At 37.0% G+C, this 72,089-nt stretch overlaps 1 protein-coding gene across 1 annotated transcript; it reads right to left on the reverse strand.

Annotated features, from left to right (window-relative positions):
• Positions 1-398: 398 nt before the first annotated feature.
• prodh (proline dehydrogenase (oxidase) 1) lies at positions 399-51,169 on the reverse strand. The gene is made up of 14 exons (XM_002932075.5): positions 50,501-51,169; positions 47,643-47,851; positions 39,408-39,442; positions 37,945-38,094; positions 33,686-33,750; positions 25,803-25,919; positions 21,880-21,959; positions 17,715-17,796; positions 13,808-13,900; positions 10,395-10,541; positions 9,181-9,356; positions 7,150-7,248; positions 3,550-3,638; positions 399-2,348 (listed from the first exon to the last, which is right to left on the reverse strand). The coding sequence occupies exons 1-14, from the start codon at positions 50,834-50,836 to the stop codon at positions 2,158-2,160; spliced, it is 1,869 nt and encodes a 622-aa protein (XP_002932121.2). The 5' UTR covers positions 50,837-51,169; the 3' UTR covers positions 399-2,157.
• Between the last annotated feature and the right edge of the window lie 20,920 nt (positions 51,170-72,089).

The following is a 72,089-nucleotide window of genomic DNA, read 5'->3' on the forward strand; positions in this document are numbered from 1 at the left end:
TGATAAATCTGCCTCAAACGTTTCTGAAAAAGGGTCAATTCTATTAGCAGACACATTCAAACTTATGTTTCTTTACCAAGTGCTCTAGTGCTGCTTTATAGATCAGCTACTCTTGTCAACTACCTTTAGTACAATCTAAATATGTGACTTTATCATCCATGCTGTTTTTTGGTTAAAACTCAATTAGAGCCTTCAACAAACTTCACTAAACTCCCCAGAGATTCCATCACAAATCCAGTTCATCTTCTGACCTTTCAGTACTTTTCACCATTCTTCACACATGGATAATCCATAGCACTACCAATTCTCTGGAGTGCTGTTAAATGTTAAACCACTAAGATGGTGTTCTTAGCTAAGCTGAATCATTATGTTATAAAGACTGGCACCAAAAAATATCATTATTTTAGAAATTATTTTATTACATCTTAGCAACTTTAAAATAGGAATTTATGTTCAAATATTTCAGAGTAATGTTATAATTAGGGACATTAATAGGCAATACCATATGCTCCCAAATAATAAATATAAACATCCTTATTTTTGAAGGAAAAGAAAATCAGATTCAGAAATAATAGGTAAAAAAACAAATTCCATTTTTCTAATTTGCAGTACCTTGTTACATAGTGAAATGAATTGATTAACTCTGTGCTGAAATTAAAAAAGGGCTTGTACACAAGACTGTATAGCTTAAGTCCTGCCTTACAAATACTGTGCAATCCTTGACTATAATGACAATGTCAACAGTAACAGATGCCATTACTTCATTAGTGCACTGCTGTTTAAGCTCATCTTTATGGGACAATAAAGATGCCTACATTAATGTCAGCAGTTAGGAATGAATTGTCACAAAGTTAATAATTCCAGAAAAGGAGGTGGCTTCGTAAAAAAGGACCATGAAAATATATATATATATATATATATATATATTATATATATATATATATATATATATTTTACACACACACACACGTCAGTCCCAGGTGGATTGAAATGCATCAACTTCAATGGCATAATGATGGAACAATAAATAGTAGTCTCATACACTGCATTATGATGTGGCACAGAGGGAAAGTTACCTGCAGTAATTACCACCTTAAAACAAACCATACAAATTTGAAAATACACCTTACTATAAGGTTATGCAATCAGGTTTACTCAAGAGCACAAGTGATTTGATTTAAAAAAAAGTTGTAAAGGAGGGATGTGATCTAGTAACCAATTGCAAAAGATTGCCACTATCATAAAGGGAGACAGTAAAACCTACCTGCCCACTGGTTGCTATGGGAAACAAGACTTGGTGCAAATATTACCTCAGAGAGAATATATATATATACAGTATAAGGTAAGTAAAGGTTGGTAGGGTGTAGCAATAATTATGATGTACCTAATTTTTTTGTGCATCAAGGTACAGAGAGCATCATCTTACTGAGCCAGAAACTAAATGAAAGATAAGCGGGGGGGGGGGGGGGGGGGGTGACAAGATATATAGTATATAATAGTAATAATAATAAAAGCCGCTGCCTTCCTATGTTCCCACCTACACATGTCCCCCACCCCCTGCCTGCCCATGTCCCCCTGCTCCCTGCCCACCCTAAGGTATGAGAGTGGCTAGAGAGGGGGGATTTCTTTACTATTTTCTTTAAATTAACAAAGCTTCCTCTATAGTTACGCCAGTGATCAGATATCATTTTGCATTTCTGATTAAAAAGGCGAAGAATAAATAGCAAAGAAAACCAAGTGCAAATTGCGGTGGCATATTAATGTAAATATCACAATAAAAAGTAATTATAGGATTTACTTAATTCTTGAATGACCTACTATGCTACATTTAAAATGAAATGAGCACGTGCTGAAACCGAGTAACACATACACATGCAAACAATAACATCTTGAACATCAAACTTTCAGGAGAGACTGTACATTGTATAAAAGGAAAAATTACATAAGACACATAGGTAAATACACATATATAACCCTGTATATTCAGCTTTACAAAAGATAAAATCTAGCAGCACAGAATATAATAATTAATTCATATTTAACTTTTTATGGAAAGATTTACCAGCAACCTGTATCATTAAAATCCAGCAGGCATTGAAGAGGTAGCCAAAGCAAAGAATGAGCTGGACACAACGCAGTCACCCGGGGGCATGCACTCTAGAATCTAGGAGCGTAGAAAAGATTGCCAGTGAGCAGACGCCTTTTGAACTCGCTCCATAAGAGATGTCTCTCCCGTATTGCTCCTTTCATGATCCCACGGTTTTCTTGGGCCCTCCTAGACAGGTATGGGAGTACTTCATTGACTGGTCCATAGGGAACATATTTATACACAGGATAACCAGCCTGACCTGTCATTGCATGCAAGAGGGAAAATATTACCAAGCCATTCGCAGAGGAATGCTATCATTTACAAAACATACATCAATTGTCTCTAACAGGACTAACAATACAAAGAAAAGAAAGGAAAGAGAAAGACTGACCACACATACATAGATAAAACTACATGTCATATTTACAGCACCAAATTATAACAACTCTACAGTACATAATGGAGAAACCAAGGCCCATTTTATAATTAGGCACATTGGGCACACTTTGTCCCAATGTGCCTAATACAACATACACTTCCGCACATGCTAGATAGGTCTCTGCTCTGCTTGACTGGCAAATGAAGCAGAAGGGATCCCTAGAGTTAACATGAAATACTTTCAAATGTAGATAGTGTTATTCCTTGGCTTCTACCAGCAAACTGAGGAGGCAAGCAAGACAAGCAAGACATTCCTATTAAATCAATGAAGCTGACATTGAGTCAAGACAATAACATTTGAAAAAGGTGCAGACTTATCTATAAAAGGTTTTTTTTTTTTTTTAAATAACTGTATATGGGTCATGATTTTCAGTATATAATAGTTATATGTCTAAAGAAACTAGACTTGAGCTGAAGAAGTCACTTGGCTGAGTGGTATTTTCAAAATTACTGAGCTAGTCTAGTTACTCTTGATTTAACACTATAAATGCAGAATGGTGAAATATAAGGAAGATTTAGTAAAGCTGGGCCCAATGTTTATATGAGTGCTTTATAAAATGTTTAACAAATGATCATATTAGGAAATATTACTTAAAATATTAGATCTCTATAATATAGGTTTCCAATATGTGGAGTAAGCCCAAACAAGGGAGTAGGCTAGATGCAAGGGAAAGCACTTTTTGCTGCAATGACTATCCACAGGGTAATTGCAAAATCACTGCTGTACATTATGAGGTGCAATGTAAAAGAGGACCTCACAATATTTTGTCAATAAAGGGGAACTTGAACCCAAAAATCTGAAATGAGGTACAAATAAAAAGGGGACCAGACCAAATTTAGGCCTTGAAGGGAACTTTGAACCCAAAAATCTGAAACCCACTGCTATCGTTTATCCTATGTACTGTATTTTGGAAAGAAAAGAACCCACATTTCGAAGAAAATGAACTACTTACAGCACTGTCAATTGGACAGAGAGAGACACACAAAAGCAAACTAGATAGGTATATTGAACTTAAACTCACCCAGTGGAAAGCTTATTTGGTCACACATGCCCAGCAGCTGGCCAAAATAAACCTTCTTCTCTTCAGGATAAATGACAAGTTCATTCATTCTGCAAACAAATGGATTATCAAAGTAAAAAAATCTGTGTATAGCCAAGGTTTGAGGCCTATGAATGTGTAAGCTCATTGTGAAAAAAACCTCCCACAGACTCCAATGCCTTAAAAAAAAAAAAAAAAAACTTGCAGAGGAGTGTAAAAAGTTGGTGCAAAATATGCCTATTGACTTCAATGCTTTTCACAATTTTTCAGTGTTCTGCAATTTTTTTGGTGAAACGGGACAGATTCACTCATCACTAGCAAGCTGTGGAGACTTTAAAGTGGACCTGTCACCCAGACATGAAAATCTGTATAATAAAAATCCCATTCAAATTAAACATGAAACCCAAATTCATTTTTATATTAACACATCCAAACCCATTATAAAGGCATTTAAAAATCACAGCTGTCAATCATATATTGCTTGCCCCGCCTCTATGCCTTAGGCATAGAGGCGGGGCAGACAATAACTTTAGCTTTCCATTCAGCACTTCCTAGATATCACTGCACATCTAACGTTTCCCCTCCCTCCTCCTCATCTGATTGTGTAGCCAGTGCATGGGTATGGGTATCAGGTTCCCCATTCTGGCACAGAAACAAGATTTTGGCATGATACAAAGCTTGCCTTAATAACAGTGTCCACAAAATGGTGCCTGCTTGCTTTGATTGAGCAATTCCAAGACGGAAGGAAACAAGATTTATATTATTTATATAGAGTAAGTAAAGTTTATTTTGCTCAACTAACAATATAGAAAATAATTTGGACTTATTTCTTAAGGTGACAGGTCCGCTTTAACAGCTTTCAACATTATTTCTAGGACTACAGCAATATATCGTTGTGTGTTGTCTTTCTCTGAAAAGTTGGTCAAGATGTCAGTGTTCCTTATCTTTCTTGTTTTAAGTGCTGCTCTTTTTAGAATTCTAACCAAAGTATGTTTGTATATATGTATGTATGCATCTATCTATCTATCTATCTATCTATCTAGTATCTTCTTGATGTGTAAAACAAATCAATACTTTGCGATAATGTTTTAATTTTAAAATTGCTTTTAATCTTTATATGCCCTAAAAAACAATATGCAATTCCAATAAAAGCACAATTCCCATTACGTTCATAACCAAATAAACCATTGACACATTGGGGCACATTTACTAATCCACGAACGTCCGAAAAGTGTCCGAATGCGTTTTTTTCGTAATGATCGGTATTTTACGATCTTTTCGTAGCCGTCGCACCGTGTACAAATGTTTCGGATTCATTCAAGCTCCAGTATCGTGACTTTCCTTGGGCCAGGTTGGAGCTGCAGAGTGCCATTGAGTCCTATGGGAGACTTCCAAAATCATGCAAAGTCTGAAAGTTTTGCCTGCCGTTTACGAGCGCTCAATACGAAAAAGTCGCAACAATATACAAGCAAATCGTAACAGCTACGAAAAAGTTGCAACAATTCGCGCAAGTCGTAACGGAAAAAATAGAAAAAAATACGGAAAAGTCGCAAAATCTTCGTTTCCAATCCAAATTTTTCCCATTTGGATTCGGATTCGTGGATTAGTAAATGTGCCCCATTGTATTAACACATGTTAGTTGGATTCACAGCTCAGAACTTAAAGGAGAAGGAAAGGTAAAATCACTGGTGGGTGCCTAACATTTTATCACCTCCCCCCCCCCCCAGTGATTGTACCTTTCCTTCTCCTTTAAGTTATCTAGTGCCCATTCACTGCAAATAAACCACGGTAACTATAACAACTAGTTCATGGCCCAAGTTAAATCATTTATATTATCCTCTAAACATGATTGATAGTAAACTGTGAAATGTACTGTATATCAGGGTCTAGGGTAAAGCAATACTGAGATCTCTAAAGTACTTTCGTTGTACCTGATAGATCACAAATGACATTAAAAAGTGCTGTGGTTACAACATTAATCCAACAGCGGATGAGTAATGAGATTGCCAGCTATTTCTGTCAGTGCATGACGATAACATTAGCATGATAATATTGATGTACTGCTTTTTTACATGGATTTTTCCGTTTACATAAATAGATTTATGGTTCAAGCAACACATTGTTTGCTGTGATAAAGAGCATCAAAATATAGGTAAATAAACTAATATTAGAGGTCAAAATGATAAACACAGGAGGGGAAAAAGGCATGCAGCAGCTGAGTATTAACCTGCAAGAGCAGACTATGATGAAACTTTAATTATATAGTTTCAATTACTGTTCTGTAATGGGAGTAAAAAATGATAATTTTCTGATATAATTACTAATTATCTTCATTTTACTTCAATGACTTCATTAAATGGGGCCTTCCTGAGGTTGGATGAAATGCCAGTTTCATGCAACTGCTACCAGCAAAATAAAGATGTGTCTTTTCAATGCTCACTACTACTCACATGGGTATTAACCATAAATGTGTAAGTCATCATTGTATCATCTTGAATACGTTTCCTGGGTCAAAGAAATAGAATAAAGGGTTCTAACAACACTGGAAGGTGCAGTTTCTATCTAAGGTGGAAAAATTATATGTCAGGGGTGTCCAATTTCCAACCCTCATTTATTGTTGGACTAGAATTCCTTAAATTCCCAATAGCTGGAGGTCACAGGCTGAACAATCGTAATGTATATACCACATATATCCGACACATTTTGCACAATATACCACCTCTGTATTTTATTAAATGTTTTTTTCCTCCAGGGCCCCAACTGATACTGCTGTCCCAGAACAGATGCTATTTATGCATACCCTAAAACTGGCCCTAGGTGTTTACATTGTGGAATGCAGCCATAACACACAGTACTGAAAGGCAATTAATTTTGGCTAGCAGCAATGGATGAACGAAATTTAAAAAGCGAAATTTAAAAAGCGATTATTTACATTGTAGTTCATACAGCATGATTTCTTACTATGAAGCATATACACTTTGAATATAACATCTTGGAGGACTTTGTTACTACCACTTGCGCATACGGTATAGACTCTAATACCAGCTATCTGTACCCTACAAGCCTGGAATGAGATTTAAATAAAAGGCTGGCATTTCAAGAGGCCCTAATAGCCTCCCTCCAGTCCATTAAATAATGACTCTCTATGGCATCTTACAGCAGCTCTTGGCATTTGCCCAAACCCACAGATTGCCAGTCCGGGCCTGGTACCCTACCCACATCTATTAGATATTTAGCCCTATATTCCTGGAATCTTGACACCAAGCTTTGAAAATTCTATGATGCAGTAGTACCATCCCCAGGAGCAGCCTGAAAACACAGCATTGAGCACCAGAAACCGGGATGTTCCCAAAAAGACTGATGCGTTATGGTACTTAGTGATGTGTCAGGTAGTATTTTTGTGCATCTCTAGCGCTCAAAATATACAGTAGCAATTCTAGCCAAATGCTATTGCTAGGACATTGGGCTCCGATTAATGGCTCTATTGCATGACAACAGGTGAAAGTCAGTATCAATTTAAAAATATCATTATTATATTATTCATACAGAAGATGCATTTAACAAATGCAAAGAGAATCCTACCTCCTGAGTGTGAATTTCACAGTGTCCTCATTGTGGGAGGCCACCATGACATTTGCCTTGCGATTGTGCCGGATCTCTTCTAAGATATAATCAAGACATCTATAGGATGAAAGGACATAATATGAAATATGCAAAAGCCACAAAAATGGCATTGGCTTGAAAAGTAAACAGAAGTCTTTATTTTTTAAAATTCATATCAATATCGGTGAGGCCTGGGAGTGTTTTGACAAACAATTCAAGAATTAAAAAAGTTTTAGACCCTGGATTCCTTTGAAAGTGCATTTTCTAGTTAACAAATGCCATGTTAACGCTGTACTGTATCAAAAAGGCATTGTCATCAGATATTAGTAGAAAATTTAATTTGCCTGCCGTTTCTTCTATGAATGCAGTGTTAACTAGTGGCAGGGTGTAAGAGTTTGCCGGGAGTAAAGCAGGTGGGCATAAGCAAATGTCTCTAACATAGGCCAGGTCCCTAAATCTTCAACAACACACAATATATTAAAATAATTGTCTGCTTAGTTGTAAGGAGCCCTGCCTAACAGTTTCCTGTCAACACTGTCAATACAAATGGTTATTAAATATGGATAAATTAATGCTGAAATTCATTTCTGGGCTTTTTAACAGTGTTACAGACACATCAGTAGTGCTTCATGTTCAAAACCCATTTCTTGCCCAGTGTAAACTTTTAAAATATGCAAATGCTAAAATGAAAAAATAAAGCCAATTTATATATTTCTAAGTCAAATATCTTCCAAAAATTACATATTTCAAGCTTTAGTACTGAAGCCAAGATGAGCCATTTTCTATTTCAGTACAATTCCTTTGGTTGTCTAAATGGTTACATTTTACAAATATTTATAATGATATCATATTTGTCATCATCACAATTCTTTGTTTATTCTTTTGCCTATAAGGGCGGCAGTTCTTGCTGGGTAAATATTGCAGAGCCAGATTTATAGGAAGACTTTCCCAGTTATCTGAAGCATACAGGTGTTCATGATACTGAAAGATTCAAACCATCTCACTGATCAATGGCAATGAGCCATCTCTGGCAGAAAAAGACTATGTCCCCCATCAGAAAATGAAGCCAATCATTTTTACTGATAGTAATTGCGCTAAACTACAACATAAACCAAGCTTTAAAGCCTGTCTATATTCATTAGCAAAAATATAAATCCAGGGCTGACCTTTTATAGCATTTATGGGTGGTTTGATGTTTAATAGTGTCAAAATAACTCATTGCAGTTAAGTAAATTATTCACAACATTGCCTTTGATGCCAACACGTAAAATAGCCACCACAATGTTACAGATATGCTTTGTACACAAAATTCAGCTCTATATCTACTCTTCTCACCTCTGTCTTTTAATATTTCACCTGCAGATTAACTACCATCACAGGAGCACATATGTAGAAACGTTGGGGCCATAATAGGCCCCTGTGTAACTTTAACCCTTATTAAAAAAACAAAAGCATCTTTTAGGGAGCAGATTTATGAAAATTCAACTTCGTAAGAAAAAAAAAAAAACACGGATGGAAAAAAATAACCCTGACAAAACTTGTGCAAATTTTCTTCTCGAATGCTAGCTTATTTAGGTTAAAAAAAACATAGTAGTATATGAATGTTTTAATAATTGGGATAATAAATAAAGTTGTAAAAAGCAATTCTCATTGACTTCTATTGAACCTCGGCAGCTTTTACTGGACAAGTTGTTTCTGCTGACTTTTCAAGGATTATTTCTTAAATAAATACAGATTATTTGTGGTTCTTAGGAATACTCAAGTATATTTGCATTCATGGTTTTTTCACTGCATTTTTTCTTGAATCGTGAAAAAAACTAAAATTCCAATTTTGATAAATCTGCCCCTAAATGTTACTTGTAAACAGGACAGACGAACATAAGCTATAATGCTTATAGTATACTAAATTAACCCTGAGGGTCATAAGGTAATAGCTGGAGCACTGCAGGAATCCATTCCTGCAGTGGATTTTTAAAAAAGGCAGTTGCTCAGAGTTTTAATGGCACATACCTGTGGTACATTTCATTTGTTTTATCATATGTGGGATTAATGGGATCATCATAGCCCACTTCCATGGCACGATTTCTTTCCTGTTGCATATAGGCTCCTCTTACTAATTTGGCACCAAAATGCCAGCCTTCTCTCCGAGACAGTTCAACATCAGCTGTTACATTGTCGTATGCTTCCTTTAAACAGAAAAGTAATGCACATTTAATTCCAGTACAAGCTACAGTACTTATGACCCTGTTGACAAGCCCATGTTCCTATTGTTTGGAAGGCCAAAATTAGACTGAAAGGTGCTGTGTCGTCACTGTATTCTGTGCACAACACTGATAGAAAACCACATGTCTGGAGACTGAAAGACTTGGAATAACCATGATAAATTTGCCTAGGGTCTTTGAGATGGCTTAGGGCCTTTAAAATGCATTACGTGGCATTTCAAATCCAGCCTTCAGTTTTTATTTAGACATGTCCAAGATTCATAATTAAAACACCTAGGTTGTATTACAGGTTTTAGGCTTACAGGATCCTTCCCCAGATGTAACATATCTTCTGCAGAACTGAGCTGAAAAAATGGAAATCATTAATACCCCAGCAATGTCCACCAAAGTTAAACCAATCAGTAAGCCCATGTGTAAACACCATCCACTCAGAAGCTCCAGAAGAACAAGCATAATATTTATACCAAGGGCTTAAAGTCAATTAATGGAAATAATAATGTGCAATATCTACAGAAGACAAAGAAAGAAATCAACAGCACTTGTTCTAACCCGTGTTGTAGACTAGCTAACTACTGTAGCTTCTATATTATCAACATTCATTCTGCATATATATATTATATATATAGATTATAGAGGCTGAAGTTATGCACTGGTAGTTATTCTTTTAATCTTTTTGCAAATAATGGCTGTGAAGGTAAGTTTAAATGCTAATAATGTAACTGCTTCTTAAGACTGCAGCATGGGTTAGGCCAAGTTGTGATGACTTCATTGTTTGTACCAAGTAATGTTAAAGGGGAACTCCTGCCTCTCACATCAAAGTCATGGGTGCCATTTCTACCTTACAGAGAACAATCTCACAGCTTTGGATGAATTAATTTCATATACAATATTACATATACAAATTGTGTCCCAAGTGACAGAAACAAGGTTGCTTTAGGGGAGAATGCTCTCACTGAAAGCACAACTGCTGAGAAGATTCTTCCTTGGTCTTCAACCACTCACCTTTAAGTAGCATTGATATGTATTGAAGATAATGGGACTCTCCATATTGAATTTGCGTTGCATTTCCAGAGTCAGTCGGCTGATTGCTGGCTGAAAGTAGGTCTGTTCTGCATCAACCATAAGTCGCACTCCTTTTTCTAAGGCTCTCTAAATATAGGGGAAAAAAAACAGGCAGTTAAAACTATTTTTCACACAAGAGTGATAAAATGCAAAAACAATGAACCCTTTCCTTCCTTCTGGCCCTGTTATGCCTGCTGAGTGCTTGACAGGAATGGAAGGAACTTATTCAGTGTGTGCCATTTTGGAATATACAGATAACATGTAAATGTGCAAATTTAATATTGTCCAGCCAAAACAGCTTCTAAAAGTACATTCATAATGCCATACTTTTATGTGTCTTTCCATGGAAACACCACCTACACTATTCAACCTCCCAAAGGCACAGCTAGACATCCATATACACTCATTAAGTCTCTATTCTTAGTGACTCAAGCAACGCCTTCTCCTAGAATAAGATTTTTTATTTGACCCCCCAACACTGCAGGTTTAACCCTTCACACTGGTGGGATATTTAACTATTTGTGCCCATTGGGCTCTCATAGGTACCCAGTCCTATGTGCTATTTCAACATCTCAAGCTGCACCCATGCAAACACCTTTGGTAAGATGTACTATTCACAGTATAGTATATCTCAGCACAACAAGCCTTATTCAAATGTTGGGCACTCACTACCCAATGTTATTATTCATAGTGAAATGGCTTGCTAGAAAGTCAGTCCCACTTGTACTGTTGTTGAACTTCTGTTCCATATCTTTTATTGCTTGTATCAATTTAATATTTTATATACTGGTACATGCATTGAAAGCTCCATTAACTAACCCATTAAGCCATGATAATACTGTAATTAAACAATCTTCTCCTTTATGAAATCCATAACTGGTATAAATATAGATATATATTTTTTCAGAGAATAAAACTGATGCATATTGGGGTTACCACTAATTTGCAATGTTAACATGTGCTTGACATTGTTTTTATCTTGCTTCAAAGGAATCTATTGGTTGAATCTTATTATCAAAGATTGCAATTTGCAACTAGACATTTATTTAAATTTGTGCTTATTAAGGAATTTCAAAGACTAAGTAATGGGGATGACATTTCTAAGGAAAAAGCGAGCTTTTTAGAAGTGTAAAGTATGGTGTCATTGATTTACTGCACATCCTAGCTCCAACGTTTGCAGACCATTGCAGTGATGCTAGCTATAAATATTAATAAGGCCTTAAAGAAGCTTTTTATGTCAGCACTTGACAAAATGTTTTACATTACTTTGAGTATTTAGAGTGCACACACATATGTAATACATAAACATACAGCATACACACAAATGCCACAAAAAGGGTAAAGACTAATAAGTATACTCCCACTTTGGTGCATTTCAAAGGCAAACAAATAAAATACTGACAGCTTTTCATAATGCATATAATGGAAATATAGCCACAGCATCTAACAGGGTAATAAATCCTAGGTTTGCCCACATCTTGAATATGCTAGCAAATAATCAGATGTTTGTTGTCAAACAGTAAATAGTAACATAGTAAGTTGGGTTGAAAAAAGACATACGTCCATCACGTTCAACCATAATGCCTATATATAACCTGCCTAACTACTAGTTGATCCAGAGGAAGGCAAAAAACCCCATCTGAAGCCTCTCTAATTTGCCACAGAGGGGAAAAAAATTCCTTCCTGACTCCTTGCCAATGTGAGGTGGCAACCGTAGTTATTACGCCTGCAAACTATTGTTCGTAGGATTAAAGGCATTATGAAGGTCCAAACAAAGAGCAAAACAATGGCATTGTATAAGATCATATGATGTTGCTGATTAAATATATTCTATTTAAAATTGCTTAGGGCTCAACAACCAGGGACTTCTCAAAAAAAAAAAAGTCTTCTAAAGACCAAGCTTTGCCATAAATAGCCCTAGCTACATAATATTAAGAGACTATTACCAGAGTGTATGAGCTAGAGAAGCACCTTTGTATTACCTTTCATTGTGTGGTAAATTCAGGTTTGCACAAGCCAAGTAAATATTCATCAGTAATGTGTGTTATGTTTGAAGCCAACGGTGTGGCCTGTGGCTTCATAGAGTTGATAGGATTGTGATGTAAAATATCTAGCCTGTACTTTTGTTGTTAAATGATCAGTAGTGATGAGCGAATCTGTCCGGTTTTGTTCGCCGAAAAATTTGCGAATCTTTCAAAATAAAAAAAAAATTTGTCTCAAGGCTATTCTTTTGTCGCGGGCGACAATTTTTGGACGCTCAGAGAATTTTTCCACAGCAAATATTTTCATCCATTTCGAGAAACAATCCGCCAATGGCGAAACGCGAAATTCGGCACGAATCCATGCCTGGCGAAACATTTCGCCCATCACTAATGATCAGCAGTATGACAGTAGTACCACAAGCTGGACATGTCTCTATAACACTGATATAACCCAGCATTCATCAATAAAACCCTTTCAAATGATATTGTAAATGATTAGGCAAAGTTTTTACACATTCTGTGCCACAAACCTTTAACCTGAAAATTCAGGGACACATCTAATCAATGCATATTGCAGGGCTGCACTGATTGCATTTACATTTAATTGCAATCAGTGCAAAGCTTCAAGCTGGATTTTCTAGACCTGTCCCTGGATTTTTAAGTAATCTGGTCACCCTAACCCAACAAGCAACTGTGTTAGGCAGGTGTATAATAGTGTGGTCCCATTTATTGGCAGAATAACTACACTAATCAGCAACAGTAAATGTTCATTAGGGAAAACCATTTTTTAATTTAAGTTAATTTGCCCCCCTGTAAACGATCAGCTGTTAAAATTAGTGCAAGATTTCAGGAGTAACTAGTTCTCTTTATTGTTCCTTCAATAACCAGTACAGTCTGTTTGATAGATTTGCTAAGCCATGGAGAATGATTGCAGCTTTACAGCTCTACAGCTTGGGTATTGGATTGGAACATGCAGTGTGTAAGAAAACAAGCTTTCAACTGTTGACTAATAGCATGCAATAAATCCAATGTCAGCGCCAATAGACCCGTTACATTTAAGCATATCAATCAACAAATATTACATTTGTCAGATAAATATTTTCAGCAAACTTTTTGTTCTTTTTAAAAAACCAGTTACAGTTTGAAGGCATAGAACACGTATCAAGTTGTGTTCAGAGATTTATCTGCAAGAATGTCAGAATGCGTTATCAGTCGAGAGCACAAATGAATTGTGACCCACTTGTTGCATCCAAGTTTTATTACTTCTGCGTGCCGCCTTCTATTATCGACTTTATACATTGACACCTAATGACAAGTATGGAAGGAAAAAACACTGTACTGCAGTAAATGAAAAGGCAATATGTTTCCGACCTTGGCAAGGACATCGATTCTCTGAAGCATTCTTTTCATCTGTAGATCTTCTTCCTCTGTGAACCGGGATAGAAGGGGCTCAAGCTGACCACTCTGAATGGAAAACAAAGCATTAGTTAAAGTGGGAACAGTAGGCATTAAAAGTGGAATTATGTGCTTCAATTAAGATTTCATTTTTTATTTCACTTACTACAGGTATATGATCCATTATCTGCAAACCTGTTATCCAGAAATCTGCAAATGATGGGAAGGCTATCTCCCATAGAGTACATTATAAAAAAAAAAAAATCATTAAAATTTTTTAAAATGTTTTTTTTCCTCTGTAGTAGTGATGGGCAAATGTTTTCAGTAGACATGGATTTGCAGTGAAATTGCACATTTCGGCATCAGCGAATCATTTTGAGAAACTGCAGAAAAAATGTGCAGTGACAAAAAAGTCACCAAGACAAAAATTGTGGTGCAATTGACTGCATTTTGAGTGAGAAAAAAATGGGCATTGACTTTAATGCATTTGAAGTAAGAAAAAAAGTTGCGCATAGAAAATGTTGCCCGTGTAAAAATTGTCGCATGTAAAAAATTTGCCCATTGACTTCAATGCGTTTTGCAAATTTTTTTTTAGTAGCAGTTTCGCAAATTGTTTAGACAGGGCATATTTGCTCATCACTACTTTGTAGTAATAAAGCAATACCTTGTACTTTCCCCTAATTAAGATAGAATTAATGATTATTGGAAGCAAAACAATCCTATTGGACTTATTTAATGTTTAAATGATTTTTTAGTTGAGTTAAATGTATGAAGATCCAAGTTACAGAAAGATCCCTTATCCAAAAACCCCAGATCCTCGGCATTCTAGATAACAGGTCCTATACCTGTACTTAAAAAAACAAACAAACATTCTATGGGTATTTTTTTTATTGTGTAATGTAGATTTGTTTTGGTATGGATACATATCTTTGTAATTTTAGCAAATATATCCCCTGTGGCCCTACTACATATCAGCAAAATTTTGAAAAATCACTGCAGACAAAGTAATGAAAGTTTTAGAAAAATATATTAAATTTATTGAATGGTTAATGTTTATAAATCAGTTCTCAGTATTCAACTCTTGTTTGGAGTAATATCCTTTATATGATACATATTAAATAAATTTTTAATCAAGATTTAGAAATTGAACAACTGTCAGTTCAGACTTTTGGTAAAGAAACAAGTTTGCATATCATTCTGTTGTACAATGCTGTTTGCCAGAAAGGTTGAAAAAACTAAAGAGCTGCCTGTGCTTCCCTGCAAATAAAATGCAGATAATGAGCCTGATTGAAGGTCACCCTGCACTGTTCATGACAGACTCATCATCATCAAGGTCAATAGGCAATAAAGACAAAGCTTTCATATGAGGGTCACACAGAACAGAGCTGTTTCCTAGTGGTCTAGTGGAATCTGCCAGACAGAAACTCGCGCAGATTTACAGTAAGCCAGATGGTGGCACAGTTTCATTAAACATCGCAGATTGCTTCTGGAAGCTCGCTTGATTCTTTAGCTTGCTGATAATAAGCCAGAGCCACAAATTTCACACATCGTGCAGGTGGCAAATCCCAGAAGATATATGTTGTTTTTTTTTTGTTTTTTTACCTCATATCTTGTTCTAATACATTTTGTTAGAAATATGCCAAAAAAAAGAAAGCTGCTATTGTATGAAGCTGTTAGGCAGCAGCAGAGGAATTGTCAGGACCAGAATATATTCTAGTCTAGGGGAATGACTTTTCAGTAATAATAGAGGTGAATATATATTATGCACGTTCATATTTTTATCTATTTTAAAAGGTATATATATAATAACATTCATTCAAATTATATATATATATATATATGGCTTTTGCAGTATCCTGTGTAGACTTAGGGGCAGATTTATCGGTTTTATGGGGTTATGTAATAATTGTCACTAAGTTTGCCCAGGAGCAGTAACCCATAGCAACCAATCAACAGGTAGCATTTACTGGTCACATGTTTAAAAGCATCTTATTGCTTGCTATCAGTTACTGTTCCTGGGCAAACTTATTGACTTTTATTTCATATGGGGGTTAGAGTTTTTTTTCTACCATGACTAAACTCACAAATTAAATTTTTTACATTCACCTTTTTCACAGTTTTGATGCATAATAAATGGTGAAAAAGAAATGTGATTTATTTAGCTTAAAAAAACATGAATTGCGGGAAAAATATGACCTTTGGTAAACCTGCCCCTTAATATATACATCATTTAAATCTTCAGCTTTTTGGGACATTTTTCCCCATTTATTTTATCAGGAAAATTACATAATGATTGTTTCAGGGGGGTAAACCCTAACATAACCCTGACAAATAGAGGGCTATCCCCCAAACCTGAATGATTCTATGGTTTTACTGAAATAATAAATTAGGTAAACTTCCCCAGCAAAATTGTTGTGCAGTCTCTAATTTGTTAAATTTAGTGGGACTAATGTCTGAGACTCAGGAATTCATGGCCACTGTGCCTTTGTCTATAAAGAGAAGCAATATATTTCAGTACAATAAAATCTTGGTAAGCAGGAAGTTAGGGCTGCCACCTTTTCAACTGGCAAAATCGAACAAGAGGGTGGGATCATGACATTTGTGGGCATGTTTGTGTTTTGTGGTGGCGGGTCTGTGACATCAAAGGTGGTTATTGGCTAGATTATTGGTCGGCTGAAACCTGAACACACAGTTCTGACCTAAACAACCATAAGAAAACCAAACTGTTGAGGTCAAAACTGAACAGACGGCAACCCTACAGGAAATGCAAACTATCTAAAAGGCACTTATTAGCAACTTTCAGGGTGCTGTGTTCTCCCGAATGTAGAGAAAACACATTAATATGCACAACTTCCAAATGGAGCAACAATTTTAATGTCAAGCAGCTACACATATACATGGAAAGTTAAGTTCTTATGGCATTTAATACTTAACATGTGGTGTTTTCCCTTTGTTGTAAATATTGGATGTGAACACTAAATAGCATTTACCATGTTATTTATTTTCATGCTAACTTGTACATTGCTTTATAAATATAAATTTAAATCTGTTAAATGTACATTGGGGTCTCTCCCCGGGCCAGGACTGGCACTGGCATTTCAAGTGCACAGAGGCCCAATAAGTCCCCCCAGCCCAATAAATAAGCACCATCTGGCACCTTACAGCAACCCCTCTGACATTTGCCAGAATCTACAGATTGCCAGTCCAGCCTGCCTTCCCCTACCTGTTTGTGTAAATAAAGAAATAAATACAGGATTACTACGCTTGTCAACAGCCTTCTGAGAGAGTACTGCTCTCATTCTAGATCTAAAATATGGGCCATAGGACAAGACTGCATTGGCTGTGTTCTTGACAGGAATGGATTAAAAATAGAAAGTAACTGAATAAAACAGCACAGAACCCTCATTCTGTAATCTGACTGATCCCTCAACATGTTTCAAAGGTAATATGATTGTGCTAATAGGAAAGAGTTGCTGCATGAAGCAGTTTTGTTTCTCCCTAGCCTCATCTAAATAATCCCCATTGCCAATATTCTTTATACATTTGTAAAAAAATAGAATGGAAATTGTGTTCCATGTGACCAGTTGGATATGATTCTCTATTCTAAATTGTTTCTCTTTAAATACCAATAGGTATGCACCAAAACCATACATTTTGGATTTGTTCAAATTTTTAATCCAACACAAAAAATTCAGCTGACCCTAACACAAATTCTAATCCAAAATAAACCTAAATAAAATTTGCAATGTATATGTCTAGTGGTCTAAATGGCAAATCTATGTTCTCTACCCAACTTTTGGCAATTTTTCATTTATTTGTTTTCTGATATTCTAGATTTAGATGTATTTCAATTTGCAGTGTTTATGTAATCTCACCAAATTACCTGCAAATTTGGAACAAGCAGAAGTCTTGAAATCTTGGTTCTGCTGTCAATCAGGCTGTTCCAGTCCAACAAATCCAACGTCCTACATAAGAGATGGATATATTTTTAGTTCAGATTTGCAGACTGTCCTGTTTGGAATGAACAGTTATATCACCATTACAGTGCTTTGATGCTGGAGTCTCACATAATGGATGTTGCCCTTCAAACATGTTTGGTTTTTGTTTTTTTTACAGATAACCTACCTAAGGACTGGTCTTTTTGTGTGATTATTATTACATATTTATTTCCTAATATTTTTAGAGGCTAACCACTAAACAATGTTCTAGGGGAAATTTGGGGTGAATTACGATGTATCCCATGAACAGTAGATTTTGCCTGATTTTTAGTTTGGATAAATGAAAACATTGTTGTCATTCTCAGGTGACAACATAAAAACATCACTAGAAATATTTTTTTGGGATTCAGTAAGCTATTTCATGGATTGTACTACCAGTACTAGAAAGCAATAAACTTAAGTTTTAATGTGGTACTAAAGTCCATTTGCCCAGGGAAGGTCAGATATGCATTAAAAGGACAACTGGTATAAAGTTTGTGCAAATACTCCTATTGTCCTGCTGACACTAATTATTTTTGTAATGTTTCCGGATACCTATGCACAGTAATAATTATTTTGAAGACTAGATTTTAGGGGATATTAATAGTTGGGGTTACTGTAAAATAATAAAAAAACATTGTGGTAATTGCTATTGAAAGCATTACCTGTCTATCACTTTCTTTACTGCCCATTTTAAATGCTGGCAATACACGTATTTTTATACCACTAATGTAAAGAGCAAAATCTAGTAGATGTGAGGGTAGAAATAAAAGGACTGTAGGATTGTTATAGTCAGACTCAAAACACATGTAGCAATATTAATGCTCCTTCTAACCTGCCCCGTCATAATTTCTATCCAACTGACAAACCAACCTATAGTCATGGTACAAGGTCATCTGCTGAGATTGCCCAACACACAAGTACGGACAATAATAGTTTCCTACTGGAAGCCTATATTTAAATGGGACTTTTGTGTGCTCCCAGAAAATCCTGCTTGACACACAAACATTCAACTCTATCTCAGGATGGACCCTCATGGACCTTGTGGAGGATGGGCAAATGATGAGTAAATGACAGAAGTTTGTCCATTAATTGCCTGATGTGACCTAACATGTTTGTTAGGCCATGGTTTGTTTGTGTGCACCATGCATAGTATGATCCCAGGTTCGGCCCTTAGTACTTCCTTTTTAGAATTACCCAATCGCACATACTATTGAATAGATCATATTTTAATGAAAATAGATTATTTAGATGAAGCAGGGTTTTACATAAGCAGTTTTATGGGATACATTTTTATATAGATCTACATTGTTCAGGGGTTTAGTTTTCCTTTAATCTCACTTCCAGAGAAATCTATTACATAACAACCCTCACACTATCTTCACCAGCTGGACCCACCTACATCCAGGCTTTCCTGGCCAGTAACTGAACACTGCCAGGGAAAAAAAAAAAAAAAATACCCCTTAACAATTTAGGTCTCTATCAAAATATATTGTACAAAACTGCTTAAATCAGAAACCTTGCTTCATCTAAATAAACCATTTTCATAGAAATATGTATTAGGATGTGCCATGGGATAGTACTAAATAGAAAATTGCCATTTTAGGTACGAAGAGCCCCTTAAGATCATATGATTTACAGTGCACTCAAACAAATGAAGGGCACACATACATGTTAGGTCACATAAGCCAATTAAGTTCTGTCTTCTACTTTTACACTTCTCCCTGTTACAGTTAGAGCTGCATTGCTTCCTGCCAGGTGATCTCTGAGGGAACACACATACCAACACAAAATGGTGGCCCAAGGGAAAAGATGCAAAAGAGCTACTATATACTGTGTATGTATATATGTATGTATATTTCAGTTTGGTGAGATACTTTAATAGGCCACTTAATGTGATATTAACTGTCTGTAGGTTAAGTAGTCTCTCTGGGGGTATAGTTTTCTTTTAACGTAGGAGAAGGAAACATTTCCTCCTCCCAATTGTAAATTAGGACCACATTTAGCTTACCAAAATCTTAGGAAATACAATGAAGGGTAACAAAACCTTGAGTCCCCTAAAGTAAAATGTTAATTTTATGCATATGACCAGCTAAATTCTAGATATTGCTCTTAATAGCAATTCTCTTTACAACAGACTTTAACCTTTTTTACAATTGATTTGAAACATTTGTAATAAGAGTATACCAGAAAGATACTTTCTTTTGACAAAATGTTAAACGCTATTTTTGGTTTTACAATCCCTGTAATAGCTTATAAGCTTTCAGCAGATTTTAGGCATGGTCACTAATAGGCCTATTACCCATCTGTTTACATTTTTAAAAAGATGGCAAATTCTGAATAGTTACTTAGCCAATTAGTCTATTTATTTAGACAGCTGTATTGTTATCCAGAATAGAGTTGTTTTGCCACCAATATGGATTTATGCAGCTTAGTTGGGATCAAGTACAAACTACTTTTTTATTTTTGCAGAGAAAGAGGAAACCATTTTTAAAAATTAGAATTATTTGCTTAAAATGGTCTCTATGGGAGATGGCCGTAATTCAGAGCTTCAGGTTCTGTATAAGGGGTCCAATGCATTTCATACATTTTAACATATATACCATTTTCTCATATGCAGGATTCCTCCCAAAGGCCTAAATTTATGTTGATGTTTAAGAAGAGTTGATAAGGTTTCAGAGCACTGGGATAAAGCATTCCTCATTCACCCTTTAGATAATACAGATGCAGTCAGTCCTGGCCATTATATATTGCTGCATACAAAGTAACACACACATTAATGATTGTTCTATTGGGGAGAATTCTGCTAACCTTCATCCTCACCGGCACAAGTGATATTTCTGTGTAATACAACATTAAACATGACAGCTTTACCACAGAAATACTGCAAGAAAATTATATCAGTGCAGTATTTTCTCCTTAATTGTACCTGTTAGTGCATAGCATGACAGACATTTATGTGATTATAATAGAAAAAAATATAGATAACATTACTTGGTGGCGATACATTAGAGTTGATATTTGGGTCACTGACATTCATTTAAGTAACCATGGCACTAAAATCAATAAAGGACCTTAAAATGTCTAAATACATGCATTAATAAATGGCCTTATTGAAATTTACAATAAAATTTCGAACAGGTCTTCTATATTTTAAATAACAGATAGATGACACTGTGCATGTCACATCATCATCAACCCTTAATATAAGCCACTGTCTCCAACTTGCTAAGGTGCTGGTAATAGAACATAACTTGACCTTGATACATGGAATACGGAATGTAACAAAAACGATCACACCTGGTTACATATTTCTGACTTTTTAACCCCTCACATATACTAATTTACAGTTACTCTTTATAATTCACATACTAGACTAAACTAGAATAGACACAAATATTTAATAATAATGTTGACTACATATTAAAATCTATCAGCTATCAGATTTAATATATATCTTTAGAATTCTCTAATAGCTAAGAGACCATTGTCATGCTTACTTGCACAGTAGAGCTTAGGCTTCAATTGCATGAAGGGGAATGACCAGTGGCATACCTACATGGCAATGGGCCCCCAGCAGATGAATACGTTCAGGGGCCCGGCGTGCAAATTCACCTCTTCCTAGCCCCGCCCCCCACTACTCACTCGCCTTGCTGCTTGCATCTCCCAGTCCTCACCCACTGTCAGGTATAAAATAATAAACCTGTCTAAACTTATCTGTTAACAACCACGTGTATATTTGCTTACCCTCCCCCCCCTCCCCTTTTCCTTCTGTACCCCCTCCCTTTTTTTGTTTGCAAAAAGAAAAATAAAGAATTTAAAAAAAAAAAAAAAAAAAAAAAATAATAAACCTGTCCATTCATCCCAGTACCAGATGTCTTTTATACTAAATTTTCCTTTACCCTTGACATTAAAAATGTCATCATCAACCTCCAACCTACCTCTCCGTATAAGCCCATACAGATTCTTAATCAGTTCATTGGTTCAGAGTGGCCAAATATTTATAGGAGAAGCTAATAAGCTATGCCATTTTACAGGACAGCACAGTGTTTAAACATCCATAGAACTTACCCTGACAGCCCAAGATTTTCTCCACTGAACCAGTTACGACTTTCATCTTTTGTTGCAATTCCTAATTTTGCTAGGCTCTCCTGTGAAAAAGAAAAATATAAATTGCTTTAGATCAATGTCCTCTCATCAGTAAAATCTAGCAATACAGTACATATAAAATTGTTTTATTTTCCAGATATATACGTTTTATACTAGACAACATATTTTATAAAATACAGAGAAGTGTAATGAATGACCTTTTATAATGTTCCATGTTTTTATATAAGGGCCAATAAACCTAAAAATACAATTTTACTTAATATACAAATGCATTTTATAATGTTAAAAAAGAAGTTCCAAATGCCTCTGACATTTTATTCATAGCTTGAGAAAAAACATTTTCTGTTTAATTTAGCTTTTTTATTTACTTCACGTGCAGCTGTGTTTATATTTTAGTAACTTAAACAGGTTCACTGTATTGCGATTCACCCAGCTAATGTCTATAGCAAACCATGTGATCTGACTGATAGGTGCTTGCAGAGGAAGAATGGGAAACAATCTGCCTATGGCTTTTCTTTTGCCATAGGAAGAGGGTTTTGATTTAGAAATACCAACTATTAAAGGACAACTACCTGGTTTGGTACAGAAATCTGAACTGAAATGGCCTATTCATATTTTATCTAATATTAAGTTTAGCTATGCTACTGAAGCCTATACATGCATATTTTGGAACATTACTAGTCCCTTTTATGTAATGGGTGGGGGGGGAGCGATTAATGATTTCCCTTCAAAGGAAGCTGAACTTAACACTTCTACTGCTTGGTGGAGCCAAATATTCTTCTTAATAAGCTGACCTAACTCCTGTGAGTGTGCTAAGAGAATCAAAGGAGATGTGGAGGCCAAAGAGAAAGAGTCCTATGAGCCCAACCATTATATAAGTCAGGGGTCACCAAACTATAGCCTGCAGGCTGGATATGGCCCCCCCGCGGCCATTTATCTGGCCCCCAACTCCCGCTGTCACGGGCTGTAGTTTGAAGCAAAAATGAGTTGCAGGCAGTCTCCTCCTCCATATACTACTGTTTTGGCGTTCTGTGCAGTCTCCTCCTTCATCTACTACTGTGTCAGCATTCTGTTCTGCCCAGAGCGTCACCGCGTCACCGCATAACGCGGTGATGTGCTGAGCAAAGCAGAACGCAGGCAAATGAGTAGACGGCCCCCCAACAGTCTGAGGGACCATGAACTGCCCGTAAAACCCCCATATAAACCCTGCACACCAGAAAAAACTTCCTTAGGGAGGTATTATAGTTAAAAAAGCATTTTATTCATCAAAAACATGATGTTAAAAAGTTTTTATACTTTATATACTTTACAATATATATCCATCAAGAAACAAGTACATACATACCACCCCGCAATTTGATCGAAAAAAAGAGGATATGAAGGCAGATACTCTGGATGAGAGAATACCCCAACGTTTTGGCTCAAACGCCTTTGTCAAGGGAGCTCTCACCATGAACTGCCCCCCACTCTAAAAAGTTTGAGGACCCCTGATATAAGCTATGGACATAATTGATCACATTAGTTATGGAAATGTCAGAATACAGAGAGCTTAGGTTACAAAAGCAGGCCTTTGTGAACTTTAATCTATATAATCTCCTACATTTATTTACAACAATATCAATTGAAGATGTAATGTTCTGTTAACTATTAAAAATGCAGAAACTGTAAAAACTGCCATTGCTTGTGGATTCAGTGGGGCACAGTTTTGCTCTTTTATGTGCATATCTGCTGTGCATGTAATGTTACAGCAAAAAAGACAAAGACAAAGGGAGAACAAAAAACATTCTAAAGGCTCTGGCACATGGGGATATTAGTCGCCCGCGAACAGGGAGATTTGTCGCGGGCGACTAATCTCCCTGTGCGCCAGAGCCCTAAATGGTTTCATTTGTTTCCTATTGCTCATGAACAACCACATTTCTGAAGTATCTTTCCCATGCTATGCTATTTCCTATATGTGAAACTTTAGTTTATGTTTACTGTTAAGTCTCTAAAATGTCATGTCTGATGCCACAGCCAATTGTTTGAAAGATACTTACAAACAGGTTATGTGTTTTATTTAACAAGTAGCTTGTGTTAATATCGCTTTTAATTCTCCAGGCTTACCTATTAGTCAGGGTTACACTGAAAACTGCAGTGCTATATAAACAGTGCATGTATTTTGAGGATGTCATTATTTCTGTACTGTATGTCCAAGTATTCTCTATTTTCACATCTTGGTTTCACTGGCACGTGTAATCTTGTTCCAGACCTTATTGCAGCAGTTTCAATTTGCAGATATTTCAGTGTACAGACAAGTCTTTAGCAAAGGCTGCAAATAATTTATTAGTGTAACTGACTTCCTTAGATGCATTCAGTCACAGCCACCTTTACCGGACCTAGCCTGCAAAAAATGGCTTTGTGCTGGATTTCAGCATAGCCTTCAACAGGGTTTACTCAGTACAAACAGCAGCAGCTGGTTTATTCTTATCATCATTACCTCGTGAACAAAACACCAAGCAATCCCAACTATCCACAGGACAACACAGATCCAGCTCATTGAATTTTCTCCAAGTTGCAAATGACAAACACAACATCTGGCTAATCTGAATGGGCAAGTTTAGACACAACAGTTAACAAACATTACAGCTCTAGCTGTGATGACCATAGGTATGCTATTCATTCACACCATAGCTTACTGGGCCTGTGATGAGGCCATTATCTTCTGCCTATAGGCAGGCTAATGGTACAATGGAAACACTGTTTGTGTTATACCGACATGCACGTCTCTTTATTGTACCTAAAAAGAGTTTAGTTTCATGTTGTTATTTAGAATTGCTGCATAATAAAATCACTGTTTTGCAATTCAGCTTTTTTTTTTATATTCCCTTACTTTATTGACCGATTCTTTTAAACACAGAGATTATATAGTAGAATCCCCTCATTGGATAGTAAACTCAATAAAGCAATGATATGCAGGTGGTCACTGGCACCTATGAAGGAAATTATGAACAGACAAGGCAAAAGAAAAAATAGTGTTCTTTTTATTGCCTTCCTACTGTCTTCCACATTTACTGCCCTAGGAGACAATATAGTATTTTTTCACAGCTCCCTCCTTTTTCCAACATTCTTTCATAGCATGGCATTATGGAATGAATAGGCTAGAATGTGATATAACTTTAGATACTTTAAAAAGAAAGGTGAATAGATTATGCCCTTAAACTTGGGAAACTTAATGGGAGTGGTAGTAAACAGCATAGTTCTACATCTCAACTCTGCCCAGTCTAATGATTATATTGCAAATAAAGGACTTTGTATTTAATTCATATAATTTTCAATTTGTTCATAAATGTAAGTTTTTTTTAAATAGTTTCCTAGAATGTATTCCTTTAAAATGGGCATGAAATGAAGAGCTATCTTACATGAATTGTAAATGAAATGGGTTTTGTGAAAAAAAAAATTAAGAAAAATAAACTTGCTGGTGCATTAGAGGAGGAGACCCAACTGGGGGGTCTGGAGGGGATGCAACCTGAGAGATCAGGTTCCCCAGCAGTTGAAGAACTTGTTCCCATAGAGAGGATGAGATAGAGGAGCCTGTTCCCCTGCAGAGGAATCCTCTGGGCAGAGCAAATTATACTGTATCTTAGTAAACAGGATGCAAACACATGCCAGTAATTGTCATGCATAACAAAAACCATATTATCATTTGGTGAAAAAATATACCAATTGTTTGTGCCTAATTGTAGCTTACTATTTTGTGTACAGAAGGGAGTGAATAAAATGGAGGAGTGAATAAAATGAGATAAAATTTGCATGTTCAGCCAAAATTTGAACCAAATCCTAGATTTCGTGCATCCCTACTGCAATTTTGATATCATTTACCTGAATGGTTTGCGTCATCCACTTACCTGCAGTTTCTCCACTTCTAATTCAATTTCAACTGCTGCCATTCCAGCCTTGCCCTGCTCTGCGGCTAGCTGGTGGAAAAACCGTCGCCATTTCATAAGCACTTCAGAAAACTGCAGCTGAAAAATAATGTTATAAAAGAAATGATGCAGAGAAGTCTGTATCACATAAAATAGTTACAGTCCCACCAACATTGTGCTTCTCTAGCTTCTGCATCAAACGAAGTGTTTGGAAAAACTTGTGCACCCTGTGTTTTAATGGCTTTCCTATTTTTAAGTGGCTATCGTAATAGCAAGAAGAACAACTGAAATATTACGGGCAGGCAGAAGATACGCGGCTGAAGTATAGAGCTCATTTAGGCCAAATTATTTTTTAATGGTAATGTTAAATTACTTTGATTGCTACAGGGTATGTCTGGATCATTAATTCATAACATGGCTGAACATTGCAGCCTGAAAATAGAAACAAAGTGTGGGCCTATTATTTTTCATGGGCACAGTTGTTTTCCCATTAACAAGGATATTCCAGACATAAAATAAGGCTGCCGAGCTAAATTATTCAGAATTCACACATCTTAGTGGTTTATGTGCAGATCCAATGAAATTTCATTTGGTGAAAAATCTGCTTTACCAGCGTCACCAATAAAAATTGTTTGTCCGTGCAAAAGGATTTAATTTTGCGTAAAATGGATTTACCGTATATTTAGTAGGTTAGAACGCAATATTTAGTTAGAGCTTTTAAAGAATCGTGGAAGGTAAGTCATCAACGTTATTTTGTTTTACATTATTGAGCCATCTGTATCGCTAGCTCATCATGAATTTTTTTAAAGGAGAAGGAAAGGTATAGAATGCATATTATCCTTAAATACAGTGCTCAAGGTGCTGACTCAAGGTAAAAGTAATGTACCAAAATAAATTTGTAATCTCAGAGTGTGGGTTAAAGGTTTATGAAAGGACTGCTTGGATGCAGGGGGTAATAAACAACAACATGTTAGCAAATAGTGGTGGTAAGGGAAAACAGAGCTCTCTGGATAAATACGCAATAGCATTTACTTGTTGATTTATGCAATTATACTCTCTTCCATGGCTTTCAGAATGTTTATTGCTGTTTTATATGATTTGTATTCTACGCTAGAATTTCATGATGCATAGTAAAGTTTAATTCTACAGCTAAATTCTCTTAAAAGGAACCCAACTGCATACAATAATTGCTCTATGAGGCTACAATGTTTTTTTTTTTTTTCAATTCTTTTTTTTTTATTTTTATTTTTTATTGTAAATTTTTCATAGGAAATGTGTACAGAAAAAAGAAAAAGGAAAGTAAAGGGAAGGGAATTCAACAGTCAACAAATTACACTTAGAATATAAACATTTATCAGCTTACCATTGACAACAAGGCACTTCTAAACACATAGTAGAATATCTATACTATCTTTATTGTAGTGGGAGAGGAGGTTAATCACTTGTATCTATGTTTCCCTTTATTTCTTTACTTTTTTATAGTGCAACTGGTTTTGAAAAGGTTTTTAAAACAGTCTATAAACTGATTACAATGTTTGTAAGTACTTAATCCATGGTGACCACACATGCCAATAATATTGGCTCTTATTTTGTAGCATAAGTGTGATTTCCTCCATTTTTCTAGTCTCTTCGACAGTTACTTGCCATTCAGAGTAAGAAGGAGGAGAGGTTGATTTCCATTTCTTAGGAATTACCGACCTCGCCGCATTGAGAAAATGCAAGGTCAACGCATCGGATAATATAGTATTTTTTTCAGGTATAGTGTTTAGTAAAATTAATGCTGTATTTTCTAATTTAAGAGACATCTGTGTAATGTCATTAATTGTATCTATTACTTCTCTCCAATAAGGTTGAAGCAGAGGACATGTAAGCCAAATATGAAGGTGAGTACCTTCATCTTCATTACACCTCCAGCACATTTCTGAGCTAGTAGAGTACATTTTATGAAGTTTAGCAGGAGTATGGTGCCATCTTGTTAACAGTTTATAATTAGCTTCCCAAGTTCTAGAAGCTCTAGAGGCTTTATATGCTAGTCTAAATAATCTATTCCAAGTATCTATAGATAGTGTAATATTTAACTCCTTTTCCCATGCCTTGCTAAAAGACCGGAAGGAGGTTGGCAAAATATTAAGCAGTAATTTATACATCTTGGATAAAGGTTTATCAAGTGTTTGATTTTTATCTAATACCTTTTCCCATTCTGTTAGAGGTCTATCCCAGTGTTTCTGCTTGGATAACTGAATAAAATAATATAATTGATTATATCTCCAAGTATCCCTGGGATGTAAACCCCAACGTTTCTGAATATCGGCTAAAGGAATCAGTTTGTTATCCTTAATTAAATCGCCTACTCTAGTAGGCCTGTTATCATACCATTCCCAGCTAGAAAAGGAGCCAGGTTCCATACTTGGAGTAAAATTTGGGTTATTAAGCAATGGTTGAAGTACATATGGGCATTTAGATAGATTATATTTTTCTTTATTGCTGTGCCATACTTTAAGGGTTGCTTGTATGAGAGGGTGTGAGCTTACCTTTACTAGTGTCGAATCATTATTTACCCATAATAGATTCTTAAGGGGGCAAGGCACGAAGGATTGTTCTAGTTCAATCCAATCCTTCCTATCCTTGCCCCAAGTCCAATTCAACAAACGTGTTAAATGGTTAGAGATATAATACAGTTTAATATCTGGAAGTGCCAAACCGCCCTTATCCTTAGGAAGTATGAGAAGATCATATTTCAGTCTTGGTTTTTTACCGGACCAAATGAATCTTGATATCATAGATTTTAATGATATAAAATATGCTTGGGGTAAGTGAATTGGAAGTACTTGTAATAGGTAAAGAATCTTGGGAATAAAAGCCATTTTAACGGCCTGGATTCTTCCAAACCAGGATAGATGTAACTTTCCCCATTTTTCTAATAATTTCTGGAGGGCGGTCATTAAAGGGATGTAGTTATCCTTATAACAATTTCCCAAATCTGAATGTAAATTTACACCCAAATATCTAATGTAAGATTTTGTCCATTTGAAGGGGAACTTTTCTTCAATAGCAGTTTTTGTTATGTCAGGGATATTGATGTTAAGTATCTCTGACTTAGAATAATTCACCTTAAAGTTAGAGAGTTCTCCAAAGATTTTCAGTAAATGGACTATATTTGGGAGGGAAATAATAGGGTTAGTAACAAACATAAGTAGATCATCTGCAAAAGCAGCACTCTTATATTCCTTCCCTTTTATTTTTATTCCTGAAATATCTGTATTATTCCGAATATGTGCTAATAACGTTTCCATAATCATTATAAATAATATGGGAGAAAGAGGGCATCCCTGTCTGGTTCCAATAAAGATTTCTACTTTAGGTGATAATAATCCATTTACTCTTATTCTAGCTGATGGTGAATGGTATAATGCTAACACTCTTTGTCTAGTCAGGAGGCCCAAGCCGAAGCCTTCCAAAGTTTTATCTAAAAAAGCCCATGAAATCCTATCAAACGCTTTTTCAGCATCTGTTGTAAGGATCACAGCCGGTATTTTTTTTTGTTGTACATATTTAATTAATGATACAATGATACAATGTTATTATTGCTTTTAATTACTTATCTTTCTTTTCTAACCCTCTCTAATTCATCTTACGGTCACTCATTGCCTTGTTACTATGATAAATTGGACCTTAGCAACCAAATAACTGCTCAAATAATAAACTGGAAAGCTGCCGAGCAAAAAGCTAATTAATTTAAAAACCCTGAAAAAAAACCCCAAAAGCACCGTAAAAACCTCAAAAACAGAAAACCACAGATAAAGGAACAGGATGTACATCACACAGGGGCTAGAATACAGGGGCCTTCAAAACAGAACCAATCTATCAGTCATTCACCAAGAATAAATACAGTGTTACCATACATTCACAAAAGCTTAAAACAGAAAGAGTGCAACTACATTTTTTACAGGCCATATTTACTAGTCAGCAAATTAAAAACTGTAGATGAAATAAGGGCCGTGGCAGATGGGGAGATTAGTCGCCCGGATGCCATCCCAATGGCTAGAATGTATGACGGTGGGATGGCATTTCAGGGAGAATAGTCGCCCGCCACAAGGGAGGTTTGTCGCGGGCGACTAATCTCCCCGTCTGTCACAGCCCTAACTGGTAACTGGCAAAATTCTGCTTTGCAAGTTTTGTTTTCCACCAGGCACTATGAACCAAGAAGCTCAAAACACCGTGATATATAAAGGCAAAATGATGTGGATGCTCCTTCCGGCTATTGGAACTGGTTATTTAAGGTACAGCCATCATTGCTGACACACGTCTTCATTATTCTGTCCTTCCTACTTTGCATCTACAGAAGGTCATTTCCTGTATGAGCAGGATAATAATAATTCCATGTATGAAGAATTCTTCTGGAGGAATTTGACCTTCACCTCAACCTAATGATACATCTGTGGTATAAATTGGAACACCAACACAAGCAATCCCAACATAACCCACGAACACCCAACATAAGTGCCCAAGCTATTATGTATTAATGGAAGCAAATCCCACCAACAGTGTTCTAACACAGTGAATGCTTTCCTAAAAGAGAAAAGGGTAAAGACTGGTTTCCAAAATATGTTGGACAGACAGGTGTCCAAATATTGTACTTTTGCCCATCTGGCATATACAATGATGGCAGATGGCTGTTGTACATCTGAACTACATACAGTATTGAGCCCTTTTACTATGACATCATAACTTGTAAACCACTGCTTTTTTTGGGAACTGCTGTGAAGTTCCTGATTGCAGATGCCTATCTGTTATGCCTGAATTTATTTTAATCATCTCTATTGCCTGGATATTTGTTATTTCTTATGAGAGCATTTCTTTGAATGAAATATAATACAGGCGGGTATCAGATAACAGCTTTCTCCTATAGAAGGAAGAAGACATACATTTCATATTTTTACATTCTATATGGGGAAAAAGTATGTGGATACATACATTTATACTATGGCAGGATGACGGCTGTGCAACTACACATTCACACGGATCATGGGAGAAGAAAACTATTTTGCACCCCAGCTTATTCTTTAGGGCTATACTTTTCTTTCACTAGGATAACAATTTTTATTCTCAGTTCTCTGGGATAACATTTTATAACAGTACATTTTGGTGTATTATATCTTTTAAAATCTTTGTGAACCACAATGTGACTAAAGCTCTACAGCTCTTCAGATGGATTCATGAATGGGACATTCACTTGTGTCTCTGGTTAGTAGGGTTAACTTTGCTCAGGAGAATAATCTATATGATATAAGGCTTTGGCACTAAGAAGACTGCAGTGTTGAACAGATACTATAATAATTCTATTTTTTTTGCAGATTGAGACTTTTACACTGTCTGTCAGATCTACCTGGGGTAATGTAGCTATGGTGTACTAATCAAAGACAGCAGTTTTGAATGGCAAATCAGATTTAAATATTTGCCCATATGCGGCATATTGAAAATTGTGTTTCTGCTGCAATAAAGAACATAATTACAGTTTTGGATTACATATATCCAAGAGAGTTTGAAATTAGTCTACAAACCTTCATCCTAAAGTAATTATACAAAAAGTATAATATTATGTATCTGGTAAAAAATAAAGAAGAAAAAAAGTATACGATTTAAAAAGCAGAATGGATTCAACTAAGCAAAGTATATTTTAAATATGTTTGTTAATTTAATGTTTTGTGCGAAGACTACAAGACCCATTCTTCAGTTCTAAGTACAGAATAAAAATTATGGATGGTATGAAATAAATGGAAATGTGACCCTCTCAGTGGTGATTTGAGGAATGTATGGTATAGTTGCACTACAACCTAAATGATGATTTAAGAAATAAGGGCGCTAGTGGTTCTTACCCATAAAAAAGATGTCTAACAGAAAAGATGTAGTCACTTACTGCAATTAATCCAGATGAGGAAGTTGGAGAAAATATTGACATTCATAAAAAAGGCAGACATGCAGGTAGAAATACCAGAAAGAAGATGGCACTTGGTAAGTTCACTAGTGAATCTAGTAGTAGTCTAGATTCCCTTTGTGAAAGCCTCTCGGGAATAAAACAAGTCTGAGTCCCTTTTCCAGTTGAGTGTCCCTTCACTTTAGGCTAGGTATCACCTCCAATCTCCAATATCCAATCTGTCACTCCTCGTTGGAGCCAAATGTTGCGCTTGCTAAGTTGTCCTGACTATCTTACGCCTTTGCATAGGGCATAGGTAACAAAGTAGGACTTCCCAAGTCAGTTGGGAAATTTAACCCTATGGCTATTGCATAACATTTTATGAGATATAACATAGTAACATAGTAACATAGTAAGTTGGGTTGAAAAAAGACATACGTCCATCAAGTTCAACCATAATGCCTATACCTAACCTGCCTAACTACAAGTTGATCCAGAGGAAGGCAAAAAACCCCATCTGAAGCCTCTCTAATTTGCCTCAGAGGGGAAAAAATTCCTTCCTGACTCCAAGATGGCAATCGGACCAGTCCCTGTATCAACTTGTACTAAGAGCTATCTCCCATAACCGTGTATTCCCTCACTTGCTAAGAATCCATCCAGCCCCTTCTTAAAGCTATATAATGTATCAGCCAGTACGACTGATTCGGGGAGGGAATTCCACAACTTCACAGCTCTCACTGTAAAAAATCCTTTCCGAATATTTAAATGGAACCTCCCTTCTTCTAAACGGAGTGGGTGCCCTCGTGTCCGTTGGAAGGACCTACTGGTAAATAAAACATTAGAGAGGTTATTATATGATCCCCTTATATATTTATACATAGTTATCATGTCACCTCTTAAGCGCCTCTTCTCCAGTGTAAACAGACCCAACTTGGCCAGTCTTTCTTCATAACCGAGACTTTCCATACCCTTTACCAGCTTAGTTGCCCTTCTCTGGACCCTCTCTAGCTCAATAATGTCCCGTTTGAGCACTGGAGACCAAAACTGAACAGCATATTCTAGATGGGGCCTTACCAGTGCTCTGTAAAGGGGAAGAATAACCCCCTCCTCCCGTGAATCTATACCCCTTTTAATACAGCTCAGAACCTTGTTTGCCCTTGCAGCTGCTGCCTGGCATTGCTTGCTACAGCCAAGTTTATTATCTACAAGGACTCCAAGATCCTTCTCCATTATGGATTTGCCTAGTGCAGTCCCATTAAGGTTATACGGGGCTTGCATATTTTTACATCCCAGGTGCATGACCTTACATTTATCCACATTAAATCTCATCTGCCACTTAGCTGCCCAGATTGCCAGTTGGTCAAGATCCTGCTGCAGGGATGTCACATCCTGGATAGAATTGACTGGTCTGCAGAGTTTTGTGTCATCTGCAAACACTGATACATTACTCATAATACCCTCCCCTAAGTCATTTATGAACAAATTAAACAAAAGTGGACCCAGTACAGAACCCTGAGGGACCCCACTGAGAACCTTACTCCAAGTAGAGAATGTGCCATTAACAACCACCCTCTGTACCCGATCCTGTAGCCAGTTTTCTATCCATGTGCAAACGACTTCACTAAGACCAATAGACCTTAGCTTAGAAAGCAGTCGTTTGTGGGGAACGGTATCAAATGCTTTGGCAAAATCCAAATAGATTATATCTACTGCATCCCCACTGTCCAGCTTCTTACTTACCTCATCATAAAAAGCAATTAAATTGGTCTGACATGACCTGTCCTTCATAAAGCCATGCTGATTACTGCTCATAATGCCATTCTCCACTACATAATTTTGAATGTGATCCCTTAACAAGCCTTCAAATAACTTGCCCACCACGGATGTCAAACTTACAGGCCTATAAGCTGCATGGCTTATTAAATCAGAGTCACAATTTCATCATTCTTACCAGAAACTGAGGTCGTCCTAATGCTGTTAACTTAATAGCAGAAAAACCATCCTCTGAACTACCACCTGTAAGCAAAAATACAAATAATTACTGTGTGTTAAGTGATTTGGAATGGTAAATACAGTTAATTTGTGGGAGTGGTTATTTATCACAATAGTGTCAACCTAGATGTCAACATCCTTTTAGAGTGGTAATCTCATTAGAAAGTTGTGTTTTGCCTTCATTTTCTCCATCTTCAGTAAAAACCGTGAAGACTTATTGTCCCACTACATTACTTTGCAATGTTAAAGAGTCCTCTTAAAACGTAGTTCACATTTAAGTTAACTTTTAGTATGTTATGGAATGGCCAGTTCTTTTCAACTATCAAATGGGGGTCGCTGACTCCGGCAGCCAAAGAACTGTTGCTCTATGAGCCTACAATTTATTGTTATTTTTACTTTTTATGAGGGATCTGTCTTTTCAGGCCTCTCCTATTCAAATTCCAGTCTCTCATTCATACCACTATCTGGTTGCTAAGGTAATTTGGGCCATAGAAACCAGAAAGGTGCTAAAATTTCAAACTGGAGAGCTGCTGAAAGAGAAATCATTAAAAAAATACAATAAAAAACTGCAAATTGTCTGAGAACATAGGTGAACAAATTCTAAAGTTTTGCCAATAATGTTATAATTTTGATGTAAACCGATGAAGAGCCATAACTAAAGAAAATTGGAGTTTACCCCCACATATCTCCCTAATTATCCCCCAGTCTGTGTTTCAGATGTATATAGGAAAGCAAACATCCATTTTTTACAGATATCACCCTAACGGACTTTCAAAGATACCCTAGCATAGATGCTGCTCTGGGTCCCCAAGGGAAAGAAAACCCCACACTTTGGAGTATATGCCTTTGAACTTCAGTAAACAAGTTCAGTTTCTGTGTGCCCATTCTTTGTTACAATGTGGAAGTATCTCCCACCCCCATATTAATATAATAATATTTCCAATATGACTAGAAAAAGGGGGTTAAATATTAGGGCTGGCCTTATCAGTGTTGAGGCCCAGGCAAATCGCCCACTGTAAAGCCTTATTACATATAATTTAACCTATAGCTGTTCAGTTGTTGTTGAAGTACAATTCCCACCACCCTGTGCTAACAGTCAGTGTACATCATAACTGCTGGATGCTGCACATCAGATACCTGGATTTTTAACAGCACCGCTTTTTAGAGATGTAGCGAACTGTTCGCCGGCGAACTAATTCGCGCGAACATCGGGTGTTCGCGTTCGCGAAAATTCGCGGACTTTTGCCGATGTTCGCCACTTTTGGTTCGCCGCGGTTTTTTTTGGCGCCGCGTTTTTTCGCCGCGTTTTATCGCCTATGCATATACATAGGAATAGCTTGCGTTTTTTTTTTTGGCACTTTGTTTTGGCGTTTTTTTTACAAGTATTTTTCTGAGAAGTTTTTGCCCTTGATCCCCCTCCTGCATGCCACTGTCCAGGTCGTGGCACCCTTTAAACAACTTTAAAATCATTTTTCTGGCCAGAAATGGCTTTTCTAGGTTTTAAAATTCGCCTTCCCATTGAAGTCTATGGGGTTCGCAAAGTTCGCGAATATTCGCGAGTTTTGGCGAAAGTCCGCGAACGGGTTCGCGAACATTTTTGCGCGGGTTCGCTACATCCCTACCGCTTTTTATCTTTTTAAAAATGCCTCTCAGGGCACTACAGCAATGTATCAGGCCTTATATGGCCCCTTTATCAAGCTTAACAAAGGGGCCATATAAGACCGGAAATGTTGCTCTAATGCCATGTGCAATAATGGCATTCTATAAAAGAGACACTTTCATGTACCAATGAGAAGTGGCCATTGGAGAACCTGCACTGTCCTAAAGTTTATATGATTTGCTGTGCTGACTACTACTTGCAAAGCTGCACATCAGATAGACATCCCCCTTACCCTTCCAGAAGAAATGTTGAGTAATAGGGCATTTTTGATTTGGCGCCAGAACCTAATATGGCATCATTACCTAGGAATTATAGAAATTATAACTCTATCCATTGTAAAAGTGACAACAAATGTTAGCCTTGTTCAGCAAACCTAGCCTTTATACAGTTTGCACTCTTTCTGCATAGAATTTTGTACAAGCAGAAGCACTGTATAAAAAGGTATTATCAGTAAAGCTATTATATTCTGTCAGTGGGGATTTATGAGCCCAGTGATACCGAACATTAAAAGTGCAGTGGCAAATGATAACTCCAGCATACAATTTCATTTTTACTGATAAATCAAAGGAAATTATAAACTATGCCACAGGTTACAGAAAGAACACAATCAAAATTCAAATGCCAAACATACTCTTATAAATGTTTCATACAATATAGATTTTTCTGTAGAGAAAGTCTTATCTGACTGCATATTTATAATAGCTGTATTGGGACTGATGTTATGAAATAAAAAAAAACACCAATATACAGAGCAATTCTTAGTGGGGAACAAATAGGGACAGGTCCCCCCGGGCTCTGCAAAGCTGCAGAAGATAGTAACAGTGTTAAATGTCAGGCAAAGTAAAACTGGCCATACAGGCTAAGATGATTTTTCACTGATGTGCCCACCCTGAGGATGGCAGTAGCAGGCTGATCCAATATTTTGGCTTTGGGTTAACAATGAGATCATAATTCCTGCTATGCAGGGAGTTGGGATGAGGATTGTATCAACGTGCAGCTATGGTCCTTTATCTAACAGGAAAATTAAACCTGCCCCATATATATCTGGCCATCAGCTGCCAGCCTGCCACCATACACAGGCCAATAAAGCTGCTGACTTAGTCTGCAAGGACCAAATCATGAGCTTTTATCAGCCCATGTATGGCCACCTAAAGGCAGAATGGCAACAGTAACACTCTATATTAATGTAGCATATTCTGTTAACTTTTCTTTTGGTACTAAAGTACTCTCCCAATATGAAAGATACCTGAAAAGATACTAGCGGTTGTAGTTGATCAACAGCTGAAGCACCATCAATTGGATTGTAGTACTTTATATAAATAATGAGGCCTGCAAAAGGTACTTGGATTCAGACCATACCTCTACTAAAGATTGCCCAGAGACTCCACTGCTACATCCATGCTAACCAAAGTTTCACTATTGAAATGGCTTGCTAAACTAGGCTCACTAAATTCTGGTGCATTTTATACAGAATATGCCAAGATTTAATAAAAATACAATAACTGCATGAGTAGATCTGTTTTACCCTTTTAAAGCACTATAAAGTTTACTTGCCTGAAACAAAAAGTCTCTTTAAATATGGGTCTAATACACATGTGGGTTTTTCCCACACTGATTGTTGCAATAGGTTTACAGTATCGGATTATCATAGTTTTTAACGGTCACACTAAAATGTACAGAAAATGTTTCACTTATTGTCATCATTCACTTTAGCACTTGTACTTCCACTGTGTACAGCTGCGCTAAGTGCTACTGCATCCATCCTGCCTCTTCTGCTAAAGAGGTTCTACTGACACTGGAAAACCTTGGAGCTACTGCCATCCTAAAAGTGGTAATTCCAGGGTTCTCACGCCAAGTTGTGTCAATAGGGACAGCAGAACTATGCCAAAAGAATACCACATTCAAAATAAAAATAAACACTGTGTGCATCTAAGATGAAGAAAGGAAGAAAGATTATAACTGGTAATCTGATTTTAAAGACCATTCATAAGCGCACATTTGATGGATGGATTCTGATCAGCTCAGCCTAAAGATGGCCTTACACAGGCAGATTTCAGCTGCCGATTTGGGTCTTCAAGACAGACTTGGCAGCTTATATGCCCCGATCGTTTGGCCCTAGGGACAGGCCTCCACAACCGATATCTGGGCAAAAATTGGCAAGATGTAAATTGGACAGACTTGATTTTTGTCGGATCAGGGACCGATTCGGCTCCTTGATGCTCAGGCTCTTCTTATCCCCTTCATTGCAATGCAATTGAATTAGCACTATATCTCCCACCCAAGGTGGGCATATCGGGGGAAAGATTGGCTTGTTTGGCAACCTCGCCAAATGAGCAAATCTTATTATGTATGGCCACCTTTAGTTAAAAAGTAAAAAAGGTTATTTATGAAGGCCTCATCTCTTGTCTTGATGTTTAGAATATATTCAAAATGGCAAAAAAAAACAAAACCCTGTTATAGTAGTATTGAGTGTCCAAATGATGGACCCACTTGGCTAAATTATAAGACAAATTGAGACAAAGGATATATAGCCAGTGACTTAGATTGACAGCACTTACCTGAAGCATCAATACATTTAAGAAAGGTCTCCATATGATGGTCACATTTTGCTTCATCAGCATAGAAATATGTCCTAGCACTAATGACTCCACCTCGGCGGTCACCAAAGCCAGGCTGAACCTGGTATTTCTTCTCTCGACGTTCTGCACCTGGTAAGATACATCTCAATGATTATTGTAAAACTCATTAAAAGCCTCCAGTGAAACATTTGCCAAAAAATGAATATAGCTCAAACATAAATTATACTATAAGTAGGAGTAAGCAACACTTATGGGATGGAATTTCCTCATACTTCAGTTACAGGAAATAGATGAGAATAATCTTATAATCAACACATAGATCATAACACAACACTGTATTTACAACTCACATGAAACCACATATACTGTAAGTGTAATTAAGAAGGTGAGTACACTGTTGCCTTGAATGCACTGGGAAATTTAGGCTAATAGTGAATGACAATTTTTATTATTATTGATGAATATTATTGATGAATATTATTGATGAACAAATTTGCAAATAATTCACAAAACACATTGAAACAAATGGGTTTTTTTGTGAGTTTTTTTCCACACAAAGTAGTTAAAGCCAATGGCCGTGTTTTTACTACATTTTTTCCACGCAAAATGCATGGGGTGTTTTTTCGCTGCGTTCTTCTCAACTCAGACTTTTGACAAGGTAACATCCACTTTGTAATGGGACATTATGGTAAGGTGTGATAACCAAGAAGTCCAAACTTTTATGGCAAAAAACACTGATGGCGAAACATGTAATTTGCAGCAAATTTGCAAGCATGAATGAATGAATGCATAAATGTAACAAGACTAAATGAGGATTAGGCTGCCTTGATCTCTGAACATGTCTAAACAGTTTTCAAAGAGGTATTGTTCATCCTCCATTATTTGTATTGTTGTCTTTTATAAATAGAAAAATATCAGCAAATGTACATCTGAAATACAAATGTTACAAATATAATGGTCCCCACATGTAAGGAGAGAGTAAAATGTCTTAATTGCAACTTTGCTTAGTGTGCGCATTCCCTTCACATTATATTATGTTTCAGCACGTTATCTGAATCCCAGATAGCATATGTACAAAATACCGAATAAAAGTGCAAGATCTTTTAAATGTAAGTGGAATATATTGTTATGCATGTGCAATTCACTTCCATTTGGCTCTTTTGTATCACCTAGTATCCTCAGCCACTTACTTCATAGCTGTGCATTGCAAGATATAATTAGAGGAGGGTGTATGTAAAGGCAACACAGAGCCCTAAACTGGTTTATGACTTTGCCTTGCACTTCAGGATACTTTCTGCGTATGCCAAATCCAGAAGAAAGCAGTCTCGGCCAGAATAGAATGTTCCCAGCAGCTAGTGATGTAATTGGGAGTGCAATATCAGTAAGCAAACAGGAGCGTGACTCCAAGTAAATACATACAAAACAATCACACCACAGCTTACCAAGATTCTCTTTTTCCGCTTCAGCTGTACTAGACCTACAAACAAAAACAAAAAGTGAAAACCCACAATTCTGCAAATATGTATAATATACAGACTTGGGCATGTTCTTAGGCAAATGTACATGGCAAATGTATTTTAGTGTACAAAACATTTTGTAAGAACACAGAGAAGATATTTGGGCATGCAGTCCACAAATGGTTTGAAGAGTATTTATTATTTTTGGAATTATACTGTACATATAATGTAAGGAACATTAGAAATCTTTTTTTTTAGTGCATTTAGTAAAAGCTCACTACAGGTAGTAGCAATTAGAAGGACCACACAGAGGTTTCAAATCACATATAGGGGCCTACATATTATGCTGTGTAAAAGGAAATTCGCCGAAAAGCTGTGTAAAGTAAATGGAGAAGTTTGCCATCTAAATGCCAGATTTTATGCCATTATATTACATAAGTTCCAGCGGAAAAAAAAAAAATAAAATGATGCAGATTTTACGCCATTTCTTACGCAGAGAAGCCTGGTGATGTGTGGTGAATTTTGTCTCTGTTTTTTTTGCAGACTTAAAATCATTACACAGCATATATCACATTGTTTAAAAGTGAGTCAGCAGACAAAATGCCAAAGCAAATAGGATTCCCAGCAGCAGAGGGAGAACAGAGAGGACAGAGCCCACAAGGGAAGTTAGAGACACTAAGTTAACATTACTGGCACTCAATGTACGCATTCATTTATTATAAACCAGAGAGCAGAATGTTTGACCCTAAATTTCAGCATCATAAAAGTCACATTACATTACATATCAGATAACAACATGGAACAGCGCGTTTCACTGCCATACACCCAGACACACAAGCCTACCCATCTCATCCAATCAGAGCAGGGGGTGTGTTAGGGGTGTGAATGCAATACATTCCTCTCTGCACACCATTAGTACGTCCCTGCATTCCGTAATAACCCTGGCAGAACACCAGAACCTTTTCCACTGTTGCGTAATTTTGCAAACATTATGCCCATTAGCACAGAACAGAAGGAAGGTTAGCCAAATAATCTACCTAGTCAAGTGGAAAGTCCCATTCTTTAAACAGGCAGTTATGTGCAGAGCATGATAAGGGGTCCATTTTCAAGATTATACCTAGAAATTATCTATGTACTGATGGTATAAAACAGCCATAGGACATGGGGAGACATTTAGCATTACATGGTTATATAAATTCAGAACTCGCTCTCCCTTGGGAATGTGGCTCTCTTCCCACACTGTAGGATTAAAGAAAAAAATGTATTTCTTTTTTAGTAGGTTAGTGCTAGATTACAGACACCCTGAAGGAGAATAATGCGAAGTTCCCTCACAATTTGTGTTAAAGATTATGCAAAATGTCATAGTAGAACCCTCTACCTCTACATTTTAGCAAACATTAAAGGGGACCTGTCGCCTAGACATAAAAAGCAGTATAATAAAAGTCTTTTTCAAATGAAACATAAAGCACAAATTATTTTTTTTTTTCATTTAAATATTCTCCTTTCCTGCGGGTGATGAAGCATCCAGCAATACCTGCCCCTTTGTATTAGTTAAAATTACCACATTTAATACACGCTATATGTCGAAATCCTGGGTAATCGCACCAAAAACTCAGGATCACTGCATGTAATTTGTTTTACATGCGATGATTTCAGTTTATTCCAGGTATTGTTGGGCTCTTCACTGCCGTGGAAGAGGAGAAGCACCGCAAGTGACAGCGCCCTTAAAGGCAAACATCTCATGTACACACAAGACTTACAGTATAAGATTATATTGTAGACAGTAAAGCTTATCATACAGATTCATGCACAATATACAGATGCATCCAGCACTATCCTGACACATATCCCCAATTATTGTTGGAATCTGTGGGGAATTTATAGGATTATATGGCCAGAATTATTCCATATGCAGCTGTAAACAGATATTTAGTGTATTAGAAAAGATTTACAGCATACATGAACAAAACAAAAAAAAAAAAACCTGCCAACTGCTGCCTTCTGAGACTGCATGTCTCATTGTTTTTTTCCCATTGTCAGTCAATTGTGCCCATATCCTTCTAAGCAGATGCCACAGCATTTAGCAATGTGCATGGACCTAGTTGGATAGTTAAGCATTCTTATAATTAAAAGAACTGCGCTTCAGTGGCATTTGTCATTTTACCCAATGCAGTTTGAAACTAAATGTGAATGTATGAGCATAGAAACAATACCTAGCATGGCTAATGCAGAGGCCTCTAGTGTAACTACAGATTAATACAGCTCATTTAGACATTATATGGTATAATATGCAAGCATATTCCATTTTGAAAACAAAACCTGCATGTCAGGGAGACAAATATAAATTTCACGTTTTTGCCAACATGTTGTATTTAGAACTCTGAAGATTTTTTTTTAAACCTGTTCAAGTCTGCTGCATGGCAGGTTATTCCCATACCAGCTCTGCTGTCTAACACCTGTCTTTTACATCTTGCTAAACTGTCTGCTTTTCTCTCTGTGGCAAAGCAAAGCCATATAACAGTAGCAAAGGTGTAGATAAGATTTCCCATCTTATCAAAGCTGTTAGATAAGGCAGAATGGAGCACTGCAACTAGGAACTGTTTAGCCAGCAATAACTCAGTATGTGTGAAGATGAAATTATGGAATTCATTTAGGTCTATCTGCTCTGGAAGACTCCAAAGCCAGGGCAAGATGCAGGTATGGATAAATATTAATACAGTCTAATATGAAATATATATAAGTACAGAGCATGTGCAGTGAATCGGCAGAAAAGATGATGGGGAGATACTAGGGGCATCTTTAGAGGCACAGATCTTCCCTGCTAAAGGGCTGTGGTTCTGCCCTACTTTTTGAATTAAGCTTTAGTTCTAGAGCACTGTAATTAGAGAAGAAATGTTGATATTTGCAATATGTACTTATCTCTAAAATAATCTCAATACAGTTGGCAAAGAGATTTAGTGATCAACCTTTAAGTGGGATCTTCTGCTATAGACTCTGGTTCAATTCACAGTTGCTTGTGACTCTGGACAAGTCACTTAATCTCCTGGTGTAACAGCATACTTATTGCACCTATAATGGCTTCCATGATTGCTGTAAAGTGTTTGGAAAAGCACAATATGAATAACTTCCTACACTTTTTTTTAAATAGGAAAAACATTTTCCAGTCTGAAGTTAAATGAGAAAAGTAGAAACATTTTGCTTCTTTTGCCAGAGGAAATAAACCATCCTCCTCTCTATAGTGATAAAAATTTTACTGCGGATACTCAACTGAGAAATTCAAAACCAGAGGACTACTTGCTTCTATGTCTTTTATATGAATTCATGGTAGACCTATAGAACTCCCAGCAAGCATGGTTTTATCTAGTTAGCTGCACTAAGGAGTTTAGTACAGCAGCAGTATACAGTGGCTTAGGCTGTATAGCCAGTTGCATTTCCGCAACATAATTGATGCAGTTCAGTGAAAATATAGGCTCTATTATACCTCAGTCTGTAATTTTTCTCCAGCAATGGAAAGTTTTTTTAAAGAAAAATATCACAAAATAGCAAGCTTGTGTGTCTATACCAAAGGAGGCCCACAAAGCATAACTTTTAGCAGCATTTACCCAATATTTAGTCCAAACCTCCTAAGCATATTCTTTATTGCCTTATGTTTTACTGATGACATGACTTCTTTCCCTTTAATCACTGCAAAGTGCGCAGCATGATGGTTAACAGCAAGTGACTTTTTAAATTATCTCCTGTTCAAATATATTTTAGCAGGGACAGGTTTATAAGACATGTGTATTGGATTTAAAATGTTTAAAAATATATATATTTTATCTTTTGCTTCAGAGAGAGTACTAATGCTCTAAAGATGTGAGAGTTCATGTTTAAGCATACAGTAGCAAGAGAAAGAGCTGCCAGAGCCTTGTGCCCAGTCACAGTGTCCTCTTGGCACTTGCTTCTGTGTGCACTGAATGATTAATGTGCGGATGATATGGCGTCACTGTTGACTCTCTAAAAGTCTTTTGAGATATAGAAGGTTGTTAATGAACCACAGCAGGATTCATGTAGTAGGGCTATTTAAACTTCCGACTCTTCTGAAAGGGAAAAGAAGTCATTTATTTTCTTACTTTTGTAAAAGAGGTTTAAACAGAAAAAAAGTTTTTACTTCATCAGTAAAATTCATAAAAAGGTGACATATCTGAAACATTAATATTATTGCACAGTCATGCATGCATATTATTATCTGTTCTCCCAGAACCTCATCTCCAGTCACTGCAATCAATCCTTACTTCTACTGCTCATCATCTCATCCATCCAAAGCGGTTTCCTCCCCTTTGTAAAGTAATTTAAAGTCTCTCTCCTGGCTCTCAGTTATGTGGCACATAAAGTACAACATTTTCACCCTGTGCTTGAAACCACTGCATTCCTTTGCTACTCCCAAAATTTAGTGACCATACATCTCACAAATAAAACCATTCTCCTGGATTTGCCCTATGGCACCAGAATGCTCTACCATCTTCAATTAGACAAACTCCCACACTGACAATTCTCAAACTTCCTTGGAAATCACTTTCTAAAATAAGTTTTCAGTAGTCCTCCCTTGCATTAAAACACCACTGAACACACTTATCCCCCTCCCTGTTTTGTTTCTGTCTATCTCCTCTTCCTCATATGTTGTAACTTTTCAGGCCTGGGACCTCATTCCAGCTATTTAAATTCTTAGCATTTACATAATTTATTCTCACTGTTTAATTCACAGTATAATTACCCTTGTTTGTGTTCACACCTTGCAATCGATGTTTGTGGTGCTATATAAATATCTGCATACACAATACAATACAACAGATAATGCAATAATTTATAATTGTATAGTGCTAGTTCTGCTTTTTCGTCTAAAGCTGTTTAGAAAACAACCTAGATTACCCAAGGGCACAGCTTCCAGACAAGCCAATGGGGTTTCATAGGATGATTTTATTGCTACACTGAATGAAAGCCAAGCTTGTCCATTTGGTTGGCAAGGAAAAGCAGACTGTGATGTTGTTCTGTTAAGCAACCAGGTCAAGCTGAATTAGATGTACCTTTCCAGTTCATTGCATGGAGTATAGCTCTAACATTAACACTTAACCAATCAGCATTCTAAAATGCACTCCTAACACACAGCCAATCTAGTCTGTACCTTGCTGATGAAAAAGGGCAGATGTTAAAAACACACTTAGCTGCACAGGTAATAAATTATTACAAACTTAGAAAAATGCACAGTGCTAAAAATAAAGGAAAATAAAGATTCATTTTACATTTAATACAGTTATTGTGGGATACAATTTATGATTTAAAATGAAAGAATTGATGAAAGATGAAATAATTACAGTCTAATGAAAGTCACTACAGTTTTTAAAAAAATTATTTGATATATTTTCCAAAAGGTATACGTGTGTTAGTGTGAGCCTGTTGTATTAGGCCTAAACTGGTCTATTTATTGCAGAACCAAAAAATACCATGAATATTAACTATCCAGTGGTCGCTTTTATTGCTGGGCTTCCGATCAGATGCAAGTCTCCAAACTAGCATGTTAGCATAGAAGAATAGGATTGATTGTGAAACAGAAGGTAGGCACACAGTGGATACAACCAGGTTTATGAACTTAGTAATTTTTAGAGTACATTTATTAAATCAACTTTGCAAATGTTCTTTAATTTCCATTTTGTATAGCCCTGCATTTATATAGGTGTGGTATGAATAGTTGTAAAGCACGAAACCCAACAGATAAAATTAATAACAACACAGAAGACTTTCACAAAGGGGCAAGATGAAGTATTGTCACGAAGAAAGGACACCACAAAAGCAAAAATCAAAGGATGGAATGAATCACTCTCTTTGAGGTCAGTATACATTGCTCTTTGAACAAAACAATGCATACACTACATGTTTCAGATTCCTGGACACGTACGCACCTGAGGAAGGATCTACAGGTCAGAAGCATGTAGTACAGGTAAATGCATTTCTCTAATAAAGATAGTATACATTTTGTAAAATATACAGACCTTGTGGAAACTGACTCTTGTTATGATCTGTAAAGTCATATGTGGGAAACTTTTGCTCTTGAGATTAAAGGGATTTATTATAATTGAACAGAAAGAGGATAATGCTTCTAGGAACTGGATTACAGGTAACATAGTAAGTTAGGTTGAAAAAGACACAAATCCATCACGTTCAACATTTAATGCTTACATATAAGTGCTAGATGATCCAGATGAAGGCAAAAAACCCTATTGAAGCCTCTTTAATTTGCTGCACTTCCTAAGTCCGTGATAGCAATCGGACCAGTCCCTGGATCACTGTGTTTCCAGTGACACAAATAGACATGAAGTATAAAAGACATAAACTACCTCCACACAGTTTGCCCAACACTTTTTACATAGCTACATGCAGAATCGTAGCAAAATAGCATCACAAAGACCTATTCTCTGTCCTAACAGTAAAGGTGTAAGGAGCAAAAGGAATTCCTTGCAACAATAATGTATTTGTGTTACCATATCCTTCAATATTTATTCTATAATGCAAGGGCTGCAAGAGAAAAGACAATATTGAAGAGGTACTTTAAGAGGCAGTTTTAAAGTTCACTTTTTGCCACTACATCACCATTTCCATAGGGTTCATGGTGATCTTGTGTTTAATACAGAAGATGATGCAACATCTTTTGGGGTACAGATGATTTGGATTGCTTTGTGTGGCTGGAACAACATAATCATAAAATTGGACTATAATTTTATTTATGTGCTAGCTGGATAAAAGTTTAGGGTTTTGGTACCCTGGTATTTGAAACTGAATCTATAATACTGACATTCTCCTTTTTTTAAATGAGTGTGTTATAAGAACTCAAGCATAAAGGCAATGCGGCTTAGTTCTACTGTGCCTTAAAGGAAAAAACAAAGGTGCTAACCAGACTACAGCTGTAATGTAGGGCATTTACATTCTGTGGAACTTGTGTGGTTCTACAATCAGTCAAAGCTAAAATGAACCAAACTGGAGAATTTGGGGGCATGGTTTCTGTATCCGATTACTTTGCCAATTGTTCCCCCTCCCAGGGAGTATTTCAAAATAAAAATATTAAAATGCTTGGCAGGTATCAAAAATCTAAAGTAAAAAAAACATTTTATTTAGATATACATAGGTAAAAAAAAAAAACCCTTCACTTTATAGACATTGAAATGGTTCATTTTTCAAGGTCCCAATAATCGGCTACATAGGTCACAGATAGTGATGGGCGAAAAGTTTCGCCAGGCATGGATTCGCGGCGAATTTCCGCGTTTCGCCATTGGCGGATTGTTTCGCGAAACGGATGAAAAATTTCGCCGCGGAAAAATTCGCCGCACGTCCAAAAATTGTCGCCAGCGTCAAAAAAGAATAGTCGCGGGCGACAAAATAATAGCCGCGGGCGACGAAACAATAGCGCGCAACAAAATAATAGCCGCGGGCGACGAAAAAAGAGCCGCGCGACGAAACAAGAGCCGCGCGACGAAACAAGAGCCGCGGGCAACGTAACAAGAGCCGCGCGCGACGAAACAATAGCCGTGCGACAAAATAATAGCTGCGGGCGACGAAATAATAGCCGCGCGACAAAACAATAGCCGCGGGCGACGAAAGAATAGCCGCGCGACAAAACAATAGCCGCGGGCGACGAAACAATAGCCGCGGGCGACGAAACAAGAGCCGCGGGCGACGAAACAAGAGCCGCGCGACGAAACAATCGCTGCGGGAGACGAAACAATAGCCGCGCGACAAAATAATAGCCGCGGGCGACAATTTTTTTTGTCGCACAACATTTTCGCCGTTTCGCGAATTTTTCGCCGTCTCGCGGATCTTTTCAAAGATTCGCGAATTTTGCGGCGAAGCGAAACGGAACAGATTCGCTCATCACTAGTCACAGACTTTTTGGTAAACGGTCAGATATACTATAAGAGCAGTGGCACACAAAGTTGTCAAAACCACACTGGTTAGTATATGACGTGCACTGTCATGTAATGTACATTAACATTTTGATGGGCAGTTTTTAAGTGTCAGTATCACTTTAAAGAAGTGATGAATGTCTATGGAACCTTAATGCAGTAGATTACCAAAAGGATATTTTCTCTCTTTACTGTTACTGGCTTGTGGTTAAAGAACAACTCAACTATTAGTTTGTTGTTAAACAGTTTCTTTTTATCCCCACAAACTCAAAAACATAAGAATACTTACTCAATTTCTTTCTTTTCTGCCTCCTCCTGAGTAAGGTCTTCTTCTACACTGTAATCCAAGACTGACCCAACACCAAATGCTTGATTGCGTCTGATAACTGGTTTGATAGATTCTTGGTCTTCCCCAGCAACAAACTGGCCATAAAAAGTCATCTTCATCATTTTCTCAAAAAGCTTCTGGCCAAGGACTTTTTTAGACAAGCTTAAAATCTTTAGTTAGAAAACAGGGAAAAAAAGGAACTCAATGTATAAGTGAGATGAACTGTTTTTTTCTTTATTTTAAAATATGAAGTGAAAAAAGTATAATAAAATGCTAATGTATTATTGTGCTAGTTGTTATAGTGTGATTTTTCACTTTCATCAGGAAGTGTTGGTAGCATACATTATTAAACACTGATATACTAGTCCCGAAGCTGATACAACTCTCTTCACAAAGAGACCTACTTGGCAGTTTGCATACATTGGACCGTTAATGGCAATTAGTTATTATGACAAAAATAGTTCTTTAGGATTAAAGAACCACTTACATTTTTTTGCAGATCAGGTTTTTTTAAGCAAGTACAGGAGCTCTGACTGCTAGGCCTCAAATAGGATTTTTCTAGCTGGATCAGAAAAGGAACATTGTGGTCTAATTAAAGCTGCATGCAGTGGTTATACATTATTTTTAGGGTCATCTCACGTGCCATACAATGAAGAGCAGCTCGTTTGGCAATATTGGATAAATCTAATTATTTGACCAAACAATCAAATTGATGGGATGTAGGCCATCAGAGTGAGAACCACATCAACCATCTAATATGCTACTCACCCCAATGAGATTTTTAAACCTGCCCAATTGACATTTGCCCGATTTTCAGCCAGATATTGGTTGGGTAGGCCCGTCTGGGCTGATAAGCTGTTGACTGATTTTGTCAATATATGGCCACCTTAAGGCCACATCAGTGTTCCTATTATAATAAATCAGACTTGTTTGATCCAGTTTTTATACTCCAAGTCAGAATAAGTATGATGCCTTTCAAGGACCTTAACCTAATAACAAGAGGCTGTTTGATTATAAAGACATTTAAAGATGCAATATATCCCCTTGTTCAGCATGAGTGCGATAAAAAGGGTTTGTGCCAAACATATGTTCTGGAGTACTGAAGCTACTTCATGTCTGGCCCTTGTGAAGTAGATGATTAAAGTACACAACCCCCTCTTTTGTGACTGGAGTAGCAGGAGTCCATTATGAGGGGGATTTTCTGTGCATGGCTGAATCTGTCCAACAATGTATCTGCTTGCAGACTTGTAGCAACTTGCTTAGTAAAGGTGGTCATACATGGGCAGATTTAAGCTGTGGATTTGTGTCCTTAAGACTTTTTTAGTCGGGGACCTCCAATGGGCCTCTCCGACTGATTTCTGGCCAAATATTGGCCACATCTGGATTGGGCAGCATTGATTTTTTCATTGGATCAGCGACTGCATCAGCTCATTGATGCGGTCCTCACTCAAAGACTTCATTACCCAGCCCTATGGTCAAATTAGCCTAATAGTGCCCACCTTCTTTATTAATAAAGAATGCAGTGTCCCCCCAACTACCTGTTCAGTTTTATATCAGTTAAACGGGATTTCCACCCAAAATCTTTCCATTACACATTACAGATTTTCAGTGGTTATTTGAAATTGCAATTGCTATGGAAAGCAGTGTTTGTCTGGCTGTTTATATGTGTATATTCTCTGCACTCCTCAGTAAAACACACACACACACACACTGACTAGCAGCAGGATACACATGAACTTGTGTAGCTACAGCCAGCAAGATACAGATCATGTGGATAGAGTCCTCCCCTGCATCAGCTTTCAAGTGTAATGCGTTCTTTTTCCAGAGCAATACACACCCCCAGAAAGGGATTCGCTCACTGGAGGTTGTGTCATGGCTGAGAGTATTGATTTGCTGTCAGAGCAGCCACGAGCATCAGCAACATTTAGCCTGAGAAAGCAGCAGTTTTGAGGGGCAGCCATTCTGATACACAAGGAATGGTTGCAGAAATGTGGGAAACCAAACAGATATTATACACATTAGTCAGAGGCTGTAAAACCTGTTTCAGCAAATTGCTGCAGGCTTCTTCATGATGAGAGGCAGGAACAACAGCTCAATGGCTGTGTTTTAGTAGCAAATGTGATAGGGATATTTGTAAAATACACAGAGAAAAGAGTAATGTGGTTTAAAAATGCTAAAGGCAGTGAAGGCTGATAATATACTTAGTGTCCTCAAAGCCATCTTTAGTGGCACAGGAGTCTTGGGAAAAAAACAGACTCTGCAGAGCCTGTTTTATAAAAATATAGGATGTTTAAGCCCCCACAGCTTCCAAAAATACTTTAATTGCATGAAGAGAGTTGCATTTGTAGTTCAACAACAACTACAGCTGAAAATGTCGGGTAATAGTGATGAAAAATGCTTCAGTCCAACTACATCTGCTATCCCATGGGCACAGACTCTTCCCGTGGGCTATTTTCACCACTAATAATACAAGACAAGTGGTAACTTATTACAGTTTCCCATACTTCCCAGACAGCGCAGGGCCTATGGAGCTAGCTCTTTTAAAGGATATGAAGCAGGTTAAAGCCTATAACAGGAGGCCACAAAGGAGTTAAATAGAAAGGGTCACAGGGGGGTTAAAAAGTAAAAGTGAGGAAAAAAGTTAATAAACATGAGCTAATATATTATTGATAATATTCTAAATCAATTTTATGCATGGTCAGAAGAGGAAAGTCCCGGAACAAGAAATACTCCTTGTTATTTTTTTGCCAAAGCATCATTATTAATGCACCCACTGTTCCAGAAACTGAGGGGAGCCTTTATTACATTTAGCATCCTACCTGCTGATTCCGGTCCACAAGTGTATCAATGGAGCACAGCCAGAAGACCATTATACTTCTCAACAGCTCCCATGTGGCTTTGCTCTTGTAAGCTTCCTGAGTGTTATCAAAGTTCATTGTAGCAGCAGGGCAAGATTTCAGCATCAGATTCTCGCTTCTTTCTATGTGATCCACTTGGGATCCTAGCTGCCATTTCTTCTCTCCAGGCTGTGCCCCCTCAGGATCTGCAGATCCTTTTACTTTTGGAGCTGCTGCAGTAGATTGCAGCCTAGCAATGACCCAGCCTTGGGGCCTGAGAGCAAGTCGCACAAGTGGGGGCATTTTGCTGCATGCCATGTGTGTTCAGTATTGTATACACGTGAAACCTCTGCTGGGATGATGCACAACAGCATGTAAATGCTGCTTCCTTCTCAGCAGTAGCACATTTCAAGGCAAATAAGCTCTTCCCCCTCAGCCACACACACCTCCGCTGTCTGATTGGTTTCTACCAGGTTGTGTAAGAGAAACTGAAAACCTCAGTTGTGACAAGCACTAGGGCTGTTTGGGTACTCTCTGCCGCTTATTAATACACACAAGTATGTGAATAGGGCTGCTGCTTCTTTATAAACAGATCACATAACAATTGGTCATGCGTTTGTCCCTTCAGAAATCAGCCCACACGAAAGCAACACCCAGCATGTGGTATTCAGCTGAACTCATTAGGATTCAGCCATGTAGCATGTGCATTTTATACCACATGGATCTGCTTCTATAGAGAGGAAGGTCCCTAAATCAATATGTGTGCTGCAAAAGATCACCGCCCTCAAGCATGCCTTGGAAGTGCGCAATACAAATTCCCAATGCAATAACAGTCTAATGAGGAATATTACATTGTGAAATGTGAACTTTTATTCTCATTTGTGCAAATGATTTTTCTCTTTGGGACTTTTATAACATTTCCCCCTAGGTCTCATTAACATTGAAGAGTTTGTCCAGAAAATAAATATGCATCGACATGGAAATGAACCAGAGAAATTTGTGAGAAGCTGCAAAACCTGTTTTAGTAGATGGAGACTTTAGAAATAGGTAATCAGACGAGCAAAAACAAGCAGGAGATTAAAACATGCTGTCCGAACCAGTTGGTGTTAATATCACTTGGGGAAGAAGTTTCCTACAAAAGTGATTTTGACATTCTGGTCACTAAACTTAAAAATCTAATGTTTAGGTGATATTAATACCAAAACCTAAAGCCAGGTCAGACCTAGTGAAAAAATGAGGCCCAAAATGATGAAGCTATAATTTCAACTAAAATTGCACATTGTGCGAAGGTGGGCAGGGTGGGACTGACCTAGTGGGTTAGTCCGACCCTGGGGAAAGATCCCAGTGGTCCCTGCCACATTAGGTCCGTTGCCTGCCCAGGATCTATGGGCCAGTAGGAGTGGTTTGTTCTGGCTGAATGTTTTCCATGCCGTGTCAGCAGCAAAAGTAGGTACACAGTTGGGCAGCGAGGGGTTTGTGCTAGGGTTGTCAACTTACCACTTATTGACACATATTGAATTCACAGCCTGCATGGCTAACTAGCAATTATTTGAAATACATGCTGCTGATTTAACTGATTTATGTGCCCTACGCCTGCTACTTGTGCCTGCACCCGAATGAATGAAATACGCTCGGGTGCAGGCACATGTAGCCGATATACGCATGAAAACGCGAGAGAATGCAAAGTCTCGTGTGGCATCAGCCTAAATTTAATATGTGGCCAGTATTAAAGGGGTAGGTGGCAACCCTATTTTGGGGCTTCCGGGGTTAGATTGGTCAGCCTTTTAGGTGACAGTGGGCCCTTAGATGCCCCAGTCTAATAGTGACTTTTATTTGCTATTGTTTATCTAAAATCAAGAACCTACAATGTAATACAAGTAACTGTCATGTTATATTCCAGAACTATCAATGCTTATATCATGCAATATTGGCACTGGAAATATAGGCTGAGAATAACGCCCTATTTCTTTAGTGACTTGGTTGATATTTTCCCATGTTAATATTCTATTAGGTTAGGAAATATTGACCTTTATCTTTATTAAATTTAGCCCCATATCACACAAAGAATGTGGTTAGTATGGTGCAATAAGACTGTGTAATACAGCAACCTGTCAGTGTGTTTTTTTTACTTTTTTAGATTGAATGACAAAACAAATAGGGTTTCAATGAGAAGCAACTTGTTGTACTACAGTCTGTGCACATACATTCAAGCTTTCTTTCAGCCATCTTTAAAGGAGAAGGAAAGGCAAAGTCACTTGGGGGTGCCAAAATGTTAGGCACCCCCAAGTGACTTTAATCACTTACCTTGTACCCCGGGCTGGTGCCCCCGTTCGGAGAAAACAGCACCAGCCTGGGGTACCTGGAGCGCTTCCTCCTTCCTGCTTCCCTTTCCGAAAATGCCAGCGGTCGGCGCATGCGCAGTAGAGTGAAAAGCCGACTTCTCTGTTAAAGTTTGGCTTTTCACTCTACTGCGCATGCGCGCGCAGGGAACCAGGAAGCAGGGAGCGCTGCAGGTACCCCGGGCTGGTGCTGTTCTCTCTGAGCAGGGGCACCAGCCCGGGGTAAAAGGTAGGCGATTAAAGTCATTTGGGGGTGCCTAACATTTTGGGCGGTCTCAGAGCATGCTTTGGAGCAGACTTCTCTGGGGATAAATCTGGAAAATTTTAGGAAGCTTCAGCTTGAAAGTTACATGATTCATTTGTTTAAAAATACAAAAAGGACCAATACATTTCTGACCAAGCTTCTTGGAAGGACAAGAGAGTTTCATATGAGAAGTGGACAACCAAACCTGGTGTGCTACCTTAAACTCAGAATTCGTCTCTCTCTTATCATCAGAAAGAAATCCGCTAAGCCTGTTGTATAGTTTGATAAAGTTTGTTAACCAGGGAAATTAATAAATGATAAAAATTTTATCAGTTGCCGGTGAAGATATTTCTCTGGATAGTCCCTGGAGCATTCAAGGATAATACCCAGAATTGTCAAAAATGGAGTCTGTATGTTTGATAAATGTTATAGGAAAACTCTGCTAAAAGAAGAAGGGAAAAACAATTAACTTGTAGGAGAGTAGAACAACATAATATGTACTGTTCAAGAGTCTGATTGGTCTTTTCAGTCTAGCCATGGGTTTGAGGGTGATAAGGATAGAAAATAAAAACTCAATACAGAGAGATTTCCAAAATTTACAGGTATACTGGGAGCCTCCGTCTGAAATAATTTCCCAGGGTAACCCATTAAGTAGAAAAATCTCTTTAGTAAAGACTTGCACTGTAACAGATGCTGAAGGTAGACCAGTAAGATGGCTGCCATTTGCCATCTTGGAAAGTCTATCAACAACAGCAAATATAGTGTTGTATCCCAAAGATGTGGGTAAACCAATAATAAAGTTCATAGCAATACTTTCCCAGGAATTTTGGGGAACTGGAAGCAGCTACAAAAGACCCATTGATAATAAATGAGAAGATTTTAAATAAGCACAAGTCTAACAGGATTGATAAAAAAGATTACAGAATTGACCTCCAAGATAAAGGGTTTAGACAGGTTGGGATGAGGTGGAGCAGAATTGGAGCAGTCCTTAGGTTTTTCAAATACTGACTGAGCCTGAGGAGTCCAACAAAATTTCTTGCTGGAAATAGTTAAATCTGTAATAGGAGAAATAATATAAAAAAAAGTTCTTAATAAACATTTGCAAAGTCTATAAATCTTTAAACAGCCTTGCAAGTAGTTGGTGAAACAGCTGAGATCTTCCATTGATCCATCAAAATACCATAGGTTACAACTAAGTCAGAGCAGCCATCTGTTGGACAAGCATGTCCATAGGAGAAGCTTCGTCTAAGTGACACTTTTAAAACAGGAAATTTTAGCCAGTGAAGTGGAGCCAGTGAAGTAGCCTCTCCTACAACTCCCACACGAGGAACAACATCTGGAATTTGGTACAGGTCTGAGTCAAAGGAGGAGTGGCAGGAGTGTGTAATGGAATTGCTTCCGCAGAGATGTGCAGTTCAATGAGGTACCAACTCAGTGGGCAAAAACCATAGTCGAGTTCAGGCAAAAGCTAAAAATAGGGTCCAGAAATGCCAGCAGGGCTCAGCATCAAGCAATGAGATCAGAAATCAGCTTAGGGGGGCATTTATTAAAATTTGGATTTTGTGGTTTTATAGTTTTTTGAAACCACAACTGAATTTAGTAATTTATCAAAATAGCCAAACTGAAAAAGCATAAAAAAAAAAGTTGCAGAAAAAAACACGAAAACCACTATTTTTGCATTCATATTTGTTGTGGTTTTGTCACATAATAAACTGCAAAAAATTGCTCTTTTTTTCGACAACAAAATCATATTTTGGAAAAATTGAACGTTAGTAAATGCCCCTCTTATTGTCAGAGTAAGAAAAGGCTCAGATTGCTTAGCATTCCCCTGTATTATCTAATACTGCCAGTCTCATACAACATTTAAACATTACCAGACTGAGCCTTACAACACATAATGGGCTACCATAAGAGCTTCCTTGTGTAGTGCAGCAAACCAACTCTTAAATGTGGCAGAGAGGGAGAAAAAGAAAGGGGAGAAAAATAATATAGCGTAGTATATGCAGATAAACTAATGATATTATGATGTAATAATTGTTCTTAAATAGAGTGCTAGTGCTCAATTTAATAATAAAAACTTAGTGCTGTAGATCAGTGTTGTCCTACTTCTGTGGTACCAAGGGACGTAATTTTTCTGGCCTAGATGGTGGAGGGCCGATAATGGAAGCCAGTTTTGAACACTTCCCTTTTTAAAACCACATCCATGTTATCACAAGAGCTTTTAAAGGAAACGTAACGCCTGTTTTGATGAAATCCAGCTTAGGAAACCTACCTGTTTTCTCTACTTAATCGCTACCTTGTCTCTCCTGAAATGTGCCTTCTTCTCTCATTATGCTCATTTCTGTAGCGCTGAAATAGCCGCGGTCAATTTGTTTTCAACAACATGTCCGGTGTACTCTACTGCACACACACCACTAGTTCTGCCCGCTGACCCGCAACATAATTCCTCTTGCATGCTGTAATGACGCTCAGTTATTGAAAGTGCATTAGTTTGAAATCACGTGTTACTATGGAAATGCGTTGCTATGCATTCAGTTGGCACTTGTAGATTAGAGAGATGTAATTTGGGGGGTCAGCGATGACATAGCCATGGGACAGTACCATATGCACATGCTCCAGTTTCATGCACAGCACAACCGCGTGCAATTTCAGGTATTTAAGGCACTCTTAAGGGTGTTTTTTTGGTAGCCTTGTATTTAGACATGGTAGTAACTTGTTTGGGTTTTTACATGTCCTTTAAGGCCATGCCCACATTAATATGGTTGCACAGCAAAAACCCAAATGGCTGGTTCTCACTCTTTATTCATATGTGAAATACTTATATTATGTCATATTAAGACATACCTTTAAATTCATATGCCTCCCCTGTGGATAGAACAGCAACCCCCAGCATATAACTACACACCTTAGGAACCATATAATGACTATTTCTAAATACTAACAAACCCCTGCCAGAATCACCTCCCACAGCCAGCATAGGGCAGGCAGAGTATGGCACACACAGGCAACATAGGGAAAGCAGAGTATGGTACACACAGGCAGTGCAGGGCAGGCAGTGAATGGCACACACAGGCAGCATAATTCAGGCAGAGTATAACACACACAGGCATCATAGGGCAGGCAGAGTATGGCACACACAGGCAGCATAGGAAAAGCAAAGTATGGCACACACAGGCAGCACAGGGCAGGCAGAGTATGGCACACACAGGCAGCGTAGGGAAGGCAGAGTATGGTACACACAGGCAGCATAGGGCAGGCAGCATACAGTGACACAATGCTGGCACTGCTCTTACAGTCTCTCTGAGGTATGAACAGCTGAACAATGTGGAGTTTACAGTCTGAGGTGTGAATAATGGGGGGATTAAAATGTGTGAACAGTACAGGGGATTTCATGTTTAAATTTACAGTCTAAATCTGTGAACCATCCAGGGGACCAGTTAATCTCAGTACTGATACCATTTAAAGCTTACACAAAGGTAAGCAGTCACAGCAGCCAGACAGGTGGGAGGCCACACAGAGGGAGAGATTTCTAGTCATACAAGACCTCTATGACATAAAGTGCTACAATGTGCTAAAAAATGGTCGAATGATACTCATAAAGTGCTAGTGCACAGAAATTGAGAATTGTAGTTAAACAATAACAAATTGGAATACTATAATGTGCAAAAAAATTCAAATAATAATGATAATCATAATAGATAGTCAATTATCCAATAATACAATAATAATGCCTTGTAAAGTGTGATTGCCCAAAATGTGAGAGTTGTAGTTATACAGTATAATAGTAAGTTGGAATACTATAATGTGCAAAAACATTCAAAGTCACACTATAAACAATTAATTGTAATAAAGTAACAACAATGCTAAAAGTCATGCAATCTAAAATGCCAAAGCCATATAAAAGAGTAGTCAAAATCTGTTGCAAATTCAGGCTCTCATTCTACTCAACTTCAGTTGATTTGATTGTATATCATTATAGACCAGGAACCTCCATGTCTCCTCTCGTGTAGTTAATATAAAAAAAGAAAACATAGGCAGTACATTTTAACAGTTTAATACCATTATAAAATATTGCATTCACATAAAAACTTAAAAAGGCACGCATTAGATACAATCAAATGGCTACTTTGAGTTTATGCAGTCCTACTGGTAAAGCTCCCAGTGGCTTCCGCTCTCCCTCCAGTTTCCTGGAATGCCCTCAAGGCACAAAGTGGTTCACGAGCAACACTTTTTCTGGGCGTACTGACAAAAAGTTTCTTAGTCCCTTACCCACTTGGGGCCACTACTATAAGGGTGACTTACTATATACATCTAGCCCTTATATTTCAACCTCTTCTTAACCTTCTGTATAAGTTAAAGCCTTAACAGGATGATAATAAATGAACAAGGTGAGAACAATGTATTAGTAGATAAATATATCTGTACCCTTCATGAAAAATTACAAGAGAAACTACAAAAAAATAAAAAAAATCTTATTTTGCAGTTTTTCTTGGATTGCTTTCTCTCTTTATGTATTACAATATATCACAAGAAGCAGAATACAGATTTTATTAGCCAGAAGGAATGTACATTCACATTTTTAATATATATGTTGCATGTCTGTATATATTTTTGCATATAAATAAAAACTGGCATGCATCTTCAGCCATTTATATCGTGGTGTTTCAATACAATATATGTGTTTGTGTATACATATAGATATAAATATAATATGTTATTGTTATATAAATATAGAAGAAACCATCTTGTTGCTTATTTGTTTTGTTTATAATAACAAATGACCTGGTACCGTTCTTTAATCCTGTCTTTTTACTTGTGGAAATTGGCAACTCCTTGCTACACATCTTCCATATATTCATATAGCCCTGTGATAAGCGGTGTAAATAACTTAGCTGCCCTGATATGGTTACAATATAATAACAAACCCTGGAATATGTATTATGAGGTATAGGTATATAAGTGATGTAACCTAATACAACCACACCTCCACTGATGAAGTGCCAAGTGATAATGTGAGCTTTTATGCTTTGAGGTTACTTGCTGTAATTATTTTGCACCAATAGATGCTTAAGTGAGTAACTATATATTTTATTGTTTGCTACACAATCTGGTTGCCTTCACTAACCAGCAATTCTACAAAAATGATATGCACCTACTTCTCTGCTCTTCTCGCTATGTCATTTCTTGATAGAATATCTGAGCCCCATGAGGCTAATTTGCAAAGGTGTAGGCACAAGCAATGGTGCACTATGTTACCCATGATAAAAACAATAATCCAACTACCTGCCAATGGTACATTCAAGACCTGTAAGAGTGCACAATGTAAACAACATGTGTATTAACAATATTATGGCAACCTAAGGTGATATGGATGGAGATGTAAACCAACCAAAATAAGTGACTATTTTTTAATGTTTAAAGGACAAGGAAAGGCAAAGTCACTTGGGGGTGCCAAAATGTTAGAGAAGTGGGCTTTTCACTCTACTACATATGCGCCGGTCGTGGGGTCCCGGCAAAACGAAGCAGGAAGAAGGAAGCGCTCGCTACAGGTACCCCGGGCTGGTGCTGTTTTCTCCTAACAGGGGCACCAGCCTGGGGTACAAGGTAAGCGATTAAAGTCACTTGGGGGTGCCTAACATTTTGGCACCCCCAAGTGACTTAGGCTTTCCTTGTCCTTTAAGCTCAAGGATCTGTGCCTGTGGGTACTTACTCTTGTTTTTGCATCTGCACCACTGTTGTCAAATTGATCAAACTGTTGTCTTCTGAGTTTCTTGTTTTAGTTAGTTGTTAAGTCTTTTTTTACCCTTTCATGTTTAGCCATGTAGAATTCCTAATACCTGTACTGTAAATTCTAATATTACCAAGCATCATTTTTTGGGGAGGGGGGTGCTGATCACATGTATACTGGTTAGACCAGGGATCCCCAACTTTATTTACTCATAAGCCACACTCAGATATAAAAAGTGTTGGTGAGCCACACAATCATGCAAAAAAAAAAAAAAAAAAAGTTCTTTGGGGTACAAAATAATGACTGTGATTGGCTATTCGGTAGCACCATGTGGACAGCTGGCCTTCAGGAAGCGCTGCTTAGAGTAAAACTGTGTTTTTCTACTTCCAAAACTTGCCTCCAAGCCAGAAATGTAAAAATGGCCACCTGCTTTGCGGCCACTGGGAGCAGCATCAAAGGGGGTGGGAAGCAACATGTTGCTTATGAGCCACTGGTTGGGGATCACTGGGTTAGACAATCTTTCTCTATTTATCATTTTTCACTATAAGAAGCTTTTCATTTATTTATTAAGTTGAACAGCAGATGAGCTATGTTTAGATGCTGAATTGTGCACTTGATTATTTGGGCTTTTGTATATGTGTGTCTGGAATTTTATAGACCCAACCTATGATTATTTGCAATGGAAGCACAAAGTGCATAAGGCTGTATACCTTACCTATGTGTATATAAAAAATACTTATATTTTACATTATGCTTGACTACATGGGATATTTGCCCATGGAAATTCACTGATAAGTGATTCAAAAATGAATTAGTCCTTCACCTTTACCCCTTACTACAATAAATAATACAATATAACTCAATATAAACAATGGGAAATGGAGTTGCAAAAGGGCTAATGAGATTACTTCTATTAATTTCTAGTACTACAGAAAAAATGAGAAGGCCACTAATGGGATCTGCCTTTGTCGGATACCGTGCAGTTTAGCAACAACGGTAAATGACATACTACAGATGATGGAATCAGTGTAGAGAAGTGAACACTGTATTACGCCCATGTTGGGCAGTATTCCTATACATGTATAGATTAAGATTATTGCCTAACTGACATTTAACTGGGTTTGATCCATGAAAGCACATAGTTGGAAATGGTGAACAAAGAAATATAGGTAAATGTTTAGTGTTTAGTTTTAATACACGCTTGTGTTAGGTAGCTGCTTGTGAACCTTGGAAGTACCATTCACAATTTGTTTATAACCAAAAGGGAAGTTGAAAATCACTTTATTATGGGGTGCCTGCATTCCTGTGTATTCAACACAACTTTGGGCTGCTTTTGACACTAAGCAGTTTGCTTTAATATTAACAACTCTAGGTCTGCGGCTCATAACTCCATGCCACAAATACTGCTGACAAGCCTTTTCTGTAGTAAATAAACAGATCTTTAGCACCAATCATCTTGAGTGATGTGCCCTGAGTTTTGAGCATGAAAAATTTGGAACAGAGTTATTGCAAGCAGAAAATTCATTTTGATGCTAAATGAATAGCAAAAATTGAAGTTAAACGTACATGCTTTATTGAGTCAACACTGTCTGAATACATATGAAATTTGTATGAGATAAGAAAACAAACACTGAAATGGCAGTGTAATTAAATAAAAAGCAAAATGAAGGATCATGTAATGGAAAGAGATATTCATTGCTAAAAAATCAGCAGTTATTCCTACTTTTCAAAATACTTTACAGTATGCAAGATGCATGCTGAAATTCTAGCCATTAAAACATAGATAAATAATAAAACAAATAGCAAGACCTCATATGATTGAATTGGAAAACTTTAAATAATAATGACAGAATTTACATATGACATACCGTATCTCATATATATAACACCCACGCAATTTATAACACAAGCAGTTAGTTTGTAACTTTGCTTTTTTAGTTGACTTTAAAAGTTAAACTATGTACCCAAAATTCACACAGTAACAGAAATTGTAGAAGAAATATACCAAGAAGATTTATTGATAAAAGGAAAAGGATACCAAGAATCTGTACTTACTAGGGATAGAGATGATTAACTATAAAACAGAGAAAGAAAACTGAAAGCAAATGAGACATATGAAATGGATAAGGCATTTAAGGGTTATTAAAAAGGGATAATGTATTTCTCATAGAAATTAGGGATGCACCAAATCCAGGATTCAGTTTGGGATTTGGCCAAGATTCTGCCTTTTTCTGCGGTATTCGGCTTAATCTATGCTCCTGGCCGAACCAAATCTGAATCTTTAAAATTATGTGATTTTTTGGCACTTAAAGGAACAGTAACATCAAAAAAGTGTTTTAAAGTAATTAAAATATAATGTGCTGTTGCTCTGCAAAAAAACTGGTGTTTTTGCTTCAGAAAAGCTACTATATAAATAAGCTGCTGTGTAGCCATGGGGGCAGCCATTCAAGCTGTTAAAAAGGAGAAAAGGTACAGGTTACATAGCAGATAACTAGTAGATAAGCCACATATAATGGGGGTTTATCTGTTATCTGCTAAGTAACCTGTGCCTTTTCTCCTTTTAATGGCTGCCCCCATGGCTACACAGCAGCTAACTTATATAAACTATAGTAGTCTTTCTGAGGCAAACACACCAGTTGTAGCAATGCAGGGCAACAGTACATTATATTGTAATTACTTTTATACTCTTTCATTTTTTGGTGTTACTGTTCCTTTAACACAGAAGTTGACAAATCTTTCATGAACGATCTTTCTATACATTTTAGACTGTAGCCACCATGAAAGTTAAGGTCAGTGAAAAATAGTGTCATGTACCATGCTGAGAGAAATGAAAGGAAGAGAGAAATGTCTAGTCGACAAGTTAAGTTTGGCAAAGTAGTACTTTGAGGTTGAAAAGGTTGGAGTGTATTTAGTCAGCATTGCAGATAGATGTTTTTCTCCTTGTTCATGTTATATGAAATGATCAAAATGTGTACTTTGTAAAATTTTGAAGCAAGTTACAGTAGTTTTAATACATGCAATTAACACTTATTAATATATGCCAAGTGATTTTTAATATAGGTATGGGATCTGTTATCCAGGAAACCTGTTATCTAGAAAGCTCAAAGTTACAGGAAGCTTATCTCCCATAGACTCCATTTAAAACATGTATTTCTAAATTTTAGAACATATTTCCTTGTTCTCTCTAATAATAAAACTTATTATTATGTTTAAAATATTTTTAGTAGACTTAAGGTATGTTCCAAATAACAGAAAGACCTTTTATCTGAAAACCCCATAGCCCTGAGCATTCTGGATAACAGATCCCATACCTGTATACACAAATTTACCTTTAGCTTTCTTTAGTATGAGGTTGATAAGTATAAATAAAACTAATTGTATGGATACGTGGGCTATTCAGCCCAAAATGCATAGAGGGTGTATCATTCAAGGAGGGTTCTGTACCAGCCCAAGGGGACCACGTACCTTTAGCCTTGGAATATGCCTAGAGTAGCTCCCTGTTGACCAAGGATATATTTATATAAACTAGTGATAAGCGAATCTGTCCCGAAATGGTGAAAAATTTGTGAAACTCATTAGTCGCACAATTTTTTTTGTCGCCCACATCTAATTATTTTGCCACCCGCGTATATTTCTTTTGTCACCCATGCCCGATTTTGCTGCGACCGCGTCCTTTTTTGACGCGGCCGTGCCCAATTTGATGTGCAACAAAAAAATTTCCGCGTGGCGGATTTTTACAGAAGTTTCGCAAAACAATTCGCCATTGACAAAATGCGGAAATTCGCTGCAAATCCATGCCTGGTGAAAAAATTTGCTCATCACTAATATAAACATGAATATTTGTTCTCATATATATGTACATAAGGATTTTTTGGTATGAGGAATCATTATAAAAAAATAGTCAAAATATACATTTATTAACAAAAGCAGTTTAAACGCCTCTTTTATTAACACGTGTAAAATAACAAATACAAAACAACAATAGTTCTTCATAGAATATATAATAACAGATGTGGATATGTTACATCTACCCCTCTGCCTCTCTTATACTCATGCTTCCAGTGGGTCTGGCATCTGTGTCCCCTCAGGTTCTCTGGGAACTACCTGACTAAAACCTAAGTAATTCTTTTAACCTAGAGACTGATCATAAGATGGTAAAGTACCATAACTACTAAATAGTATGGTACTCCTAAATAGAAAATTGCCATTTTAAGAATTAAGGGCCGGCTCCTGGGATCATAGGATTCACAGTGCACACAAACAAGCCAAGGCACACATACATGCTAGGCCACATCAGCCAATTATTGGACAGAGCTTTGTCTTTTGCTTCCACACTTCTTCCTGTTACAGTTAGAGCTGCATTATTTCTGGTCATGTGATCTCTGAGGGACCACACTGCCCATCACTAAATGGTGGTGCAAGAGAAAAGATGTAAAAGGGCAATATTTACTGATATATATATTCCAGTTTGGCGAGATTCTTTAATAACCCATGTAACATAATATAAACTATCTGTTGGTTAAGTATTCATTTTGGGGGTATAGTTTTCCTTTAACTGTTTCATTTTGCACTATTGCCCTAAATTCAGTACAAAAAGTATAACCCTGTCTTTCTTTTTTTTAGTTTTCCTTTCTGTATAATTACAGTACCTTTAAAATAATTTGATCAGCCTACTTGATCATATTAATTTTCACACAATTTGCAAGCTTGAGGTTTAAGAAAAAAATGTAATTCTTTTCATGTTGTGCTAATCCCCAAATCAGTCATCTCTCTAATGCTGATATTGCATGGGTCACCTTGTTCAGCATTCAAAGATTAATCTCAAATAAATGAACATTTACATGTGTTTCCTCTGCTGGACAAATAATAGTTGTTTAATGCAGTTCATATGGATTGGTTGTCTCATTTTGTCTGTAATAATATTGAAAGATTAGTTAGTTTTGCACTGTTTTATAACTTCTTTTTATTTTTTTATATCATACTAATCAACTGGTTGGCTTCTGAGTGTTGGGGTCATTTTTTTGCTTGTGAATTCTGTCTCAGCTTGCCAATTAATTCTCTTTTACAAAATGTTAATGTGATACAAAGAGTACTGATGAAAAGTAATCATTTAATTAAAGATCTTATATATTTTGCTCAGTAGCTTGATTGAAATAAGAGATAAAAAATGAAGATGCTACAGACTTGTCATTACAGAGATGTTTAAGTATCATGTCACACTAATGCTGTAACCATGAAATATCCATACTGTATGTGCTGTCTCATGTCTTTTTGTTGGCATTCTGTGTTAAAAACAAATTTGATTCCTCAGATCTGTACCCTGCCCAGAATTCTTTTAAAAGATCACCAAATGTTGGACTGGGGCTCAGTTTCTTTCCTCCTAGTAATTCACCTTTATGAAAAGTCTTTATTCAAATAGCATTAATATATATATATTTTATATATTCTTTATTTTTGTTTTCAATACTAAATGGGGTACAGAAAGAAGAAGGGGGAGGGGTAGAAACATTTGTAATGATATTCGATTACATACAGCATAAGAATACAAGAATTGACAATTCAGTTGGTTATAATGAAGCTTCTGGGAAGTTAATTATGTAGATTCCTATGTTAACGGAGTTATGTGGGATGTTTTTTTAGTGCACTAATATATTATATAGCACTTTAAGCATTCACATTGTCTGTGTGATATTGGTCAAACATATTCTCCTCCTAAAATCATTTCCCCCTTTAAATATTGATATCAGACTCACGCCACCAACACTCTTTTTAAATAGATCCTTAAACATAAAGAAGCAGCAGGAACAAAAAAGTTGACTTTGAAATCATGATTCATACAGTTGTATGACAGAAAGATAGCCTTGTAATGGAAGCTCTCCATTCTTAACCACAGCACACTTCTGGACTAGGTTATACTCCTCAGAGTTCTCTACTGGTCCCACGAAGACTGAACTTTTTTCTCTGCCTAACCCTGCCAAAACAAGTGTCCTTATTCTATCTCCTGCCACACCAGTTAAGGCTAATTTCCTGTATCTTAAAGAGATTCTGTCATGATTTTTATGCTACACATTTTTTTTATTGGTGTGCAGGCATTATATTTTGATTTTTTTTTTAAAATGTATCAATCACTAAAAAAAAACATTTAAAAAAATAAAAATAATAATAAAAGTTCTGTATCGAACAGCTGGCAAGTCAATGTAAGTTGTGTTAATAATATCAAAGCTATTTTTCAATTCGCGTTTTTGAGATTAGTTCAAAATTTGCCAGACTCATTAAAAAAAAGATGAGTAGCATGTGATTTCACTACGTTCAATATTTTTTTAAAAATATTTTTAAGCAATCATATTATTGAAATTCAAGTTTTTAGTTAAAAAAAAGCACACATTCGAGATTTCTGAGTTTTAGAGAAAAATGTAAAAATTAGATTTTTGATTAATCTCCCTTTAAGCTTGGCCTAGCAGCTTATTAGGAAAAAGAGACTGTGCTTAGCCCCATAATAATGGATTGTCCAAACTCTTAAATCTCCAGAAGGGCACCAACAAATAGAGACTACTGAATAGTACAGGATACTTATTACTTGATGAATAGTGATGAGTGACTTTGCAGATTGTTTTGCAAAACTTCAGAAAAGATTTGCAGCGAAAAAATTCAGCGCACGTCAAAAAAAGTAGTGGCCCCATAATAAAAAACACAACACAAAAGATGTGCGACAAAAAATGCATTTCTTGGATTCATCACTAATTTTCCTAGCGTTTCGTGAGAAAACGGGACAGATTCACTCATCACTACTGATGAATCCCCTAAATTGTGGCAACAAAATGAAAAATGATGGCAATTAACGCTTTTCCCACTAGTCTATGTGCAATAAATTAGCATTAACTGCGTAGTCTCAGTTAGACTCGGGTACTTATATCTGGGCATATTATCTGGCAGCAGCTGGTCCTTATGGTGATCCCTGCAGATGCTTACTGAGGCAAACTAGAATTTTTAAATGTAGCATAAAGTACATCTATGTATACAAGCAACATCTAATGAAATCTGTAACTCACATGACTCCAAAGCTTCTTAAAAGCGTAAAATTAATATCTCACTTTAAAGTTTTCTCTGGTTGTTTAGTTAAGATTAAATGATGTATCATAACCTTCCTCCTTCTAAAACCATTTAAGAAATTGTAGAGTTGAGGTTACTTATCAATTTGTCCTTGGCCATGTGTCACTTATGCCATAAGTAACAAACTAAACTGTGTTATATACATAGAAATGCAAACACAATGCTTAATCTATACTCTCCTTATGTCAGCAACATTCTTTTGCTTAATGCAATTCTAGTAAATTACAATATTCCTTGCTCCGTACTTGACCTCCAATTAAAAGCATGTAAGAATGCCACATAACCCTGAACAATGTTCCAACTTAAATGTTACATCCTTAAAAGCAGAAAACAAATAGAAATTACAAAAAATAGAATCACATTTGGCCTCTTTATGTAAAAAAAAAGTGGAATATAAAAACAAAGGAGATTTTTATAGCAAAAATTCACTATTATAAAGGGGCACATTTACTAAGCAATTTTAAAAAAAAAGTAATTTTTTTTTACTACTAGATTTTTTTTTAGATTTACGACAGGATTTTTGCCAGTACTTGATTTTTCTAGTACTTTTCCTTCAAAAAAATAGAATAATTGGGATTTATTAATGTTTAGTTAACTTTTTTTTGTAAAAACAAATTTGCAAGGTTTGACTTGTCGAGTACCATTGAGTTCTATGGAAGCTTAGAATAGTAGAGGAACAGAATAGTCAATGCCAGCCTGACTTGACACATTTTCAAGGAGAAGTTAACCCCCTCATTGTTTTCTATTTCACCCAGTTTCCAAAAATGAGTGCCAGTGCCCCTAAAATGGCTGCTGGAGCAATTCCTGTTTGGAAAGTAAAGAGTTAAACGTCCGTTTAACAATACTTTTATCTCGAAAAATTTGGAATTTTCAAATTCAAAACAATTCAAGCATTAGTGTGACATTTTATAAATGCAACATGATGAGTTTAATTTAAATTTATGCCATGTCGAGTCTATACGACTTTCAAGGCCAGAAAAAAACGAATTTTAGTAAATCAGCCCCAAAGTGTCTTCTTTCTAAATTGCTATTTTTACTGTAATCATATTTTAATATTGTGGCAACTTTCATGAACCTACATAATCAGATATAGCACAAAGAATGATGTGTGAAAGGCACACTGTGTAGACGTTCACAGTTTTATAAAATCCCACTAAGAGACATCAGGAAAGATTAAAGGATTTTACCCTGAAACTGCTTTTTAAAGCTTTCGCCTTATATGAATCGTTTAACCATGTGAATTAACAGCGCCAATCCTTTTATTGCTACAGAAGTGTTCATTCTTCAGTAAAAAAGAATATAACATTTTGGCATTTTATTAGGAACAGAGCAGTTTCAGTGTAATAACTGCTGTAATTCTGTCTAATAAAGATTTAATACAATTAATTTTTCTAAGAAGGTTTACTGTTTCTGTCTTTATTGGGTACTATGTTTTGCTAAAATAGTAATGTTGTTCTACCAGTGTAATGCATGTACTTTGCAATATTTCGTTTTCTGGGATTTACGGTGTATAATTCCATTAGGACTGCTACATATGGCTTTACATTGGAATAAAATTATTTTTTACTCTTTCCAAGTGTTTTTGCCATAAAATTCACATCCATGGCAGTTTTATAAACTGTAACAAAACCAGCTTTATTTTCCTTGGGCTAATCCTTTTAATATTTGTGTTTGGGATTTAACAGTTGGGCTGAGAGTTTGATTTAAATTTATTTCTAGCTGTTGTGTTGCATTTACTGAGATTTTACCCTCTAGAAATGTACCAATTTACAAAGCAACTGAATAAAGCATTTCTAGTAGGATTCTATTCTAATTTAAAATGTTTAAAAACACAATAAACATAATATATTGTCTAATTTGTACAATTTGACCATTGCAATAATAAGATATGGATTCCAGGAAATGCATATTTAATAGAATTCATAGAAGGGCAGTTTAGCTTACTAAGGGCAAGGAGTGCTTAAGGTAAGAAAAATGGCTTGGGTTTTACTTAGGAAAAGAGTGCTCTACTGCTGTCTGTGTCTTAAGTTACCAGATAAGGTGTAGTCAGTTATATATATCAGTGCTGTCCAACTTCTGTGGTACCGAGGGCTGGATTTTTTTTGGCCTACATGGTGGAGGGCCGATAATGGAAGCCAGTTTTGACCTCTCCTCTTTTTTAAACCACACCCACTTCAAACCACACCCATGTTATCACAAGAGCTTTTAAGACCATACCCACAGTAATGGTGGTAGTGCAGCAAAAACCCAAATGGTTGGTGCTCACTGTAGGGATATCACCCTTCATTCATATGTAAAAGAATTACATTATGCCATATTGAGACATACCCTTAAATCCATATGCCTCCTCCTCCACTGTTGATAGCATAGCAACCCCCAGCATTTAATTACACACCCTAGGGACCATATAATGGCTATTTTCAACTGCTAACAAACCCCTTCCAGGATCACGTCCCACAGGCAGCATAGGGCAATGCTGCCTGTGTGTGCCTCACTCTGCCTGTGTGTACCATACTCTGCCTGCCTTATGCTGCCTGTGTGTGCCATACTCTCCCTGCCCTACCTTGCCTGCATGTGCTATACTATGCCTGCCCTATGCTGCCTGTTTGCATACTCTGCCTGCCCTATACTGCCTGTGTGTGCCATACTCTGCCTGCCCTATACTGCCTGTGTGTGCCATACTCTGCCTGCCCTATGCTGCCTGTATGTGTGCCATACTCTACCTGCCTTATGCTGCCTGTGTGTGCCATACTCTCCCTGCCCTACCTTGCCTGCGTGTGCTATACTATGCCTGCCCTATGCTGCCTGTGTTCATACTCTGCCTGAATTATGCTGCCTGTGTGTGCCATACTCTGCCTGTCCTATGCTGCCTGTGTGTGTGTGCCATACTCTGCCTGCCCTATGTTGCCTGTATGTGCCATACTCTGCCTGGACTATGCTGCCTGTGTGTACCATACTCTGCCTACCCTATGCTGCCTGTGTGCATACTCTGCCTGCATTATGCTGCCTGTGTGTATGCCATACTCTGCCTGCTCTATGCTGCCCGTGTGTGCCATACTCTGCCTGCCATAAGCTGCCTGTGTGTGCCATACTTTGCCATACTCTGCCTGCCCTAGGCTGCAGGGAAGACTCTGCTGCCTTTTAAGGGTACAAAAAGGGGCGTATTTATAATAACCTGAGGGTCTGTGCCTAGGGCAGCAGGTTTTGGGGGAACTGCCCTTGGGTGCCATACACACAGGCAGCATAGGTCAGGCAGTACATATAGTAGCACAATGCTGGCACTACTCCTACAGTCTGTGTGAACAGGTGGACAATGGGGAGACTTACAGTTAAGTTTAATTAAGTTTTAGATCACATTTTTTACATTCTACTAGTAGTGATACATACGTCTATTAGAAAAGCTAAAAAAAAACTGTAGATTCCAGCTCTTTTTATCTTGCAGATTGTATTTAAAGAATAAGTAAACCTTTTTTTCAGTAAAATTACTATAAACAGCCTCCAGAATTACCTACCTTTGTCCCAGCATTCTGAACAATACAACAACATATGCAAAGCGATAATCCTGGATGTTTAGTTTAGAAACAGTCAGTTCCTGGCAGGGCGGAGAAGTACAAACAGTGTTGTCACTGGTCATCATAATATGGATGTGTAACAGAATAGTGATGAACAAACAGTGTTTTGCTTTACGGAAAATTTAACAAAATCACAACATGGACTAAGACCTGACGACATGCCATAGAAGTAAATGGAAAGTCTAATAGAGGAAACAGATTTCTCCCAGCATCCTAGCTTAGACTTATCTATAATGGGCAGATAATAGTGACATCTGCAGTGTGGTCCACTGCCACATTTTATTTTCTATGGAACATTAGTCTCACAAGGACCAAACATGGAGTAGCTTCAATTTACCTGTTTGCCCTGTTTAGCCTAAAGCAGCAGGCAAAAAGTACATTCAGAATAATCTCTATTATCCCAGCTTGTGTTGAACAAGGAGGTATACTGCCATTTAAAGTAAAAACTTAAAGAGGTTGATGGTCCCTCACAAAGTGCATTTCATGCACAAAATATTTAACATTTTCATTTCACAGGAAGGAATGAAATCAGAAAATGCACATTGTCACCGGCAAATGTATATCTCCTGGGTGCTGTCTTCTCTGAGATATGGGCTATTTTCCATCTCTTCAGTTGCTTAAATTTACAGCTGGATATTTTTTGTTTAGACAGCATTACACTATGATTGGCAAAAATTGTGACCTGTTCTTTTTTCTTCTTAATCGCATTGGAAACATTGAAGGGATCATCATGTGAAAAAAATGAACATAGAAGTAGAATTACGAGATAGGAGGCATTATCTTTTTAGTACTTCCAAGAGCTTAACAGAAATAATTGGACTTGAGATTGCTTGCACAGAGCTGATAAAGATTTGTGTCACAGACTAAAGTATCTCCAAATCACAGTACTACCAAGGACTCGGCTCTTCCTATGAAAAAATAATGGGGACAAACGAATGCACATCTGAATGTAAATCAGCTTGGCAAGTTACATTTCTTTTCAGATGGGATTGCCCTGTCACAAGCATTACTATTTTATGAATGAGTTACAGTTTTTTTCTTTGTATTTTTATTTTCTGAAGGAGAATCTGCAAATTGTATCATTCAAATAAAGCTTAATAAGTCAGTGATTTCCATTATATTTTGGGATCAAAAATTCAAGTATGTAGTTTTAGATAAAGGAGAGGGAAAGGCATTTTGACATGTTATTGCCAATAGATTAGTCATAATAGTGCAAACTAGAATGCTATATTTATTCTGCAGAAAGCCTTACCATACCTGAGTAAACAACAATAGAAGCGCCCTCTGTTTGTTCAAGATAGCAGCTGCCATTTTAACTTGGTCTGAATTAATTTCCCTGCCTGCACACTGCTCCTGCAACAGTTCAAAGCTCAGATTACACAGCAGAGATTGGAGGGGGAGGAAGAGAAAAGAGTGGGAGAGAGGAGCAAAATGAGCAGACTCCTGTAGTGCCTCATTTTTCTGCAAGCAGGAAGTCTGACACAGAAAATCTGGTATACAGAATAAAAGAAAAGAAATTACAGAATGAAAGGAAATAAATGTGGTGTTTCTTTTCACTGAAGTCTCAGGGCAACAGTCCTGTGAGTGCTTATGGTTGTATTTACATAGACCTTTCTAATAAAGCTTATCTAGTTTTTACCTTTCCTTTTCCTTTAACAATAATCTCTGATTATTGGAAGTCCCTGGTGTATAGGTCAAAAAACTTAGGAGGCCACAGACAGGTGTAAGTACAGGAGTTTCCTTTGCCTGATGATATAACTGCAGTTTGCACCTTGATTCCTAGTATATCAAAGGACTGAACTCCTTACACTTGCCATATGACAAATCCATCAAATTATTGCAAGGTTAGTGGGCACGGGAGGGAAGATTGCACATCAGGCAATTTTTCATCCGACATCAATCAGAAAACTTTCCATTTTTGTGTAGAACTGCTCCTCTTCTTGAGAAATCAGCAAATAAAGCTCTATAATTGTAAGTAATGTTTATTGAATAAGACAGCAAGTCCCTAAGATACAAGGTTCAGACAGCTTGTACAGTGACCTCTATGGTTTTCATTTAGCAGTTTTCCTGTGCACTAATGCAAATTTATATAATGGTATGTGAACATCTTGTCTGTAAGTTTATTTTTTGTGATCCCCTACTCCTACATGTGGTTTTCCTTCACTCTACTGCTATGCCAGTACACAGATGAAATGATGCGAAGTGGGAGGATTGAAAGAACAGAAGGTTAAAAGCTAACAGGCACTGAATTCACACAGCAAAGAAAGTTATATTTAGTTTTTTTCCTCTTACACAATATGGTAAGAATCATATCACAAAAAGTAATAGAAAAACTGTATAGGATACAAAAGCACCTTGATTTCAAAAAGTACTCCAAAATATATTATTCACAGGAAATGATAGCTGTGTCTATTAAATTCTACATCCAGATTCTTCAGTATACACCAGTCTTCAGAACATGCCACTATAATTAGCATAAAAAGACACTGTGTTCAGGCAAAGTCACAAGCAGAAGAATTACAATTGTATATTACTTAAATGGTATTTTAATGCTAACTGTCCCATATATATACAGTAT

The sequence above is a fragment of the Xenopus tropicalis genome, chromosome 1 (genome assembly GCF_000004195.4).
Source record: "Xenopus tropicalis strain Nigerian chromosome 1, UCB_Xtro_10.0, whole genome shotgun sequence".
In the NCBI taxonomy this organism is placed as follows: Eukaryota; Metazoa; Chordata; class Amphibia; order Anura; family Pipidae; genus Xenopus; species Xenopus tropicalis.

Coding starts and splice junctions, on each gene's coding strand:
- prodh (XM_002932075.5), bottom strand. CDS start 50,836: ATGGCATGCAGCAAAATGCCCCCACTTGTGCGACTTGCTCTCAGGCCC. Junction 17,797..21,879: donor GAAAATCTTGGGCTGTCAGG/GTAAGTTCTATG, acceptor TCTCTTATGTAG/GACGTTGGATTTGTTGGACT. Junction 9,357..10,394: donor CATATCAATGCTACTTAAAG/GTGAGTGGTTGA, acceptor TTCTGTTTAAAG/GAAGCATACGACAATGTAAC.